The sequence below is a fragment of the Gopherus evgoodei genome, chromosome 1, assembly GCF_007399415.2.
Source record: "Gopherus evgoodei ecotype Sinaloan lineage chromosome 1, rGopEvg1_v1.p, whole genome shotgun sequence".
NCBI lineage: Eukaryota > Metazoa > Chordata > Testudines > Testudinidae > Gopherus > Gopherus evgoodei.
The window spans coordinates 196,251,580-196,323,668 of NC_044322.1; the positions used below are offsets into that span (position 1 = coordinate 196,251,580).

At 41.7% G+C, this 72,089-nt stretch overlaps 1 protein-coding gene across 1 annotated transcript; it reads right to left on the reverse strand.

Annotated features, from left to right (window-relative positions):
• Window positions 1-4,404: 4,404 nt before the first annotated feature.
• On the reverse strand, window positions 4,405-55,116 carry CD96 (CD96 molecule). The gene is made up of 16 exons (XM_030581960.1): window positions 54,947-55,116; window positions 52,906-53,337; window positions 42,011-42,123; window positions 40,141-40,366; window positions 36,285-36,340; window positions 33,109-33,199; window positions 32,574-32,756; window positions 31,196-31,249; window positions 28,754-28,798; window positions 26,238-26,312; window positions 21,159-21,233; window positions 18,000-18,080; window positions 17,293-17,382; window positions 15,499-15,622; window positions 12,593-13,817; window positions 4,405-6,001 (listed from the first exon to the last, which is right to left on the reverse strand). Exons 1-15 carry the CDS (start codon window positions 55,011-55,013, stop codon window positions 13,709-13,711), a joined length of 1,821 nt encoding a protein of 606 aa, XP_030437820.1. The 5' UTR covers window positions 55,014-55,116; the 3' UTR covers window positions 4,405-6,001; window positions 12,593-13,708.
• Between the last annotated feature and the right edge of the window lie 16,973 nt (window positions 55,117-72,089).

Here is a 72,089-nt window from a genome sequence, read left to right on the forward strand (position 1 = left end):
AGATGAGAATGTTTCCAGTTATGCTTCATGCTGTGATCAGTTTGCATGGAGAAGGAACTCCTAGTGAAAATTAGTAAACCAACAAGACACAAAGAGGATTTTTTTTCCACTGGTTAAAATCTTATTAGGCTGAATCTGCCTCAAAGAATCAACAACCAGAGAGAGACACCAGATGATGGAGGATTTGTGATTAAGGGCCTAATCCTATATTCTTTAAATCAACATAAAGACTGGCATTGACTTTCAAAGGTTTTGGATCAGTCCCTAAAGGAATAATTTTAAATATAGTGTGATTTTTTGAAAACTGTATTAGAACATATTTCTATAGGATTTAGCTAACAACATTCCTCTGCAGAACTTGTAGGCAAACCTGTTCTTGGGTCACTGCCCATAAGGCTCTAGGGAGTCACAAAACTCAATGAGTGAGTCACAGTCCACATTAATTTAAGTATTTTTCCTGACCAAACACCAGTTTGATTTCTCTTTTCAACATGCCTCCTTCTGTGGTTTCAGTGCATGTGACTCTTTCCAATGTCTGTTTGCTTGCTCTGATAAATGAAGGCTTAAATTCTGGAAAAGGCCTCATAAGAGATTCAGTACAATGTGCTCTTCAGGATTTGTTAAGCAAAATTAACTTCTAAACAAAGGCTTAAAGACACTGTTGGAACAAGAGAATGTTAGCTAAAATAGAAAGTTACTTTTTAGATCTATGGTAAGATGGGCTATTTCTTCAGGAGATAATGTTAATTATCAGCAACCATTACACTTATTAATCCAACTCTAGGATTCTCTACCAGACTGCATTCTCCTACAACCTGCTTCCAGGCAGCCTGAGAAAAAACACAAGTTTAAATGATTAACAAGACAAAGAACATGCTACAAATAACAGAGGTGCCTTTTAAATGAATAATCCAAGTCTAATTTACTTATAGTAAAAAAAGGTGCCTTTTAGATGTCACAATGAAATCTATTTGAGAGGCATATAATTTAGAGTGATGCATAAGGTGTTAAAAGAGGACTAACACTTGTTGGAATCAATTGCATGTACAATAGCCAGATTGTCCTCTAAGCTCTCAGCTGTCTCACACAAAAGTCCCTATTGATCTGTGGAAACAACTGAAAGGTTTGGGAAACACATTTTTTTGTGTGCTCTACATGACAGAAGGCAGGAAGGCTTCCCAACAGGTGGCTTCCAGTAGTATGATGAGATCAGGGGAAAATATCTAGTCTTGATAAGCACAACAATGAGATACAATGGCACTGGCTACTCTGATGAAGGTCCAGCCGAACTCCATTAAAGTCTGGAAAGACTCCCATTGGCTTTAGTGGATGCTGGATGAGGTCCTAAATACTGAAGATAGAATCATCATAGAACTGTAGAAATGTAGGACTGTGGGACATCAAGAGGTCATGAAGTCCAGCCCCCTGAATTGAGGCAGGACCAAGTAAACCTAGACCATCCCTGACAGGCATTTGTCCTACCTGTTCTTAAAAACCTCCAATGATCCTTATAGGTAAAAAGTTGATCCTAACAGCTAACTGAAGTCTCCTTTGCTGCAGATTAAGCCCATTACTTTTTGTCCTATCTTCAGTGGACATGGAGAACAATTAATCAAAGTTCTCCTTATAATGGTCCTTAACACATTCGAAGATGTATCAGGTCACCGCCTCAATCTTCTTTTCTTAAGACTAAACACGGTCAGGTTTTTTAACCTTTCTTCAAAGGTCAGGTTTTTTAAAAATTTATCCTTTTTGTTGCTCTCCACTTAGCCAGTTATTTCCCATTTTGTGGTTGTGCATTTGATTTTTCCTTCCTAAATGAATTACTTTGCATTTATCTTTATTGTCTCTAGCTAAACAGAGATTCTTGTCTCTTTTCTATTCTTCAAACATTCAATTTTTTATTCTTTTGAAAGGAAGTAAACAAATACATTAAACAGAAATACCTAGCTGCATGGCTTCAAAGTACGGTGATCTTAAACCTATGTGGTACACATTTTTTGGAAGAACAATATCTAGGGCATGACCTAAATCATATATGTACAAAAGTAAACACAGACAAATGCAAGTAGCAAACAAACATCTAATTATCACAGTTTTTGCTGTGCAGGTTGCATTTTATAACGTATTTTTCTTTTTCAAAATGCATTCATTTAAAAGTTTTTTTCAGTCTTTATCCTACAAGTTCCAAGATTTTGCCAAGTAGTATAATTTTATAATGTAAGTATTATAAATACTTTGCACTTATAAAGCACCTTCTATCTGACAATGACATAGTTGTTTACTAACATTAGCTAAATGAGGCTTAATCCTGGACATCCCGACTCATATACTCGCATAAGTTGGAACTGGTCACACATCCCACTGATTGTGGTATGGTATGCCCAGAGTAAGTAATGTGCAGGACAAAGTACGCAGCTGTGTAAGGCACCAGGAAATTCGGGGCACCAAATGTCCTGGTGCCCTGCATAGCTCCATGCTGCTCCAGCCCCCCGCTCCGCCTCTTTGCCATGGCCCCTGCCCCTTCTCCACCCCAGCCCCACCTCTTCCCACCCCTGCTTTGCCCCAGGCCCACCCCCACCCCCACTCCACCCCTTCCCCAAAACTCCTGCCTCTTTCTGCCCCCGCTCTGCCTCTTTCAGCCCCTGCTCCACCCCAGAGCCGCTCCAACTCCACCCCTCCCCCTGAGGACTGCAGCAGCAGCAGTTGGGTGCCCTACACTCACTGAAGTGACCTAGCCCCAGCTTGCTCCGTGCCTCCAGCTTCCAACCACGCCACTGGTGAGTGCTGGGGGACAGTTCCCCCCCAATCTCCAAGGCTGGGAGCCAGGGTAGCAGAGTGGAGCAGGCTGGGGTCAGGTCACTTCACTTCCCGCCGCCCTGTGAGTGCAGGGTCGAGCCCGCCTGCACTCACCAGGCGGCAGGAAGTGGAGCGACCTGGCCCCAACTCGCTCCGCTCTGCTGGCTTGTGCTGGGGAGCGATTTCCCCCTGCCCCCCAAGCCTGCTCCTGCCCCCCCCCACAGAGGCCTGGGGCCACACACCCCCTCCATGGGGGGGCTGCGTAGGGCACCAAAATGGCTAGGGACGGCCCTGGTGATGTGGTTGGGGCTGGTAATTAGATACTTCCTTTCTCCTTCTCAACATTGCCTTCTCCCTCTACCCCTACAAAAGAAGTATTCCTAACATGATTGGTGACTATGAGCATCTCCCTCCTCCTGAGCAGGGGAGACTCTATGTATTTTGCCACCCCAAGCACAGCAGTCAGGTGGCTTTCGGCAGCATGCCTGTGGGAGATCCACTGGTAACGCGGATTCGGCGGCATGCCTGCGGGAGGTCTGCCAGTCCCATGGCTTCGGCATACCCGCCACCGAATTGCTGCCGAAGCCATGGGACTGGCGGACCTCCTGCAGAAACGCCACCGAAGGCAGCCTGACTGCTGCCCTCACGGCGACCGGCAGGTCACCCCTGCGGCTTGCCGTCCCAGGCATGCGCTTGGTGCGCTGATGCCTGGAGCCACCCCTGCTCCTGAAAGTGCCCTTTGATGTTCTACTGAAGGAGTGAGAAGCCACAAGCTCTTCCTTCCTGCTATCCCTGCTGCTCAGTTGTGCTGCTGGTGAGAAAGAGGAAAGGAAAAACATCTGTCACAGAGGTTTTTTGTTAAAGTAAATAAAGACCAGAGGAGCTAACTGGTGGACCAGGGCAATGGCAATGCATGTATCCATTATGTGGCCCTTGCCCATGTGCTTCCATTCTGAGGCAGGAACAGACCACCTAGAGCATCAGGAAGATACTTCAGTGTTAATGCCCATTCGCTTCTTACCTCTCTTAGCTCTGCCTGCAAACATGTCCTTCCTGGGATGGCTTTGGTGATGTGGACACTTTTTCACCAAGTGGACTGAGTCTACCCAGGACATTTCATATAGTCTACTGAACAATGATCTGACCGACGGTCACTAACAGCCAAGTCTGAAGTGACAACTGTAACCTAGAGGTGAAATATATAAATCCCAGAGCTGACCTTCTGAGCCATCCAGTGCCTGAGTTCTCTCTGAAGACATGGCTTTGTGCTAGAATAAAATGGTTATACATAATGAGCTGATATGGCTTTCGAATAAGATCAGTCTTCAATTATGAAGTGAATAGCAGACATTTGTGATTGCCTTCTCTCTCACTAGTCTGTATTGGAGAAACACATTACATAGTGCAAGGAAGGAGACTCCAGAAAAAAGCTTTCTTAAAACTGAAGGACCTATACTGTATATTTATCTGGGTTTTGGAGCAAATTTTGCAGCTTATGATTTCATACTCAATTATTTATCTGTTTTTGAAGGAAGTTTCATATCAAATGTTTTTAATACTCATCAATACCTTTTCAATAATTATTTCACCTGTGGCCAACAAAAATGTAGTAAAGATGTTCATTTTATTGTTATGACTTTACTAACCAGAGAATTAAATTTACAGCTGTGGAACCATCTTCTGGTGGTAAGGAGGCATTACACCCACATATTATTTCTTTTACAACTTCAAGTCAAATACAAAAAAAAAAATAAAAAGCTGTACAGGGTAACATTCAGGATGCGACACAGACCAGCCTCATATTATGAGGGCAGGAACTCTATGGGGAAAAAACACCGTGGTCATAGATATATGCACATAAATGGACTTATCAATTTGTGATGACATTCATTTTTCTCTGTGTGGCTGAATAATGAGTCTTGAAAATAAGATAATGAAAAGAGGAAAAAATAGGAAAATACATATTAAGTTTCAGAAATCCTTAGGATTACAATGAACTCATGGGACTAGGTTCTGACACTGGTGTCAACCTTTAGTAATTCCATTTTCTTCTTCTCAATGTGACCTGGCAACATCTCAAACAGCTCAGGAAGGTTGAACCAGTTTGGGACTTGGACACACTGAATTACTTTCTTTGCCTCCAGAGAGAAGTGCTTTAACTCACCCATTTACAGCAGCATCCAATCTTCCTCCATGACTTGCCCAGGAACTTGCATCTTTGGGAAAACGTAGCTCACAGTTCCCAGACCAATGTTCCTGGGAGCTGAAGGCAGAGGATCCTTGGCTTAAGGAGTTTGGCTATTGAAACAGCTACATGAAAGGATTGTCTAAACCAGAGTCTGACCATTTTCAAGGCAGACAAAAAAATCCCAAGTCTTAAGGAAGCTTTTCTACTATAAATGGCAAAATGATGATCAAAACTACAATTACTCCTCAAGCAGAATTTCCTTTAACCAGGAAGGGGAAAAGAGCAGAGAAGTCCAGCACCGATATTGCTGGGCAGATTTATGTCACAGGGAAGCTCTTCTATATGGCAGTGAAGGGTGCTATGGAAAACCCTGTAATAGTTAGGCTTCAATCAAAAAACTTCAAGGAAAACCCAGGGAGGTGCCAGAAACAAAGTTAGTTACAAAGGTGGTATTCTTTCCTCTAAGCCCCGGAGGTAACATCTTTTGGATCATTTTTTAAAACCAAGATAGTGACTACTTGCAGCCATCGAAGATTCATTGCTAATTTTTTACTAAGCTTGCAGCAGTGTCCTGGCTGCATTCTAACATGGGTTATTATTTGCCTTTCTATATTTTCCCATGAGTTTTTAGTGGATGACTTTTTTTTCATTTTTTGTCTTAAACTTTATGTAAATGGTTCTGTGCAGTTAATCATCTATGTTTTACACTAGATTTAGATGCATTTCAGTGGTGGAAAAGCTGATCTCTATTCTGTGCATGAGAAGTTTGTAAAGTTCTTTATGAAGAAAAGTGCTTGCTATAAACCTCAGATATTTAAGAATGGACAAACACAATAGCGTACTCTTATGTCTGAGATTTTAGAGGGAATAGTTTCTTAATTTCTTTTTCCTATCAAATAACTCCTTCATTTAAAGCTATGAGGAATGCAATAGCATTTGTAAACTCCATGACACTCATCTTCCACTTCTATTGCAGAAAGTGCTGCATATTCCATCCCTAAACCAGTGTTGGGTCTAAACTTTTGGTGAACTTTGGAGCCAAAAAACACCCAGACTGGCCGTCTCTGCATAATCCTTTCTGAACCTTTTTTTGAACAAAGCACTGACCTGCAAACTACTCATGACACCCCCTTCCTCAAGTAGCCATTAGCCTTTATCTCTATGCATTTACTTGTTAAACTTGCTCTTCCTGTAAAATCTTGATTGATTATGCATGACCATTATCTTTTATTAATCACTTTGTTTACTTCTGTGTATAAATATTGATGCTCACCCCTAATAAAGGCGCCACACTTATTCTAAAGCTTTTGGGGTAGTGTGAGCCCGTTGATCAACGCATTTGTGTCTGGTCTCTGACAGAATTGTGTGCCCATAGCCTCCCGCACGAACTCGGGTGCTGGAGAGGTGAGTAAGGACTTGCTTTATTACCTAACAATTTGGGGGCTCGTCCGGGATACCTTCTGGTGCGGTACCTCTGTCCAGTGGTCAGACCACTCATATATGAATTGGCAAGGCGCCACAGGAGATTTCTCCTAGCCAATTCAATATTGAGGGGTCGTGTATTGGACAGCAGGGTAAACGCCAGTTGGAGGGCTCCTGTCAGACACCATGGGTCAAGGGACTAGCGTGCCTCTTGAGAGTCCGTTGGGGATTGTAAATAAGTTATGGAACGAAGGGAAACTCCCAGTACAGACAGGAATGTCTAGGAAGAAGTTGTACACACTATGTGTAAGGAATTGGACTGGGTATACCGCGGTATTGGCCGACTCGGAGATGAGGTGGCCTTTGTATGGCTCTTTCGAGCAGGCTGCCTTAAGAGGAGTAAAGAGCCAGATCGAAAAAGACCATCCGGGACAGTTATGTTACTGGTTTTGTTGGGACACAGCAGCAGAGCTGTGGAAATCTTTAAAAATTATGGCAGTCAGGTACTCTCCCGAGAGTGAACCCCCTCCAGGTTATTTCGATGAAGGGTGTAGACCACGGCGTGTTTTGACTCGTCAGCTGGTCCCCTCTGCACCTGCCCCTATTCCTCCGCAGGGGGACTCTCTCCTTGTAGCAGAGGGGAATCTGCAGGATCCCAGATTGGAATTTGTGCAGAAGGATGAGGAGGAATTGGAGGGGCAAACCTCGGGAGGAGTAGTTACTAGGCTTAGGTCCAAGCAGGTACAGCAGGGTGCATGCCCCCACCCTGAGGATAGCCCAGAGGATGTCTCCGTCAAATCTCTTGCGAATAATAAAAGTATGGTTATAGAGATGCCTTTACAGGTGCATGATCAACCTTATATGGGCAATGATGGACGGTTGCAACATGCTAGTATTGTGGAATATAAAGGATGGCTAGAATGGGACTTGAAAGAGTGGGGACAGTTGTCAGGGTCTTTTGGGGAAAATCCCCGAAAGATCATAGAACTTCTAGAAAGATTGTTTTTAAGTTATAATCCTACTTATACGGATGTGGATCAGTTGTTAAGTAGAGAGAAAAAGGAAGAATATAAGCTGATGGCTTTAGCTTTTCACGGTGGTGTTCGAGGCAAAGGCCGTGGCCGTGGCAGGGGATTCCAGGGTGCCCGGGGAAGAGGGTCCTGGCGACCCCAGCCATCAGGAAATTGTTTTCAGTGCGGACAGCCTGGTCACTTTAAACGTGAATACCCCTGGGGACGCCCAGAGGGTCTGGTTGCATCCGCAGATGCTTATACAAGTGAGGAATACACCCCTGCACCACCAGCTCAGCCCATCCCCCAGGCCTGGATCAACTACGGGAAACAGCAGCAGCCGCAGCAAACTCAGCCTCCTCAATGACGGTACCCCGGGGGCGAAGGCAAACAATGTGATGGTCTTATTTCCTTAATGTCTTTAGCCGGCTCCTTTCTCACTTTCTCCCCTCCCAGCAAAGAGCCTCGTTTAACCCTTTCAGTCCAGGGACTGCCTGTCTCTTTCCTCATTGATACTGGGGCTACTTTCTCTCTTTTAAATCATGCCCCCTCTCCCTGGCTATCCTCTGAGGTTAAAACTGCGACTGGGGTGGAGGGCAACCCACAGTCTCTGGAACTCACTTTGCCTTTGAATGTTGTTTATGCTGATAAATGTTTTCCTCACCGTTTTCTTTTTTCCCCAGCTTGTCCGATCCCTTTGATGGGCCGGGATTTACTCTGTAAGCTTGAGGCTACTTTAACCTGCACTCCTGAAGGGGTAGGATTATTGATGACAGTGTTAGGAGATTCGGCCCCTACTCAGGGTAATTGGGAAACACCCCTCTCTCTCTCCCCTGACCTCACTGACTTGCCTTCAACCCTCTGGGGAATTTCTGACACTGATGTTGGCCTGCTCCTTTCGGCAGAACCCGTAAGGATTCAGGTGAAGCCTTCCTTAACCCCCCCGTCAGTCCCTCAATACCCCCTGTCGCTGGAAGCCCGGGAGGGCATCCGCCCCATTATCGAGGGATTCATTGCACAAAAGCTAGTCCGCCCTCAGCGCACTCCCTGTAACACCCCTATACTGCCTGTCAAAAAGCCTCCTAAAAAGGACGGAGACCCTGTTCGTTGGCGCTTTGTACAGGATCTACGAGTTGTTAATCAGTATGTGGTCCCTCTTCATGCAGTAGTCCTGACCCAGCTACTATCATCAGCCAAATCCCCTGGGATGCTGAGTGGTTCACTGTTATTGACTTAAAATCAGCTTTTTTCAGCATTCCTGTGCACCCAGACTCTCAGTATCTCTTTGGTTTCACCTGGGAGGGACAAAGTTATGTCTGGCAACGACTTCCTCAAGGCTACAGAGACAGCCCCACGATTTTCAGCCAGTGCCTCCGCCACGAGTTGGAAGGTTTCACCAGTCCGCAGGGATCCACAATGGTCCTATACGTAGATGACATCCTATTAGGTAATCGCGAAAAAGCTGCCCTCCGCATCGATGGTAAGGCACTTTTATTATACCTACACACCAGAGGCCACAAGGTAGACCCTAAAAAGATTCAGTGGGTCTCACAGAAGGTCTGATATCTGGGCTTCCTGTTAACCCCAGAAGGAAGACAGATGGACCCAGCCCGCATAAAGACTATTCAAAACTGCCCTCTACCGAACACCAAGAAACAACTTCGAGGTTTCTTAGGATTAATTGGCTTCTGTCGCCCCTGGTTGCCATCCTGCGGGGAGTTAAGCAAACCGCTCCACCGACTCACTGCTAACCTTGCTCCTGACCCTTTGCAGTGGTCCCCGGACACTATTCAAGCCTTTCAGTTACTCAAGGACAGTGTGGCCTCCTCCATGTCTCTCCGCCCCCCCAATTACAGCAAACCCTTTCACCTTTTTGTCCACGAGAGGGGCGGAATTGCTAGTGGTGTCCTTACCCAGCTGAGCGGGCCCCACCATTTCCCGCTTGCTTTTTACTCTCAGCAAATCGACCCTGTCGCTCAGGGAACCCCATCCTGCACCCGGACTCTGGCAGCAGCTGCCCTGCTGATCACAAAGGCAAAGAGCCTAACCCTGGGTCATTTTACCACGGTTTGGACCTCTCATGCCTTGTCAGCCCTTCTGTGTAGGGGCACAACCCAAGTCTTTTCGGCCCATCGTCAGCAACAGCTAGAGGCCAAACTCTTAAAAGACACTAACCTAATTTTTGAAAGGTGTGGACCCCTTAATCCAGCTACCTTGCTTCCTGACCTGCCAGTCCTCCAGGATCAGCACGACTGTGTGGAAGTAGTTTCCAGCATCTTACAGATAAGAGACAACCTGTTTGACGTGCCACTGGACAACCCCGATTGCATCCTCTTCTCGGACGGAAGCTCCTTCTATGTTGATGGCAAGCGTTTCACTGGTTATGCTGTCACCTCTGAATGGGACATTCAAGAAGCCGCCTCACTGCCAGGCAACTGGGGAGCCCAAGCCGCTGAACTCTATGCCCTGGCCCGAGCTTGCCAGTTGGCCGCTGGTAAGACCGTTACCATTTTTACTGATAGCAAATATGCTTTTGGAGTTGTGCATTGTCATATCCACCTCTGGAAGTTTCGAGGTTTCCAGACAGCTGCCGGTAAACCCATTCAGCACCTCCCCCTCATCCACAAGCTTTTGGACGCCCTCCAAAAACCCTCTGTCCTGGCTGTAGTTCACTGCCGGGCCCATACTAAAGATAGCAGCCCCGTTACCCGTGGGAATGCCCTGGCTGACGCCTCCGCCAAGAAGGCTGCCACCTTACCTTTAGCCATGCCCACATTGGCTATTGCAACCTCCTCCTTTACTCCACCGCACCCCGTACCAGTACCTGCTGCTGAACTAAAATCATGGGAAAGCCTCGGGGCCACTCTGGTCAAAGGGACCTGGCTTATGCCAGATGGCCGAGCCTGCCTCCCTCGCTCCACGTACCCCGTGGCAGTTCGCTGGCACCATGATAAAGGGGGTCACTACGGCACGCACGCCCTCGTGGACACTATCGCTCGCTTTTGGTATGCTCCAGGCATTCAACCCCATTGCCTATCAATAGTGAAAGCATGCAGCACATGTCAGCGTAATGGACCTGCTCCACCTCTTAACAAAATTAAGGGTGGAAGACCTCCGCCTGCTGCTCCATTTCAACATCTTCAAATTGATTTTGCAGATATGCCAAAGGCTTTTGGGAAAAAGCACCTCCTTGTTTTGGTTTGCCCTCTGACTTCCTGGGTCGAAGCTTTTCCTACTGCTAATTGTACTGCTGCCACAGTGGCGAAGATTCTCCTTAGAGATATTGTACCCCGTTTTGGCATCCCTCTTGTGCTCGACTCAGATCGCGGACCTCACTTTACTGGTCATGTCCTTGGCCGTTTAGAACAAGGACTGGGCATTTCACACTCCTTCCATACACCCTACCACCCCCAGTCTAGCGGGAAAGTTGAGCGTATGAATAGGGAACTTAAGTTTACATTGGCTAAATACTGTCAGGAAACAGGATTAAAGTGGCCTCAGGTACTTCCCTTGGTCCTGTTTCACCTTCGTACTCGCCCAACCCACGCATTGGGATTATCCCCCTTTGAACTGCTCTATGGACACCCCCCTTTCAAAGGCGGGGCGCTACCACGTGCTGATGTTTCACTATTGGGAGGGGATCATATGACTGCGTGTCAGTTTCTCTCCCTACAGGCTCGCCTCCGTACCCTTTGGAAAGCCTCGCAGTTTTCCCAGACCGTGCCGCTGGAGGAACAAATCCACCCGTTCCAACCAGGGGACTTCGTCTGGGCCAAAAAGTTCGTTCGTGACGACACCCTCCAGCCAAGGTTTACTGGACCCCACCAGGTTCTTTTGACAACCCAGACTGCAGTGTTCCTGAAAGGATGCAAATCTTGGATCCACCACTCCCACGTCAAGCCAGCCGTAGTGGACCACAGTGACGGACCAGCAGCTCTTGTCACCACTGAGGACACTGCCTTCGACCAGTGGACCAGCTTACCTCTCTCAGACATTAGACTTAAATTAACTCGGAAAAAATGAGAGGACCCTTTATTCTGACAACTGTATGTTTTTTATGCTTTTTTAGTTTATTTTCTGCTTATGAAGATAATGCTTTTATTAGATATTCCCACGAGGTTAAAACTCGTATTTTAGGAAATAGAAGTGATTGCTGGGTATGTACTCAATTTCCAGTAAATGCAGCACAGGGACTCCCCTTCACACCCATTCCCCTAACCACTGCTAATATAACTTGGATGCCACCAACTAGAATAAAAGATCCAGTCAAACCCAATCTTACATGGGACAAAACAGAATGGCTTTAGATATGATGTTAGCAGCCCAGGGAGAAACTTGCGCCCTCATAAATGAAGAATGCTGTGTTTTTGTAAATGACACCTACTCTGACACTTTTCAACGTACCAAACACCTAAGGGAAATGGCTAAAAACTACTCCTCTGGCCAGCCACCTTATAATTGGTGGGAAGCCTTATGGAATTGGCTGCCCGGACTTGGGTGGGTTAAAAACCTCTTGGTGGGTGTTGTTGGGGCCATAGTAGTCCTTATAATACTGTGTTGCTGTATTCAGTGTGTCCCCTCCCTCATAAACTCATGTAAGTCAGTTTATTCTTTTCCCACTTCAGCTAAAAGCCTTACTCTCTTCGAATTGGCCCAGGCTGAAATTGCCAAGCGGCCCTTGAGATCTTGAAATAGGGTGTAGCTTTTTGATTAATAGTTATCTCAAAGCTACAAATGGAGGAATGTTGGGTCTAAACTTTTGGTGAACTTTGGAGCCAAAAAAACACCCAGACTGGCCGTCTCTGCATAATCCTTTCTGAACCTTTTTTTTGAACAAAGCACTGACCTGCAAACTACTCATGACACCCCCTTCCTCAAGTAGCCATTAGCCTTTATCTCTATGCATTTACTTGTTAAACTTGCTTTCCTGTAAAATCTTGATTGATTATGCATGACCATTATCTTTTATTAATCACTTTGTTTACTTCTGTGTATAAATATTGATGCTCACCCCTAATAAAGGCGCCACACTTATTCTAAAGCTTTTGGGGTAGTGTGAGCCCGTTGATCAACGCATTTGTGTCTGGTCTCTGACAGAATTGTGTGCCCATAGCCTCCCGCACGAACTCGGGTGCTGGAGAGGTGAGTAAGGACTTGCTTTATTACCTAACACCAGCACATCATTTTCAACTTTACCATGTCTGAATTTGGCTCCTTGTGAAACACACACTTTATCATGATGGCATTTCCTTATATTAATTGTACTGCTTCCAGTTGAAGCCTGACTTTGTACATGTCTGAAAATTGTTTGCAATATTAAAAGATATTAGCAAAGACAAAGACTTAAACCAGTTCTCAGCAGGATTCTCCCTGCTGACATTTACAACTGTGGAGTGAAAAATGAAGAACTGTGTTCCTTTTTTTTCTCCTGCGATCAATATGTTTGATATATAAATATACTTCAGAAAATATTTGTATCTTTGAACAATTGTTACTTTCAATAGCTATTGTCCATGGAAGCAATCACTGTTTCTATTATCATCCCCTTGGATTGTTATGTATTTCAGTCCTTAGGTCTCCCATTTAAGATGGCTTGCTAGATAACCTGACCTCTCCTTGGCCTGGCACTTTCAATATATGCAGCAGGTCTTCTCAGCAAATCACGTCAGAAGGAAACAGCAGCCTCCTCTCATGTCAGCCTTTCCAAGTGAGTCCACATTGGATGTCAGTGATGATATATGGTGGACTATCGTCCTACAATGAATGCTCCAGCTTTTTAGGCTGAGCATTGGCTAACCTCACTGTATATCAGTATTTGTATAGTAAGAAAGATTATAGTTTAAAAAAACCCTGTTCACGCATGTGTCAGAAAGCTTCCAAAAGTATTACCAAGACTGTGGAGTAATTATGTCTGCCATATCTCGTAATTATAGGCATACCAAAATAAAATTCTTCAACATTTTTTCTAGGCAGATTAATGAAGTGACACATGCACTAATCTACTCCCATTATTAAGACAGCAAATTCCCATCTGATCACCCAATCCAAGTTGAGCACCTGTAATCTCCAATGTGCTGCAGTTAGACTCCAGTCTGTCAGATGAATGCATATCTAAATGGATGAGAAAGCATACTCAGGAGTGCTTTGCTTCTGACCTTGTCAGTTTAAGAAGTTTGACTCTCAATATGGGTCATTCAGACTGAACTCCAGCAATCTGCATTTTAAAAGGCTTACTCAGTTACAAGATATAATATTCTTCAGAGATAGTTCAGGAATACATCAAGAAACATTACAAAGTTTCCAGTTCATGGCAGGATGGGGTAGTTCCATCAGATTCTAGCATGGATGTGTACTTAATTGGAGGTGGTGGTGGCTTGAAAGATGGAGGTCTGTTCATACTAGAATAAAAAAAAGTCTTTGAAAACACAACAGCTAATGATGTAAAAATGGCTATAAGGTTATTAGGGAAAATGGGAAGAGATATAAGGACAAAAGGTAAGAAAGAATTTTGGCCTCATTCTTCTCTAACATTCTGTAGAGTTCATGTCTGTTCTCCCTGTCATAAACAGATAGCTAAGGGTTAATGTTCTTTTACGTGGAAAGGAGTAACCTGAAACACCTGACCAGAGGACCAATCAGGAAACAAGACTTTTTTAAATCTGGGTGGAGGGAAGTTTGTGTTTGAGTCCTTTTGTTTTTTGTCTTCTGCCTGTACTCTCTCTCGGCTATGAGAGGATTTCTGTTTCCCGCTTTCTAATCTTCTGTTTCCCAGTTGTAAGTACAGAAAGGACAGTGGTTTATATGGTTTTTTATTTTGTATTTACATGTGTGTAGTTGCTGGAGTGTTTTGAATTGTGTTCTTTTGAATAAGGCTGTTTATTCATATTTCTTTTAAGCAATTGACCCTGTATTTGTCATCTTAATACAGAGAGACCATTTTTATGTATTTTTCTTTCTTTTTACATAAAGCTTTCTTTTTAAGACCTGTTGGAGTTTTTCTTTAGTGGGGAACTCCAGGGAATTGAGTCTGTGCTCACCAGGGAATTGGTGGGAGGAAGAAGTCAGGGGGAAATCTGTGTGTGTTAGATTTACTAGCCTGACTTTGCATTCCCTCTGGGTGAGGGGGAAAGAGAGATTAGCTCTCGGTACTTCTGTTTTCCAGGACTGGAAATAGGGAGGGTGGAGGCCCTCTGTTTAGATTCACGGAGCTTGTTTCTGTATCTCTCTCCAGGAACCCAGAGAGGGAACACCTGGAGGGGGGAAGGGAAATGTTTATTCCCCTTTGTTGTGAGACTGAAGGAATTTGGGTCTTGGGGTCCCCAGGGAAGGTTGTTGGGGTGACCAGAGTGCCCCAAAACACTCTAATTTTTTGGGTGGTGGCAGCTTTACCAGGTCCAAGCTGGTAACTAAGCTTGGAGGTTTTCATGCTAACACCCACTCTAAGGTCCAAATCTGGGAATATGTTATGACACTCCCACCTACATATTCTACTTTACAGCTCAAAACCATGTTCTGGCATTGATGTGTGCTCTTTTGTACACAGAGGTGGAGGGCTGGGGACAACACACATCTTTTACAACTTGAAGTGCTGTGGTGAAATCCAAAACCTTTGGATAAATAAGGCAACAAGCTGTTGCTTGCATTGATATCTGGAGACACATTTACAAAGATTTATAGCTGTGCATGGAGATTTACAGGGCTCCATAAAGTAAAAGCCCAGTCCCAAGATGTTAACAATCCAAGGATAAATATAATCTTACTGCAGTTAACTGAAAGTTCAGAATAACCAGGGTATGTTTTAAAGGGGTTTAGTTTGCCATCCCTATATTTACCCAAACATTTAATAAAGAACTCAGCTCTCTTATGTGGAATGTTAAATTGAAGCATATTGAACAGTGAATGGGATTAAGCTTCAATTATGTATATCACACAACTGTATGTCTGTACTTGTTCATTTCTACCCATGTTCACATGCATCTACAAAATAAGATAATTATCTGAATTTCATTCTGAAACTTTGGGCTGGAATCCTCACTAATATCTCTATTTCTGCTCACCATTTTTGATACTAATACTTACATTTCTTTTTGGTACTGACACCATTTTCTGATTCCTAAAATGATTAGAAAAGAACAAAACAGAAGCAAGAGCGCTACAAACGCAGGCCAGGAGAAGCGGGCATTCTCTGCATTTCCCACCATGCCTGAAAAAGGGACAGAAAAAAAGAATAATTCAAACTCCAGTTCACAAGGAAAAGCAACATTCTGCCAAAAAAAAAAAGAGGGGGGGTTTCTATTTGATTTAATTAAGCAGGCAACTCCCTTATCCACACATCTATATAGCAAACCCAACCTGTCTAGGACTGCCAGTGTTTTCAAATTTAGATGCATCAGTTTAAGCACGTAAATCCTAATTCAGGCACATAATTAAGTGGCTTCATATCATAGTTGTTGAGATTACAACTCCATTCAAAGTCAACTGAAGCTGCAAATACTCAGCACTTATGAAAAATCAGACTATGATCTGAGTGTTTTCTTTTAAGCACTTACTCTGAAAAAGTTCAGCCTATACATTTTCCACTGTATTCTGGAATTCTATGAGAATGGGAAACCAACATAAACATATCACTAGGGTTGCCATCTGCATCAAAGTTGGGGACACAGATCTAGTTTTCTTAAGTTTGCCCCATGCCCATTACAATTGGTTAAAATATTTTGATTAATTTTTAGGCAGAGATTTATGTGCTGAAAAGATTCTCCATGTTGCTAACCACAGAGAGATAGCCCTCTGAGAATCCACTACAGCTTCATGCATGTTGTGGGGGTTTTAATTAATTCTACAAGATTTCCAGTGCTGGTGAGTGTATTCAATGAAGCTCTAACTCTTTAACTTAATACTGAGTCTTACTGAGCTAACTGAAGGCTCCATACAACTTAAGGCAACACCAGCATTGCAGAGCTGCCACTTGAAGCAAAAATTTGGGCCTGGCCGTGGTACAAGTTATGGGATGGCAGCTGGAAAAGCCCTCTTTCAATTACTGTGGGCAAGTGTGTTAACTCATTATTCACATTGTTAAACAGTTGCTTACAGTGCTAGTCCATTTGAGTCAATTTAACTACTTGTGTGACAGACTGCTCATATAATGTGTGTGAAAAGTTCACAACCTGGCCTTCCAACTGGTACTTTAACTCAGTTTTGTTTTTCCTTTAGCCAACAGCAGTAATAGCTCTGCCCACTGTGCTACTAGTAGTACTAGCAATTTAATGGAACTTTTCATTTACAATTTTTTGGAGCACTGGTTTGTATGACGGTTACAAGGGTAAAACAACCTGACATTCCTGTCAGTGATAGCACAACCACAAGCTCAACATTATCATATTACCACCAACCAATGAAAAGTACTGCATTATAATGGATTTGAAATAAATCATATTTTAACACAGAAACCATGTTGTCAGTCCACTAGTAAGCAAAGGTGGGTAAACACCAGTAACACACTGATATGTCTGTGAAATTCTATACGTGTGTCACGTTGTTAAAAGTTGCAGTACATGACATTTCACAGATTAACCCCATCTTTCAGTTATAGGTGGCTACCCACAAGTAGCATGCTTAGTATGCTCTTTTGCTAAAGATGTGCCAGGATAGAAATACCCAAAGCAGCTGTGATTATCTGCATTGTGGAGACATGAACAGCTATTAGACCCCATATACAACCCTGGTTTGATTAGGTTTTGTTGTTGGTGGTGGTGGTGGTGGTTGGTTGGTTTTCTATTACCAGTGCAACTACTTGAAGCTCTAAGTATTAGTCCCTCAAGTTCTTACATATCTACAAATATTTATGAAGGAGAGAGTAGTAAATGAATGGCTTACCAGTACCATTAACCAATTTCCTTGTAGTTGATAAACCATCGAATTTAGTAAATAAAGCTGGATCAACCATTGTGCTGGAGGACAGATTGCCTAAAAAGATATAGACATACAATGTAAATAGTGTGTTTGATTTTACTGAGCATGATTTTTAGAAGTCACAACCATATATAATTCATGAGAGCCTGAAAGAGTTGAAAACCAGCTGCCAGATTCTGAGTGCCCACTTTCATTTAAAGGGACAAAGCCAACTTTAGTTTTGACCTAAGATCTAAATTTGATATAAACAAAGATTTATATAAAGTAGTTACAAATGTTAAAAACCTCCACTAAACAATGACTTTAGTCACACGGAACTTCTGCGAGAGAGGTAACCATTTCACCTGCTCTACAGATGGAGAAATTGAGTCCAAGAAATATCAAATGACTTACTAAAAAAAATCACAAAGTGAGTTTGGTAGCAGAGCCAATAATATAACCCCAAGTACTGTGTCACACTAAAAAATCACCTTTCTTTGCCTTGTAAACAGTTACATACCTTTCCCATCCTTGCTAGTTTAGCCAAGCTACACAAATTTGTGACTAGTACTTCTTTAGGATTTATTGTCATTTTTCTGGACCTGCCTCCTCAGTTCATCACTATTCCAAAGCAATGGATAAAATAATTAACTACACAACGGCATACATTCTAGATCTGCCCCAACACTTACAGTGCGGTAGGGTTACATTCTCCCTGGAGAGGGTTGTATTCACGTTGCTCTGTTGGGTTGCAGTAGTAGGGTCACTCAGTCCTATTTAAAAACAATCCATTTTCAGAAGTTACTTTACAAGCCATTACTGCCACATCAGGCTTAGTTTTGCTATTTTATGTCCTTTTCTTTTCTGGACTCTGGCAGTAAATGAAATAGCAGACCAGCCTAAAAAAATTATGTATAATGTCTGGTGCCTAAACCTACTATACTCAAATATAAATTTCATTGCAATACTTAATTGGCAAAATAAGGTTGTTAATTCCACAAGAGCCGCACAAACAACCTGTGGGAGATTAAATAATTGAAAAGAAAAAAGAAAAAAGACAATGGCCCTAGCGTTACATGAGACTTCCAGGACATGCGGTTTTTTTTGGTTCTGACCAGAACAGAGAAGTCAAAGAATTTTTTTAATACATTAATCAAATATTGTGCATCTTTTTAAAAATTCAGTTCAAGTTTTAGATGGAAGTTTACATCAGTTCTTACTTTATCAAAACATAATACGTGCTTAGTTCCCATGGGGATGAGCAGGATATAAAAAACCCCAGAGATATTCATTTACTGCAAAATCTTAATCGCTCTATATAGAAGCTTGAACAGCATTACATATTTATTCTTATTAGTGTTTTCCATTTGTACTATGGCAGCACATAGAGAGGATTCAGCTGGGATCAGGGCCTCACTGTGCTAGACACTATTCAAATACAGTCAACAGACACACCTCGCCCTGAAGAGTTGCAATCTAAATACACAAAAATAAAATCAAGAGTGAAAGAAATGAAGTATTATTATTAAAATGTCCCTCACACTATAGATAAACGGATTTCGTTAAAAAGGAAACTATCTGATACAATGTTTTTGTTTTGTTTATCCATGGTTTAGCTAAATTTTTTGTCACTAGGGCTTTATCCCATTCAGATGTCTCATGAACTCATTGCTTCTCTTTGCTTTGCTTGCGTTCTCCACTAATATATTTAATATGTTATAACTACCCTCTCCATGTTCTGGTTCTGCCCAAGGACCTACCTTAATTTTAACATTATGCCTGACATTATTTATAAACGTTTTTAGTTTCAATTTGGGCGCTGAGGAAAATTCCTGCCCTGACAGGCCTGAAGACTCAAGTCCTGCATATGATGACACATATAGCTTAGACAGAAACAGCTTCCTCTCAAGTGCCCTGCCAGTGAACCATAGACCTGACATGAAACCACTGATCACCATTATTGGTGAAAGCGCAGTTCAAACTCCAAGACCCTTTTAGTGTTTGCCCTCTCTGCTACGACAAAGCTTGGCCAATTAATGCCACTTCGGTGGTGGTGGTGGGGAGCGGAGGAGGAAGTGATTTTTGTCATCCTGTCAGCGATAAATTGAAATGTGACCCATTTTGCACAGGCCACCAATGATACCAGATATGGAAACAATTTATGGTCACAGCTGTCCCAAACTAGATTTAAACCAATGATTCCACATAGCTTCTGAGAAACTCATGCCTTGCTCTTCTGATCCAATACCTCAATGCTCATTATCATCACTACACAGAAACTTTTAAAAATATTAGCTTTAGTGTCTTTTGATATATATATTTTGTTAGCAAGTTATAATTTCCCACATGTGCTGCATGAGACCTTATTTTATGCTGGTGAAGTCCACAGACACCAACTACAGGCAGCAGCGGATTAATGATTTTGCCTCCCTTAGGCCCTGAAATAATTGCCGCTCCCGGCCCCGTAGGAACTCGTTTTAGTTTTTTTACAAATTCGTTTGAACTAAAATCAATCTAAATATCATTAAAATAATAGAACATTTAGAAGTTTTATTATAAATAAAATTACAATTACAGCGGACCCTCCCTCGAACACACGTCTGTATAGTCTGATTTCGCTTATAGTGCAGGACCACGCATGGACCCAAACTCTGCATTCAAACAGGGGTCCAGAGCAGTTTAGGATTCTTGTGAGTATGTTTACTAAATGGCGTCGTGCCGTCATTGGTGGTTTCTATGATTGGTAGAATCGTGGCGTCACTGATGCTGCGATTACAAAAATGCTGCTATTATAAATTTGCCACTCCTGCAAATTTGTCGGCCTAGGTGATAATACGCCGCTGACCACAGGAGCTTTAGTTGGGAATGCGTAAGGTGGAGGTGGAGAGGACTAGGTAAACATGAGGTTTGAGTATTAACTTCAAAGATCATCAACCCAATTCCAACTCTAGATTCCTGCCTGTGGCCTAGTAATTACACTTTGGAGTGGTCACGGCAAGCAGCACAATGTGATGCTACCTGTTTTAGAGCACAGTTTGCACCCAGCGGCGACTTGCATAAGTTCAAATCAATAAACCTGAAGTAAGTGAGCTAGGGGAAGGTTTGGGTTCATGTGCCAGCTGTTCACCCAGGTCATTTCAAGAAAGAGGTTTTTGTTATGTCTTTTTTTCTAAGTTGCTAAGTTCTTCTAAGTGTATTGAAATAAATCTACTGGTGGAGGGGAAAGAAAAAAAATCTTATTAGGAATTCCTGTCAGGAATACAGCCCCATGTGTATCCAATATCAGACTTTGCATTATAACACAAAATAACATTCAGGAACATGTGTCAGAAACAGTTTTGGTGTGAGCGATCAATATTAGCTTGTTTGATCCTTATTTTTTGTGTGTGAACCATTACAAACAGAATAACATGCCATAGGGGATTTCTTCTCATGGCTTGTAAGGCAGCACTCATGCCTCAGCCTCACAAACATTACAGCCTATGAAAACATTAATACTTAGAGACTAGCTGGCTCAAAAGAATGATCCTGAACTAGGAAATCTTTTGCAACCAGGTCAGTGGTCTTTCCTTGACTAATGACTGAAAACCATTGCCACGTGATGGCCTATTACCACCACAAATGTTGACACTCAGCAAAAAGATCAATGGTTCAATGGGCAAATTGAGATTGAGCTACTCTCTGCCATTGGAGCTGATTCCCTGGTCCCACTAGATTTGAAGCACAGTGTTGGGTAAGTTTGCATTGCTGCTCTAAGCGTTCAGTTTCCAGCCTTCTTTATCCAGAATCTTTTATTTAATGAAATCTTACAAGGAAAAATATACCCAGAGAGATAGGTATCATCTACTTACGCTGTGATGTTTCACTTTCACTGGTGGCTATGGTGTTGGTATAGCCTTGTGTATCTGTGGGAGAATCAAACTGGCCTGTTGGAAAACAAAGCAGCAGTTTGCAAAAGTTGTGCTAGACAACATTGTTGTGCTTACCATTCCTCAGACTCTCCTCACTGTCTCCTGACTGGATGATGATTAATGGCTGTTTCATCTAATATCAGCAGTTTTGGTTAATTCACAGACAAGCATGATGATACAGAACTGGATGGGACTTTCTTTACAGAAACCCAAAGCAAGGTTTGGGGTTTTGTCATCAAGTAGAAACACAGCATGATTTAATGAAAGGATGATTCAAGTTTGTGAACATTTCTAACGAACCTAGTCTGAGTTTTGAGAAATGTGAACTGATTTATCATTTCAATGGGAAATCAGTTGAAACTTGGTGGTTTTAATTGAGTTTTGGGGCTCGTTCAAAACTGAAGCCAAACATACATGAATCAAAACTGTGGAAAAGGTTCTCTGCATGAACATCTATGAAACAAACCCATGTTTTATCCAGCTCTAGCAAGATGATGTTTTGAGATAGTGACTATCAGGACTTTCGTAAAAGCCAATTCCAATTCTCCATTTAACAGATCAAAAGGAATCAAGTGAAATGCTAAATAGGCTAGAGCTGAACCAGCTATTTATCAGGAATTTGACATTCTGGCAGATAACACGCAACCTCCCAGATGGCTTATTTCAGACTTGCTAAAAATGTCAGTCCTTCTTGACACCTGTCTGATTCTGCAAGAATGGCACTAAGTCATCGGAGAATGTTTGCAAGCCTGAGAAGGTGAGACAAAGCTATTACCTAACACACAAAATGCAAGTGTCTTCGGGTGCTGCACACGAGGGATTAACATGAAAGCTAAGCATAGAACAGGCTGCCCTTGCAAGAGCTCCAATCCTGCCCCCTTACAGCCTTCCAATCTATTTGTGTGCACTCTCTGCTTGTATCAATTCCCTGAAACCAGCTGTCTCCTGGATTTTCAATAAGAGTGCTGTGAAATAAGAAGTTGAATCAAACAACTTTTATACTAATGAGGATTTAGAAGGCAAATCCTCTGCTCACGAACTCAGTTGACTCCCAGGGCATCTTCTGAAGAAGCCTATGGTGACACTGGTGTGGAAAGAAGTGAGTGAGTTATTAGAAAGGAAGGAGCAGTGTTATGCAGAGCACTGGGTCACCCATACACCCAAAGACCCTGTCTATTGTGCAACTGTAATTGAGTCAGGGGAACCAGCTCCAACACAGTTGTTCCCTGTTTACAGGAGATAAGACATGCCAAAGTCCTGTTTACATCACAGCTTTTTACCAATTCCTGAGCCAGTTATAACATGTTCTAATTAGGTTGGCACAGGCTCATTTATATCTGTAGTGTAGCTGAAGCCTTATTTGGGTGGCAGACATTTATATTTGCATATTGCAAGCAAGCTAAAAGGTTTTCATTTATTTTATTTATTTATTTCACAAGGAGGCTGAGGTAATAAATCTTTTATTGGACTAATTTATGTTGGTCAAGCTTGAGAGATGAGCTGTCAAGGTTACACATTTTGTTTGGCAGCTCTTTGCTTGCCTCCACATAATCCAGCTGGCATCTTGCTACTATTTCTATGTCTTTGAACCTGTTTAGATTCTCCACTTTATTTTACACTATCTTCTTACCTTCTCAAAGTATATGTTATTACTAAGCCATTCAGTTTCTGCCTCTGGTGTCATCACTCACCCAGGCTGCCAATGTCTGTCTACAGGTCTGTGTAAGTATTGTTACGCTAAGCTAATTTGCATAGTCACACTCCACAATTTAAGGAATATTTACAATACCAGAATCAAGAGCGTTGGTCTTTTGCCATCACATGTAAGTGAAGCTGCTAAAGATACCTTTACATATTTCAGGCCAGATTCATCTCTTCAGAAAGTGGAGACAATTCCCACTGACTTCCACAGGAGTGGTACAGCCTCCTGGAGGGCTGAATTTGACCCAAGAGGTGGAATTAGCCAAGGTAAGAGCTCTTGCTGAATCAGCTTGTTATTACAGGTAGGTATGGAACTAACAAATGTGTATTCTGGGATAGGCAACCTTCTGAAAAGCTTTAATGTTTGAGTGTAATTAGTGTAATTAAGAGGATAAACACTCATTATGGAAACAGCCCACTACGTCAAACTGGGTGCACTGCAGCCATATGACACTGGAGAAGCTGAATTTAAAAGAAAAGAAAAACAATCACTTTTGCTCTATGTTCTATGTACTTCAGATATGTAGTGTCTGCCCTTCTCTGAAGTCTAAGATGACAGAAGACCAATGCCCACAGTACAGCTGACACTGAGCACTGTCTGTATTGTAATATACAAATATATTTTCATTTGTGAGCCATGACTATGGTGTTGCTCTGAGGAGGACGATGAGACTAGAGTAGTCTGTTGCACTAACTCTTTTCCATGCCCCGGGGTCTGCCATTCTTCACAGCATGTGGTTTGTCTTTTACATTCTGGGGTAACGTTCTGGGGTTGTTTCATTTGTGCATTATGTGCCAGTAAGTCTACAGCCTATTGCTAGCAAGACAAGAAAGAATGCCTGCCTAATCCTGGATCATACAAGCTGCTGGAGGGAGAGACAGACAACTGGGCCTCATAATGCAAACAACCCTTAAAAAGGCAGTGTTTCGATGACTAGAAGGTTCTTGGTTCTAGGAAGGACCTTGTTATTCCAAACCATCAGGGCCAAACCATATGTAAGAGGCTCAGAATTTAGTCTGCTTTGATTCATGGGATTGTCATAGAGTTGTCAGGTGTACACCAGAGACATTTGTTGTGAGCTAATCCCTCCAGGGGAGTTTGAATAAAATCCTGCATTACACTTTCAACTAGAGCTGGGTGAACAATAGATTTTTTTGGTTCAATGGCAATTCCAAAAAAGTGTGTGCGTGCGTGTGTGGCGGGGAGGGGATGAGGGAGATAGTTTAGGACCAAACATATATTTTTTCAACCTGAAATGAAATGTTTTGTTTTGATTTTGAGCATTTTTTTAAAAAAAAAATTTAAGTAAAATTCAAGCAATTTTTTTAACAAAAAATAATTTCAGACAAAAAACCAAAATGCTTCATTTTGAAAGTGTAGAAATGAAAATATTTTGAAATGTTTTACTCTTTTTTTACTTAAGCAGTTTGGCAAAATTAACACAAATTTGTGAAACGTTTTGGGGTAGCTGAATCTGCTTTTTTTTTTAAACCAAAAAAAAGGTGTGAAAATTTTACCCAGCTCTGCTTCCAGCTGAGTCATATTTCATCATGCAAACCTGAGCATCAGCAAGACCCACTAAGGCTGCCGCAGATGGAAGAAAGGAAATCACTAAGCTGAGTCATGCATTGTAAATATTTTATTTCTCTACGCACTCTGTGGATGCTCTGGTGCTCCAATACTTAGTGTGAACTTTCAGTATCTGTAATATAGTCCCATTTTCAAATATCTTTTTAATTATAAAAACATATATACACAATATTTTTGCTCAATTCACTTTCTAAAACTGGTGCATATTTTCTGAAACAAACAATACATACTACTACATCATAACCATGATTTCTCACATCAGTTTATTCTTAAACTGCCAACTATCAGATTAGAGAGACAAGGTTGGTGAGGTAATACCTTTTATGGGACCATCTACACTGCAAACTACCAGATTGTAACACAGTGTGGAATAGGATTATACCTATGGTGTAAATATAAGTTGTGTATTTTTGCCAAAAAATTGATGTCAGTTATTTAGTGTCTATCTGTATTTAACTTTTTTCTTTAATTCCTGCAGCAATACAGAAACCATTTCGGACACAAGAATGAACCTGAATCATACTTATGTAAGCAGAGTCAGGATAAGCTCTACCCTTACATCTGGTGGAAAGAATGTCAGAGAGTGTATTTGCATAGGCACGCCTACCCTATCCCAGACTGCTGACCTGTGGGACTGCTTGGTGACAAATGACTCACCCTCAGTTGGGTGGTACTTGCTAGACAAGGGACATGGGTTCCAAAACCCAGTGAATTGAGAGAGGCTGGGGATAGGTATCTGTGCCTGGTGGTGCAGTCTCCTTGTGGAGCCAGAAGCACCAGTTCCACCCTCTCCTCTCTCCACTGTGGAATGTCAGAGTTGATTTTTTTCATTCCCTCAAGAATCTAAATACAGGTTACTGAGCTGAACTCAACTCACTTTGGACTAACGGTGCACTAGCACTGGGGCTCCCCCACTAAGAGCTGAGATCACTAAAGAGCTGAAATAACTGAGCTGAGAGCACTGAGTACTGTGCTAACTAGTGGGGGAGCCTGAAGATATGCTGTGGAACAGAGCAGCTGGTGGAGTGGAGCAGTTGTGGGGACAGCTGGTGGCAGCAGAGCTGCTGGCAGAGCGGAGTAGCTGTGGGATGGGTGGAGCCGAGCAGTTTGCAGAGAGAACTGGAGCAGCTCATGGAGCAGAGCAGCTGGTGGAGCGGAGCAGTTTCTGAGGACGGCTGGAGGAGCAGCGTGGAGCAGCTGGTAAAGCGGAGCAGTTCATGGAGAAGGCGGAAGCAGAACCCACGGAGAGGCAGGGCAGTTGGCCCCGGACCACGTAAGGTGCCCCTTTCTACCCAGGCTGGGGGGAGGGATCTCTACAGATAAACTCTCAAACTCTGGGGTGGCATTGACCAGAGACTTTTGGGTTGTTGGACTTTGGGGTGATTGGACTTAAAACTCTAAGGGGAAAAAGGACAGTGCCAAACGTACTTGGAGGTGGGTTTTTGTTTATAGTTTGTGTTATAACCCTGTTTGTGGTGTTTCTCCAATGGGATGCCGCATTAATTCCTTCCTTTATTAAAAAGATTTTGCTACACTCAGACTCCGTGCTTGCGAGAGGGGAAGTATTGCCTCCTAGAGGCGCCCAGGGGGGTGTGGTATGTGAGTGTCCCAGGTCACTGGGTGGGGGCTCGAGCCAGTTATGCATTTTGTTACTGAAACGGAACCCCTGGATACTGAACCCGGCCCTTGTTGCTGCCAACTCAGAGGGGCAGAAGGGTTACACTTACTTCGTGCAGTGGAAACAGATTCAGAGGTTACTGGGCTTGTGAAGTCTAAGGAAGTTGAAGATGTAGTTTGAAGTCCTATGTAAAAGAAATATTATGTGATAAGGCATTTAGTTCATGGCATGCTTGGTATTATTATTACAGTAGCACCTAGAGTAACCAACCAAGGTCAAGACTGTTGTACTAAGCCCAGTGCTAACATACAGTTAGAGACTCTGCTCCAAGCCTATTGAAGTTTAAGAGCAGATGCATATTTAAGTTTAAGAGAATTACATAAATGTAGAAAATTAACAAGACAGTCAGAGGAGGAGGCTGCGGATGATAATAGAAATACTTTTTTGAATAGGCTAGCTATGTGCACTATTTTTAAGTATCTAAGGTTGCTAGGTTTGTGTGTGGGGTGAGTGCTGTATGCTCTTTATTCCCACTTTCAATCTAGTCAAACAAGGTCTTCGCAGTTTTAGCCTTGACATCTTGGATTACCAAGCAGGTCTGGTGTTTTCCAAACTCTTTCAAAAGGAGAGGCAGGACACAGTAAGGCAGGACACAGTAACTGATACAAATGAAAATTATACCATTATCTCTAAGCTTGTTTTAGCCCAGGAATGGTGGCATTGTTAATTAGACCTATTAAGTGGTCACTACAGAAAGGCTTTCCTTTGTATAACACTATATGTAGCCCATGCTAATGTTATGTGGATTACATATCCATGAAGTTGCAACAATGAGGTCATAATCAATTTAAACTTCTAAGCAAATATTCATGGATTCCTGTCAACTAAGAACCACACATAAAACTAATTTTACCAACCAACAGTCATGTTGTACCATTTGAGTTAGGGGATGCAGAATTGGACCAAATGGAAAAGTGAAATCTAGAAACCTTGCAGTGAGGGTAGGAACTTCATATTTATGACATGTCTGGTGATACATTAATATTGAATATGGAACATATGGCTCTTATTAATAGTGAAGACGTGCAGTTATGATGTTTGAGTGCAGGGGTACTTTTCACTTCTGGTCTATCTCCTCTCTATCACCACCATATCAATTATCTGTAACAGTAATAAGATTTTTATAAAGTATTTTACTTTATTTTTTAATTTGGTGCTCAGGGTGGGGGTGGGGATGTGGGAGGTGCATGGGATGTGTGGGGGCTGGGGATGTGGGGGGTGCCAGAGTCAGGGCTGGGGTCATGGCGGGGCTGAAAGAGTCAACAGAGGGCTGAGTGGGTATGAGGGAGGTACAGGGCTCAGGGCAGGGGCATGGGGGGTGTGTGGGGGTACAGGGATCAGGGCTGGGTGTGTGTGGGGGTCAGGGCTCAGGTCAGAGGGCTGGGTGACTGCTCCCCTCAGAACCCCCAACCCCCCCGCTCCTTGTCCCCTGACTACCCCCTCCTGGGACCCCTGCCCATAACTGCTCCCCAGGACTCCATCCCCTATCTAAGCCTCCCTGCTCCTTGTCCCCTGACTGCCCCCCTAGGACCTTACCCACTACCTGTCCCCTGACTGCCCAGACCCTTATCCACACCCCCGCCCCCAGAAAGACCCCCTGGACTCCCATGCATATCAAACCACTCCCCGCCCCCTGACAGAACCCCCAGAACTCTGGACTCATACAACCCCCCCGCTCCCTGCCTGCCTCAACCTCTCCACACCCCTGCCTCCTGACAGCGTCCCAGAACTCCAAACTCATCCAACCCCCCCAAGCTCCTTGTCCCCTGACCACCCCCTCCAGAGACCCCCCACCCTAACTGGCCCCCCAGGACCCTCCTTTCTCCCTATCCCCTGACTGCCCTGACCCCTATCCACCCCTCACCCCTAACAGATCCCAGACTCCCATGCCCCATCCATCCGCCCTGCTCCCTGACTGTCCCCTCCAGGGACCCCTTCCCCTAGCCACCCCTCCCTCTGGATCCCACCCCCTTTCCAACCCATTGCTCCCTGTCCCTTGATTGCCCCCACCCCTTATCCAACCTCCCCAGCCCCGGACCCCTTCCATGAGGCTCCAGGCAGAGCCAGATATGCTGCCCATGGGAGCACACAGCCTCGCCCTTCAGAGCACTGTGTGCGCAATAGCAGGGCTCCGGATGAGCGGGGAGCGTCTTTCCCTCCCCACGGAGCCAAATGCTGCCCCGCGGGAGCGCGCAGCCCTGGCTCCCAGAGGGCTGCATGCGCAGCAGCAGGGCTCCAGGGGTAAGGGGGGAAGGCGGGGAAGGGGCCAGAGGCTTGCTGCGCTTGGCTGGATGCTCTGGCCGGGGAGTGCGGACCCTGTGGCTTGCCGCGCTGGCAGGATTTTTAATGGCACGGTGGAGTCCCGGCAGGCCGCAGTGTGCCATTAAAAATCAGCTCTCGTGCAGTCTTTGGCACGTGTGCCATAGGTTGCCGATCCCTGCACTAGAGCATGAACACATTCTGAACTGTGATTCTCAGTCTTGCCTCATTGTGTGCCTGATGCATAAGCACAGGTCAAGTACAGACAAGAATCTATTAGCAGAAAAATAGGATGAAATATTTTACCTGTGGTAGCCATGATTATTGATGGAAATGTTGAAATTTCAGGATCTATAAGCAACCAAATCCAACAAGGACTTTTAAATAGCTTTTTCAGTACAGCAATGTCATTTATTATGTTCCTGAAAATAGAGCCACTAAGGGTTCCAAAGGCACAAGGCAATTTACAAAACCTCACACTGATCTTTCAGAGAAATCAATATAATCAGGAGATGCAGAGACTCATAAGCAAGGAAAAGCTGAAAGCCATTCATCTATGCATGCCATTCTAACAGGTGATTATGGGGGAGCATGCTAACAAACAAATGTGGTCAACCTAAGGGTTGTGTGCAATGTTGCTACAGATATTCAACCCCCCTGACATCATCGCTTATTTGGCAAACCTTAGGCCAGGTTTAAGTGTGTGTTCTTCAGTTGGGTTGATGCTATTGACCAGGTTCCACAGCCAGAACAAGTCCCCTCTCCTTTCTCCTATATGGGGACACCAGAAGGCCACTCCCCCATTGGAGTCTTCCATACACCCTTGAGGGGCAGGCCACATCCAGCTCAAGGAGAATCCCAAAGGGAGGAGAGTAGGTCATCAACTTTCCCTGAGTATGTCCAAAGTAAGCACGATGTCCTTGAAACAGGAGGGGAGGACCAACTGCTGTGAAGGTGAAGAGGATGAGGGTTCTTTTTCTGTATGACAAGAATCTTCAAGCAGGGGCTGTGCCATTGACAGCTCCTGTCCACAAAACACTGCAGGTTCATGTGCCCACAGTAACTTGGACTCTGTAGGGTTTGTATAATTCTAGTGAACACCAAGGAGGGAGGGGAATCATTTAGGCTGCTACAAGGGTGCATAACTAGGAGTAAAGCTTTGAAACTGAAATTCTGATATATACTGCAGAATGCACTGCACTGTATCTGAAAAAGCCACTATATGTTAGTTAATAGGAGACAGCAGGCTTCTCTGTGCAGATTGAAATTTCTTCTTGTTTCATCTGGTACTGTTTTTAGCTTCCATATAAGGAGAGATTAAAAATACTGGGACTATTCATCTTTGAAAAGAGATGACTGTGGGGTGATATGATAGAAGTCTATAAACTCATGAATGGTGTGGAGAAAATGTATAAGAAAGTTTTATGTACCCTTTCACATAACACAGGAAACAAGACTCGCCCAATTAAATTAATAGGCAGCAGGTTTAAAACAAACAAAAGGAAGTACTTCACACAACACACAGTCAACCTGTGGAACTGATTGCCAGGGGATGTTGTGAAGGCCAAAACTATAACTAGACTTAAAAAAAAAAAGTTCATTGAGAATAAATCCATTAATGGATATTATCCAGAATGCCAAGGAAGCAACCCCATGCTCTGGGTGTGACTAAGCCTGTGATTGCCAGTTGCTGGGACTGGATGACAAGGGATTTATCACTGGATGATTGCCTAGTTCTGTTCATTCTCTTTGAGGAATCTGGCCTTGGACACTGTTGGAAGACAAGATATTTGGCTAGATGGACCATTGGTCTGACCTAGTATGGTCATTCTTATGTTCTTAAATTTAATATAACCCATACCCAGATTAGACCAATGACTTAACAGCAGCACTTTTCATGACCATTTAAGTATTCACTGCCTCTCACACCATTGGCCTACAAGGGCACTGGACACTCCTTTTTCCAAGTTCAATATGCACCGATTCTTCTATATACATATAGACCTACATAGACACATACATATATACATACAGGCAGATCACTCAACGAATCACTGAAATGTAGTTATCTCTAGTGTGGAACACACTGGAGTATTTGCTCCAACAATACTACTCAACAGCAGCTAAGTTCGGGGATGTGAAGAATAATTTGTCTAGCTGAAACTATCAGCAGAACTGACAGTGACAGAAAGCAAGAATTTGGTCAAAACGGATGCCTGAATTAACAAGCAGACTGTTGTGAAATGTGCCATTAACTCTTTAAAAATCACAAGTGTATAGGAACTTGGTAGTGTGCCTAATCACATGAATGAAGTGTTGTTAACAGTATCCACCTAATGTTCTTCTCAGGCATCAGTTCAATACTGAGAGCCACCTATTCAACTGCCAACCCAAACTTCCAGAAGAACCTTCAGTGATCCTTAAACTACGTCCCATTCAAAGAGTAAGTAGGCTCCCTTCTGCTTAGCTTATGAGAATTAGCTATGATAGATCACAGCTCAAAATGGTGCAACTTTGATGGTAGCAGCACAATTAAGTCTTCTGTTGTTTTCTGAACTTCTGATAATTGCACCAAAGCAGAGTATTCTAACTATGCTGTTCAGTCCATCCAGAAATGCTATGGCAAGTTTGGGTGCCCACTATTCCAGCAGGAAAACAGAGCATTAGAAACTTGTGCACGTATATGAGTGCACCAGTTGGAAAACAAATAACACAATACTAAATGTAGTGAAGAGTAATTTATCTTACCTTTTGTAGCTGTGGTTGTAAAAGCTGGAAATGGCCCTTTGTTATATACATGGCCTGGGAATAGCCAAATAAAATCAGTTCTTAAATAAGACAATAAACTTGTGTTTATAATAAGATCTTTAAAATAATTCACTTGTGGTGTGCCACAAGGTAAAAGCATCACATTGCAGCTATCTTAGTACCACTATGATTTTTCCTTTTTAAAAAAAAACTCATAAGTTTTTGCACTGAGGAGCACTATGTTGGTATTAGTAAATCCTATAGTCAAGTTTGGAAATGATTGATTGTTGATACAACTTCAGCGTGGGGCTGACCTTATCAGTATTTGGAGTTTTAAAAGAAGATCACTTTTAAAAAATCTTTTCAGTTATTTTAAATTATATACATCTGACAATCCCTCGACACACTTATCTCCCCTGCAGAAACCTTTCAAAATCTTGGCATGTAAACATTCTTCACTGGGAAGCATACCAATAACTAAATGTGACCAACACTGGCTGCAAAGCAACAAAGTCATTAACATTTGAAAGTTAAGACTGGACATACGTAGTAGGCATTGGTCACTAAGGAATGAATCATGTCCCCATCACAGCGACAAATACAAAGTCTTTGCACTAGGGAGGAACGAGGGTGGCGGAGAAACAGTGCACATGCATCTGAATGCCAGTGGACTGCTAACCCTTCCTTAATTACTGAGTGGGAAAAGAGATGCCCCACAGCCATTACAGCATCCCCAGGAATGCAATTACTCTATAGGCTGCTATGATCCCATGTCCATGAAGGTGTAATGCAGGGGAGTTCTCCATTCATCTCCCACAATAGTGGAATCCAAGGCACCCAGCTGCTGTTAATGGAATGCAGAGAGGGCTCCATGCATCCTACCTATTGGTTTGACTGTCTTCAGAGCCTTTTTCATCCCTTACTCTCACTGCACATAATCTGGTCTTAACTCTCAGAGGTTTGACTTTCCAGACAGCTTCACTGTGCACATGCATGCCTTTCCCCAGGAGCTCACATTGAAAAGTGCTTGTTAATAATAATGTACTGATGCCTTGTAGCTAAGCCAGTGTATACTTAGCTCAAGACTGTAACAGGCAGTGGTGTAAGAGTAAATGGAATGAGTTCCCTTCCACATGTGCGGAAGCCAACTGTTTTTTTAAGCTGTTGTAGTTTATGTTTGACAGATCCTTAGCACAGTTAAGGTCTTACCTTGAAACTGCACACGCAGTATTGCCTGACACATGCTCATGTAAGTTCTATACATACAATCTTGTATTTCCCTGAGCCTGGGATTTTTTTTTAAGTTAAAGAAAGCTCAATGCATTCTGTGTTCTGAATATTTTAGATTTCAGATGTGTCGTAATTAAAGATGACTTACCAGAAGAAATTATTATTTCTCCAGATGAAATATTCCACGTTTTATTCCCCTGAAAGGGAAAACTACACATGCACCAGAAAGTCTGATTAGTGTCTGACTGGTTTGTACTTTGTATCTTCAGTATTGATCTCAATTCATAGAAACCTTCACCATCTTTCAGATTTTCAGCTTCAATAGATATTCCTGAGAGTAAGATGGAAAAGCCATTAGTCCTTCTTTTATGCCCTGTCCCATAAATCAGAACTGTGCGAAATGCTAGCTCTGAAAAACGAACTCATACAGTTTAAGGTTTCTTAACTCAGATCTGGTACAAAGATTTAATCAGATAAACATGACTGTTCCAAGTTGTCATTTCCATGAATGGAATTGTTGCATGGGAGCCATCACTGCTTGTCAGCTGTTCTTCACTGGAAGTATAGATGTTCCTTCTGCACTGAAACAAGTACCCAAAACCCTCCACCTAACATGCATAATGCAGCACCAATTGCTTTTCTTTTGGCTTATAAGAATATTATTTCTGATTAACATTTATTACCTCCAAATTGGTCTTTAAAAATCTCTCCATCCACATACCATGTGAGGCTTGGCTTGGGAAATGCCTTCTTTACAATACAGGTAAGACTAGCCTATAGGATAGTAAGAATAAGTCAAGTTATTAGTCTAAACATTTCTGACTTGATTCGTGTTACTGAAATATTCATTACAAATATAATAATTAAAAATTGTACTAACATATTGCCCATTCCCATTTAGTAACAACCATTTACTTCTCTTTTAGGATGATGACATTTCTTATCTAGTTCTTTCTATTTCTAAAGCAAAGGAAAGATTTATCAAGCTCAAGGGACTGCTGAACTGAATGTAGAAACATTTCACCCTCAATATAGATCTTTGAGTGAAAGCTGGGCCAGGTTGGGAGGATTTAAATTCATTATCCAATTCTGTTAGTGGCTTGAGAGAGATGGGATGGTTCTCAGTTTTACTCCTAGCAGATAGATAGATATCCATGTTAAAAAAACCCCAAAAAACAATTGTATAAGGAAAGAATTCAGCTAAGTCCAGACAATGCACTAAAGAAAAAAAGGGAAGTTTAGGGCACAACCTCTTTTATTTCAGATATTCTGATAGGTCCTCAGAAAGACCGCCTGGCACAAGGATGTGCAAAGTACATAGAACTAGCTATCATAGAACTGGGTACACCTATGTCAAAGATTACAGAGACACCAGAAGCCTATGTGTTGCACCCTACGTGGAATAGCAAAGGACAGACCATACTTACTCCCAAGCATCTGACACATTTACCCCCTAATTGGGTTTTGTGGCAGCCAACAAAAGGCAAAGACTGGGTAGACCTGAAGATTGGACTAGCCTCTCTCTAGAGGGGGTGCCTCCACATTGGGGCATAGACATATTAATGGATAGTGAGCATGTGGAGCCTCATCATGCCAGTGCTGCCTGTGTGTTGTAACATTTGAAGTGCTAAAAGAAGCTCAGCCTTCTTCTACTTTAAAAGTAAGAAGTTTATTTTATTATAGGGCAGTCACACACTACACATCCATCCCTTCTGAAGAAAGCAAGGCATGTAAATTGACACCAAATGCACCACAATGGTTACAAACACACATTCAGGATGGAGACTGAAATATTTTTCTTGTCGTAAGTCATCTCTGAAGTCATGCTGTACTTGATGTTTTTCCTTCTGTTCTCCCCACAGCCCTTTGTCCTTTCTTAACTATAATCTCATTTTTCAGTGCTTCTTAATGGCAAGTGCTGTCCAGACTGGATTTTATTCCTTTGAAGGGCTAAAACAGAGGAGGAAGGTGTTCAATATTTGGAGGGGGCAGGAGAAGAAGTAAAACCTCTTGAAAATACACTGAATGGTATTGAAAATTCAGCACTGAAATAGGTCATGGGGGAAATGATGACAGTTCTATGCTTTGTGTCTGACATGTGGCTAATCTGAAAGCAGGATGGATGTGGCTTATGTACGTTAGAACAGACTCTTCAGTTCACAGAACTTATTTCAGGTGTCTGCATATCAAAAGGCTAAATCTGGCTGGTCAAAAACTATGCAGACAGATTTCTTGAGAATGCTGTTACCAGTTGGTCATTGGGCAACTGATCCATTTTGTACTAAATATGATCTGAGGTGTAAAATTTGGGTAAAGATTCTGCTGACAATGTGAGCCATGTGCCCTAGCTACATTACTGTGGGCAAAGGGTAGTGATAGATGGAGAGTTGTGCCTTAGAAACTCAGTAGGGCTGCCATTAGGCAAAGAGTGTGGCAATTTAAGACACAGGATGCATTTTGCAAACATAGGTCATGCAAAGGTGGTATTGTGTCACCTCTACACGGACACCTCCACCTTAATCTTGGCAAGGGTGGTAAGTTGTATGGGCCTGTGGTGCCCACGCTCCAGCAACATTCAGGGCCTGGGGGCCTGACTCCACCAATGTTTGGGGCTGGGTCTCTTCCACGGCCTCGCCTGCCAGTTGGGTGTAGCCAGGACTGGTCGGAGCCCAAGGGAAGTTAGAGTAGCTAAAGAGCTGTTTCAACTTGCACTGGCTGGTAAAAAAGCCCCATGGGGACTGTTACATAACTGGAAACAACTTGAGTACAAAGTGGAATTCCAGCTCCTTTTAAAAAACACTGATTCCACAGCCACTTTTGCCTAGCTGTGCTCAGTGACATGGCAAACATGCTATTCAATGCCTTTAGGCAGTACTACTCCCAGCACGCTAGTGCCTGCAGTTCATACAATCAACTGGCTTTCCAGGAATCTATTCATGTGGAAAGAATCTCCCTGCCTCCTTCCACCAGCAAATAACAGAAGGAAATGTGATTGGCTAACACAATAATTGAGTTATGAGTTTTCTATAATTGGAACATCGCTGTTGCAAGGACCTAGGGTTTAGCTTAAAATCTCAAGGAAAAACTGAGCTTCACACCAATTTCTAAAGTGTTTTCAATGGTTTGGGATGGAGGCTAAAGTAGCTGGGGAAAAACAGCAGCATCATCGCAATCAATGCAATGACATATTCATCAGGCAGGCTTGCCGATATTCTTCTTTGGCCCAAGAGGCCCACTAGCAAAGGATTTGGATTTGCATTTTGTTTATTTTTCATGAGCTTACTGGTTCTGTTATCTCTGATTTTGTTCGTGCTCATCTCCCCTTACCCTACGCCCCCAAAGGCCATGCAGAATTGTACCCTACAGTAAACACCAAACTTTGGTATTTTGCCTCATTTCATTTTTACCCTACCAACAATCAATTTTAATCAACCATTAGTAGCTAATTATTCAAGTGATTTGGGGAACTTCCACCAGTTCCCCTATGAGGCTGTTCCACAGCCAAATAGAGCTTTCTATAAAGACATTTTTCCTGATAAACAGCCTCAATTTTTCTTTGTTCAGTTTCTTATCACCAAAACTGCTAGTAATATCCTCTTGGATCATCCTCAACAACTCCCTCCTGGATGCTTATGGAGGTGCAGTCAAGCGTCAACATACTTACTCTTGCAAAAATGTTCTGCGATTTTTTACAATCAGTAGCAGGCATAGTTGCTCTTTATGTCTAGTTAAAGCACACTGCTCCAACCAATATGCTGATTCACTAATAACTCAGATGAACGAACATGAAATACTGAACTTAAATCACTGATGTGACTTCCTGTGGTCCCTGAGCATTCTGTCAATTCTAATCACTCACCTCCCCAATGCTGCCTCTGGAATTATTTTGGAGGGTAATGGATATTTCCGGCTTGGCTGAAAAGCAAATAAAATACATGTTAACGAAACTGACAGCAATAACCACAGTAATTTAGCTTCTCGAAAGAGTCTTAGTATTATCTTTTTAAAAATTCATACCAAGATCAACATAATGACTACATACATGTGTTGTTAGTACACACTAAATACTGATGAAGAGGGGAAGAGACTGACACTTAGGATATACTAGAAGTAGCAATTACAAGATCTGTAACATATTTTACTGTTTTTAATGATCCTAGTATCTGAGACATATGTAGCCAAGAAATTAGTTCATAACATCTTATATACAGAATGATGATGGTCATAGCCACAGGAGAAGGAAGGCTAGGAGCATTTTCTTCCCATCAGTGTGCTTCATTTGAGTACAGCTGACTATACTAACATGAGCTTGCATATATTTTTAAGCCTGTCTAAATGATTTTTTTTCTTTTTAAAACAAGTCGCTGAACTATCATTCAAAAATAAAAGGTGCATTCTTGCACCAGGGAATGTTCAGGTCACTAATAATATCTAAGGACTTACTGGTTTAGTTATCAACACTTCAGACAGACTGTGGCTAGCGAACAATGAACCTCAAAAGATTTGAACTAACCCCCCCAAAATTAAATGCTTATCTCAACCAGAACTTACTCTCTAACCCTCTTTTGGCTGCAAAATTGGACTAGAAATCTCAGGTAACCAAGGGTTTCTTCTGAGAATTTTGATTCTTCCTATTTTCTGCTTACATCTTTCCAGATTTCAGCTGTATTGCCTTTACTCTCTATCCCAAAACGTTTGCCCAGGTTACCTCTATAGCACTATGGCATTACTTCACTGAGAAGTTCTGCCCACATCTGTCTGTCACATCAGAATAATGCAAAGCTGTTGTGTTCAGATATGTTTATCCATAACTTGGCTTTCTTTTGTCACATCTTATTGCTCTTGGAATCTTTTGCATGTGTATTCAGTTTTGCTGACTTGTTTTACTTGGACTGGCTCAGGTTTTAGTTTCAGGGGTTTGGGCGTTGTTTGTGTTGTGTGTGACATGTTGCAGGTGTTGTTTGTGGTTTATTGGTTTTTCTGGGTTTTGGAGGGTTCTCACTATTGTCTCCAGATATTGTACTGGGAGGCTGGTGCTTTTAGATATTCTGCTTCTTACCATAGCTTTAACTAGGCAGCACAGCAGAATGAACAAAAACGGTCTGGGAAGAAAATAGCCACACTTTTTCAAGCCTCAGAAATTTTGAATATTGGATGAAGATTAGGCCAGAATTTATTATATCTTAGCCATTTTTGCCCACTTTCCTTGTATATATTAATTTTAAATCACAGCTGGATACATTTTTTCCCAAGTCCATGTTGATTTCTGGCCATGCTATTTTCTCTGTTTCATGATATTATGTTTAGTGTGCAACTATTCAATCCTGCATCTACAAGAAAAGGAATTTTCCATCTAACTTCAAAGCTTCTATCAATTGTTTGGCATCCATTTAGCTTTCTAGGATCTTTACAGATGTTTTGGGACCAGGAGGAATTCGGTATCTAGCACAGTGATTTCTGCTGTTGGACTTTTATTTGACTGGTCAATCATTGGCAAGTTAAACTTGAAAAACAATTCTCACTAACTTAACTCAGAGCACTCAGTTCAAGAAAAGGCATGTTCACTATGCACATAGTTCCAGAAGTCTTCTATTAACCCCTCCCCCAACTGCTTATTGATGTTTTACGGGGGATGGAGGGGAGCACTAGATAAATCCATCAGGTCCCTGGCTTTGTTTTTATATCATATCTTACTTGAACTGTAACATAGACCCAATATAACACTTAATTGCTATCATTGACTTTTACACACAGGGTCAGTGTTTCTTCTGTGCCAAGTTAAAGCAGGACACAACAGTGAGATGGGGAGGCTTTAAGGAAAAAGCTACAGCTCCTTCGTTCTCTGTCTAGCTCATAGTGGAGGGGCTGCTGCCACCTGAGATCACTAGTTGTCATCCCCAAGTGACCATACGAGATCTGGGGACTGCTGAATCGGTGTACTATGGCCAGTCCCCCTGATTGCCCCATCCCAGCTCCTATGCTAGGAATGAATGATGCATATTAGGGACTCTAATGGCAATAATTGTATTCAGTCTCTGCTCCTTCTACACCATGTCTGAGGTGTAAAAGGAGAACAGCTGGACAGAGTGTAACCCATAGTATTGTATACAGCACATATACCAACACTGCACTCAGGTAATAAAAATATAGACATACACATGCACCATAGTAGAGGAGAAAGGAGAGTGAACACTAATCTTTACACCTGATAAAATATTAATTAACAACAAGGGGAAAGAGAAGCAAGCTGCAATCCCTCTGATCTGCACTCTGTTTGCCTTCTGAACATGTGTGACTAAGATTTGAGAGACCTCAAGTCAGCTTCTGAATCCCCCTCCAACCTTTCTGCTGACTGGGAACCAGGACGGGAAGAGTGCCAGAGACAGAAGCAATATAAGTGCCCTTCTCCTCCAGTCCAATTGCTAGGGGTTGGGCTGAGGCTACTGCAAGGCCCTCAAAGAGCATAGGAAAAGGTTTTGGTTTGTCTAGTTTATTCTGAAGTCTGCTCTGCTTCTGCCCCCTCCCATTTCCTGCTAACATGCTGGTATACGTGTCTCTGTGCACAGCCACCCTGACACAAGTTTACATGAACAGCAAGCAAAGGATATTAATGTCTAACTAATCATACACAGAACAAGCAGCTATTCTAATTGCAGTGGTTTCAGTACTTTTCAGTGCTCAAAAGACTATCCAGGTTACACTAATTATTTGTCAAATGTCACTTTTTAAGCATAATAACCATTTCTGACTCACACAAGCACAAGAGGAAATCTCAAACTATCAACTTCTATTTTTGTGTCTCACCTCAGCATGTGATAGCCCCAAAGAGTTTCCTTTTTTGAAAAATATTGCTTCCTGCTGAATCTTTGCATTCTGAGCATTGGCTCAGTGTGAGATGTGTTGTAGACTCCTGAGAGCAGGTGGTTATATAATGGATATGTTGACAGCACCTCCACAAGATGCTCATTCATTTTAGCAACCCTGGAGTTGTACCTTCAAAGATTCAGTGTACTATAAGCAAATTAATCCTTCTCAATTCCCCATGTATTTGACACAGCAAACAATGCTGTCCACTTGTATTTCAGCAGTAGATTTCCTACACTATTTGAAACAGAACAGACCATGATTTGATAAAATAGTGATATGGGATGCCTCATTTTGAGGGTGCACAGTCTGTGACAATTTAAAAGGCTCTGATTTTCAGAGGGTGGATGGATCAGTAATTTTCTGAGAATCAGGCCCTTTTAATGTGTTTCTGGTTAGGCATTAAAAAAAAAAGAAAAGAAAAAAAAAGAAGCACCCCAAATTACTAATCACTTGCTAAAATCTTAGCCGTGATGTATAATTGAGCTGGTCACAAGCCAATAAGAGCTACAATTTTATATGATCTCCATAACAAGGGCACAATGAGCTTGACTGTGAATGTACATGAATGCCCAGCTGTTACCATGCAAACTTGCATATACAAATGAGCTACTTACACACCTATTTGCATGTTGAGTGTCTATTTGTATACCCAGTAAGGTACTTTCCATAGATGCTTTCCTCCATGTTGCAGGTGTTGGCACCAATTATTGGAAATTTGGTCTTAAGTGTTTGTTAAGAAATGTGGATTTATTTTCTGAAGTAATTCACAAGAACAAAATGGCTGTCTGCGTAGCATGAATCAAAAGTCTTTATAATGCAAAAAGGAAGAGTTGTCATAAACCGCTTACCAAATACTTTCACTTTGATGATGTTCATCAGGATTCTTTCAGGATGGTACATCACACGGCAAGAGAACACCTTGCCATCGTCAACAATTTTGATTGGGGAAATCTTTAGTGCATTATCTGGACCCAGCTGAATTCTTTCCTTATACAATAAGCTATTAGTCTTATTCACATCCTGCTGGTAGAACTCTTTGATTATAAGAGTTGTTTCTTCACGTCCATTTTCCCCCTGTTTAAAACACGGACAGATGTTTCTTCCAGTCACTAACTCCTCCCTCCCTCCATCACAACCATTTCCTTCGCACCTTCTTTGAATCAAAGCCTGAGGGATCATTCTAGGGTTGCAACATTTAAGCTTGGCACTCTTTATAGCCTTTTCAATTCCTGGATCTCAGAGCCCATCACAAAAATGGTCATGATCTCCATTTTACATATGGAGGAAATAGACACAGAGTAGCTGGTTGACGAGATTATGATCAAGTCTCCTGAATTGTATTCCTGTGGCTTAGACATGAACCACTGTGTCCTTCCCACCTACAGCTACTCTTCCACACAGTGTTGGGCAACTGTAGCACATTTAAGATTAGAGAAAAATTAGAGACTTCTCTTAATCTTTTGATTTTTTTTTTATTTCTAGTTGCACCAAACTAATTGAAAAGCCGAACTTCATCATCATCTTTTGACTCCTGTGTGCCGGAGCTAGTAGCAATGCCTACAGTTATGATTGATTCCCTTTCTCTGTGCACTTCTACACACACACAATCTCAACATGTGCTGTATACTTGCACATTCTGAAACGCAGAACCTTTGCTTTTTTTCCCCAATTTATAGTTTGTGCTAATTTATATTTGGTGATGGTAATTCAATGTGAAGACTTGCCCTACAAAATTTCTAAGTTTAGGATAAATATAGTACAAAGAAGAGGTGATCCAAACTGATAGCCTAAGGAGATAGAGCCACTGGAGAAAATAAAACTTATGCTTATATTTGAAGGTCAGATTAACAAAGACACTATCAATTAGAGCTTTTCAAGAGTAACAGATGCCAACAGATATAAACCCCCCAAAAAAACAAACAAGGTACAGAAATTAATGAGCAGTTCCAAGGACATAGTTTGCCCATCTTCATCTCTGAACTACTGAAAGTAATCTTACAAGAGAAAGTTGGAAAAAATACAAAGATTCTGGCAAAAAGTAACATGCAGTGCATAAAATAACTTGTTCAACTCCAAGCCAAGAGCTTCTAAACTTGTTTTGTATGTGATTTCACATGTCTAGGCAACTGTGTTTGAGAGCTCTTTTGTTCTTCTCATTCTTAAACTGAAAGATAGCAGCGAGCAAAAATATCTATATGTAGCCTCACTTTCTGTTTCTGAAATCACCATACACATTACTTATCAAACAACCAGGAGCAGCTCAGTACATTGTGAGATAACCCTGCATGATGTTGAACATTTGGTAGTGCGCCAACAAAGCAAGAATTTAACAACTTTAAAAAAAATGATGCAGAGGGCTGGGTTTTTTTTTATTTTGGTTATTCAATTTACCAATTTCTCTATCCTTTCCAACACTCTTTTTGGTTTCAATTATTTTGTGAAAAATTAAATCACCATAGCAATGTTTTTCCTTTGTTCTCTAACACACTGTTTCCGGTGATATGTATGCTGCTTGTCAACTGTGGAGACATTGCATTTCTAGCTTTTCCTCCCTGTTGTCACAGTCTGATGTTTACTCAGGTACTGATATTATTTATAACTTTTGTCTAACAAACCTTCACTTTAACTGTTTGCACTCCCTTGTGCAAAGTATAACATTTCTATTCGCTATGTTTTTTCCTTACTGTTTAACCAATAATGGAGGGTAGTTACACTTACCATTAGCCATTTCAAAGGGTACTTGGACAAATTTACAGAAGTCATGTTCTCAAGGCATGGAATTTCCAATGTTTCATTTAATAGCATTTCCACGAACCTATAGTGCTTCTCATCTTTTATAATTGTAACAAAAAACAAGAATAAAGAAAATTATTAGCACAATATGTAATGTGCTTTAAAACAAAACATGCATTGCTCTGCTGTTCCTATGCTGTTGATTGTTTAAAAATTCAGTTAAAATACTTCCAAAAGCACAATAATCTTTTACACGCTTATTTGCTAACTGAAAACCGCAGTCCCAATTCTGCAAGCAACGCTATGCCTGAAAGTACCATTGAGTTTAACAGGAATATTGTAATGGAGTACTTGCAAAAGAAATTCTGCTAGTTGCATAATCAAGAGTTACTCTCAGAAGGAAAACTTGGAAAGGAGGAAAAAACAGAGTTTGTTCCTTCCATTTGAGACACATAAGAGTCTGAAACATCTAATTTCTTCTACTGGAATAAACCTTAACATTAATTTTTCCATCTTTTGTACTTTTCATCTGAGGATCTCAAGGAGCTTTACAAACATTGAGTAAGCCTTGCATCATCTCATGTGAGTTAAATATACTCCTTATTTTATGAATGAGGAAAGAGACAGAGGTATTAACCGAGCTGATCCAGGTCACATTGACAGTGGCACAGCTGGAAATGAAGCACAGAACTCTTAACACTCAATCCTTTTTCTACCATTGATTCTTTCTTTTTAATACAATCATGCTGTTTTTTCCCCTTCCTATAGCAGCTTTGCCCAGGAAAGTTTTGCTTAGTAATCATACAACAAAATTTAAATATGGCTGCAATAGTCTGAGCACATATTCCTTCTCCCATAACAACAGTACACTTGAAATAGTAATAACTAGGGCTGTCAAGCAATTAAAAAATTTAATTGCAATTAATCGCACTTTTAAAGAATAATAGAACACCATATATTTAAATTTTTGGATGATTTCTACATTTTCAAGTATATTGATTTCAATTATCACACATAATACAAAGTGTACAGTGCTCACTTTACTCTTATGCATCCATATCTAAAATTTGTTGTATGATTACTAAGCAAAACTTTCCTGGGCAAAGCTGCTATAGGAAGGGGAAAAAACAGCATGATTGTATTAAAAAGAAAGAATCAATGGTAGAAAAAGGATCGAGTGTTAAGAGTATTTTGACTACAAATATTTGCACAGTAAAAACCAAAATAAATAGTTTTTTTTCAGTTCTCCTAATACAAGTACTGTAGTGCAATCTCTTTATTGTGAAAGTGCAATTTAAAAATGTAGAATTACGTACAAAAAAACTGCACTCAAAAATAAAACAATGTGAAACTTTAGAGCCTACAAGTCCACTCAGTCCTACTACTTATTTAGCCAATCACTGAGACAAACAAGATTGTTTACATTTTCAAGAAATAATGCTGCCAGCTTCTTATTTACAATGTCACCTGAAAGTGACAACATGTGTTTGCATGGCACTGTTATAGTCGACATCACCAGATGCGCTCAAGATTCATATGTGCCTTCATGCTTCAACCACCATTCCAGAGGACATGCATCCATGCGATGACAGGTTCTGTTTGATAACAATCTACAGCAGTATGGACTGATGCATGTTCATTTTCATCATCTGAGTCAGATGTCACCAGCAGAAGGTTGATTTTCCTTTTTTGGTGGTTCGGCTCCATCATTTCTTTATCAGAATGTTGCTCTTTTAAGACTTCTGAAAGCATGCTCCACACTTCCTCCCTCTCAGATTTTGGAAGATGCACAAGATTCTTAAACCTTCGGTTGAGTGCTGTAGCTATCTTTAGAACTCTCACATTGGTACCTTCTTTGCATTTTGTCAAATATACAGTGAAAGTGTTTTTAAAAGGAACATGTGCTGGGTCATCATCTGAGATTTCAATAACATGAAATATGTGGCCAAATGTGAGTAAAACAGAGAAGGAGACATACAATTCTCCCCCAAGGCATTCAGTCACAAATTTAATTAACACAATTTTTTTTTAAATGATCATCATCAGCATAGAAGCATGCCTTCTGGAATGGTGGCTGAAACATGAAGGGGCATATGAATGTTTAGCATATCTGACACATAAATACCTGGCAATGCCGGTTTACAAAAAAGCCATGCAAATGCCTGTTCTCACTTTCATGTGACATTGTAAATAAGAAGAGGACAGCATTATCCCCTGTAAATGTAAACAAACTTGTTTGTCTTAGCAATTGGCTGAATAAGAATTAGGACTGAGTGGACTTGTAAAACTTTAGAACCTACATTGTTTTGATTTTTGAGTGCAGTTATGTAACAAAATACCTACATTTTTAAGTTGCACTTTCATAGTAAAGTACTTGTATGAGGTGAATTGAAAAATACTATTTCTTTTATTATTTTTACAGTGCAAATATTTGTAATAAAAATAATATAAAGTGAGCAGTGTACACTTTGTATTCTGTGTTGTAACTGAAATAAATATATTTGAAAATGTAGAAAAACATCCACAATATTTAATAAATTTCAATTGGTATTCTATTGTTTAACATTGTGACTAAAAATGTGATTAATCTCAATTAATTTTTTTAACTGAAATTCATTTCTTTAACTAAGTTAACTGCTATTAATCGACAGCCCTAGTAATAACCAAGGTCCGCACTTCAAGGCTGAAATACACGCATTAAAGGGTAGAGCAATTATATAACTAGCTAACTAAAAACAAATATGCTCTGCTATATGGAGGTCAGACACCCATGCTGGTTTCATCAGTTCCCTCAGTGTCCTTGGATATGATTCCTGTAGTGGTGCTGCTGAATTGTCTGCAGGACCCAGTGAGGTGGATGGGATTGATGAAGGTTAACTCCATTTGCTTCTGAGAAAGTTCTGAAGATTCACTGCTTATCCTTCCTGAGGCTCTGCAGTGCAAGGTCACCAGGCTGTTTTGTCTCCTGTTCCCCATGTTTCAGGGGCCAATAGAGGGGACTGACATATTTCAGTTTGCAGTATCAGTGAACGGACTACTGTCAATTCTATTGCTCTTCCTAGATTCTGTTATCTTTGCATTTCCAGAGCCTGGATGAAACCCAACTAGTTTAGGATCAATCCAGGCAATACAAAGGTGATGCTGGTAGACAGGAAAAAGCATACTGTAGAAATGATAGGGATAAGCCTGCTTTCCTATACATAGGTACATCATTACTAAATCTTATCTGTTCTGTTACTTTTCTCAGGTGACAGCAAAAGCCCACTGACTTTTTATGGCTAATCACGGGGCTTGCAGTTCTTCATTCTAGTAAGGATTTTGCCCATTTATCCATGCCCTTGTCACCTCCAGGCTGATGAATGATATACAGTCTACTTAGCAATGTCTTTGAAGGCCACCTGGAAGTGTTAGCTAGTACAAAATGCGGCCTTCTGCCTTTCCTATGGGAAGTCAATAGTGCACGCTGACTAGAAGCTCTTCAGCTCTGGAACTAGATTCCACTAGTAGATTCATCAAAGGTACGTCTAGCTCACATGACAGTGTGCTCGACTTGGTTTTTGTTTTTCCTCAGTCACAGGTTCTTAGTCTACGTGGGCTCTCTGTGTCTGACAGTTGTCTGCAATGACAACTCTCACATCTGGATGTGAAGTGCTGTGCTACAGCTGGCGAGGAGCCAGTGAGCAGCCCATGTCATGAAAGCACTGATTTGCAGCCCTCAGAATGTTCTGCAGGAAGCTCAAAAGAGGAAGCTGTTGTATGTATTTCAATGGGGGAAGGACCACTCAAAAAGGTAAATGTCACTATCGCTGCATTACAAAAGGGCACTGATCAGCTTTTCATGATAGTCCAGAAAGGGGAAATGGAGTGAATCTTTTGCTGTACTATGTACTTGAGAAATTAAACTGTCTGGGGGAGTCAGCAGATAAGTTACAGGTCATGCAGCAGGCTACAGACAGTGAGGTTTAAGTAAGGTCAATAGACAAACAGGAGAGCTATTTAAAACATGAATTCTTGGCACAGGAGGTATTTTTGAAGACTACCTCTCTGCATTCTCACAATCCTGTGTCAACAGTTGTATTTTCCCTGCAGTTCTTTGATTCAGTTCTCTAGTAACAAACTGTCTGCTATGGTCCTATGTGATCACCATTCACCATTTTTATCTCCCTTAAAATATACATTGGCAATAGGCATACTGATAAATGTAGTAATATGTTTGGTTTGCTCTAGTAGGGGGCAGAGCACACCTTGCTGGTTTGTGCCGTTTCTCCAAAAAGCCAGCTTGAAACTCACAGAACGTAAACAATTGTTGTCCTCATTTCAACCCATGTAGATGTTAATGCTGATGCTGGGCAGGTCTGCATCAGTAAGGAGAAAGGCTTAATTTCTTTAAGGAGGAGAGAGAAAACCCAGCACAATGAATAAACTTTTAGTCAAATGCTCATCTAGCTTTTCCCTTCATTTCCTCCACCCAGTACTCTCCACACTCTAACAATGTACCATAGCCATGGCATGGAAGTAGAACTTTCTATCCCACAGGGGTGTCAGAAGTGCACCTTGGCTATAGCACAGAGTGCTGGTGCAGTCCTTTTCACAGTGGCTGGTGGGTTTATAACCTCTCTAAGTTTTACTCATTCATTATTAACATTCTTTATAGTCTCGATTCTCTTCCCTAGTTTATTTGATCTGCCTTTTGCTGTTAGTCAAATGGCAAGAAGATCCCCAAAGAGGAGACTATGCAGTAACTCCAAGGAATCTCCTGCATCCATGAGTTAAGATGGAATCTTGTCAATGAACCAACATTTGCCATTTCAACCCTACTATTCATATTTTTGATCCAAAGCGATAGTTTGTCCTCGTTTGTTTCAGCAAGCCCACGCAGATGGGTTTCCTGAAACTGGTCAGCCTAGATGTTAGTCCATGAAACTTAAAAACAAATGTGAGCTACTCAAAGCCACATTCTACTTATTAGTCATAGCAACAACTCCAACCTGAAGAGACTCAGTTTCAGTTTGCACATCCCAACATATGTGCTTTTTTGGTAAAAGATCTAACTTACAGCCAAATTCTAAAGCCACTGAGTCAACAGTATTTGCCCTTGGGGCAGGTAGGTGACCCTTAATGCAGCAGCTGCCATTCTGTTTTGCTCCTCTTTTCTATCCTACTCAAGGACAAACATGTCACTATCTTTTACCTTTCCTATACCCTTCAAACACTCCTCAAAGTCTGCATGCACATGAATGCAGTACACAGGAGAACAAGTACAACAAGATACATAGCACCTGTCATAAACAGATGGTAATTGTCTCTCTTACCTGTAAAGGGTTAAGCAGCTCAATAAACCTGGCTGATACCTGACCAGAGGACCAATGGGGGGACAAGATACTTTCAAATATTGGTGGAGGGAAGTCTTTGTTTGTACTGTTTGTTTTGTTCGTTGTTCGCTCTGGGGGAAGACTTGGCCAACCAGGTAAAGCGGGCCAAGAGGGTGGGAATGGTTACACGCAGCCAAGCCAGGCAAGTTTCCAGACCCATCCCTGTTCCTGAATCGTCCACAAGGGCCCCGCCTGTGTTACCAGAGACCCAGACAGAGGTGGTGGACCCGGATCCCCTGCCAACGACTGCAGCAGTCACAGTGCATCCAGTCCCAGAACTGGAACTGGAAAAGCAACCTGCACCAGAACCGTTGCCAGCACTGATGCCAGTGCTTGCAAACCCATCTCCAACTCCAATGCCAGAGGGTGCCAGCGGGCCTGAACTGACAGAAGCAGCAGACAACTTTACCCAAGAGGCTCATCCAGAGCCTGAAATACCATCTAGTGCACCAGCGGAGAGCAGTTCACCAGCCACAAAAACAACCCCATCACCTACATCGCTTCCAGAGGGACCAAGCCCAAGTCCACAGTCTAAGGAGGAACTGGTGTCTCCAGCCTCAAGGGAACAGTTCCAGACTGAGCAGGAAGCAGATGACAGCCTTCAGAAAGCTTGGGCGGCGGCACGGAGCACCCCACCGCCTCTCAGCTCTTCTAACCGATCCCGGTTTGTTGTAGAACAAGGACTTTTATACAAGGAGACTTTTTCTGGAAGACTGGCATCCTCAAAAACAATTAGTAGTTCCAACTAAGTACCGGGGAAAGCTCTTAAGCTTAGCCCATGATCATCCCAGTGGCCATTCTGGGGTGAACAGAACCAAAGACAGGTTGGGGAAGTCCTTCCACTGGGAGGGGATGGCAAGGACGTTGCTAATTATGTCCGGCCTTGTGAGGTGTGCCAAAGAGTGGGAAAGCCCCAAGACCAAGTCAAAGCCCCTCTCCAGCCACTCCCCATAATTGAGGTCCCATTTCAGCGAGTAGCTGTGGATATTCTGAGTCCTTTCCCAAAAAAGAACCCCAGAGGAATGCAGTACGTACTGACTTACGTGGACTTTGCTACCCGATGGCCGGAAGCAGTAGCTCTAAGCAACACCAGAGCTAAAACTGTGTGCCATGCCCTAACTGACATTTTTGCCAGGGTAGTCTGGCCCTCCGACATCCTTACAGATTCAGGAACTAATTTCCTGGCAGGGACCATGAAAGATCTGTGGGAAGCTCATGGGGTGAATCACTTGGTTGCCACCCCTTACCACCATCAAACCAATGGCCTGGTGGAGAGGTTTAATGGAACTTTGGGGACCATGATACATTAATTCGGAAATGAACACTCCAATGATTGGGACCTTGTGTTGCAGCAGTTGCTTTTTGCCTACAGGGCTGTACCACATCCCAGTTTAGGGTTTTTCCCATTTGAACTTGTGTATGGCCACGAGGTTAAGGGGCCATTACAGCTGGTAAAGCAGCAATGGGAGGGGTTTACGCCTTCTCCAGGAACTAACATTCTAGACTTTGTAAGCAACCTACAAGCACCCTCCGACACTCTTTAGCTCTTGCTAAAGAAAACCTAAGGGATGCTCAGAAAGAGCAAAAGGCCTGGTATGATAGATATACCAGAGAGCGTTCCTTCAAGGTAGGAGGCCAGGTTATCGTCTTGAAGGTGCAACAGGCCCATAACATGGAAGCATCATGGGAAGGGCCATTCACGGTCCAAGAGCGCCTGGGAGCTGTTAACTATCTCATAGCATTTCCCACCTCCTCCCTAAAGCCTAAAGTGTACCATGTTAATTCTCTCAAGCCTTTTTTTCCCAAAGACTTAAAGGTTTGTCAGTTTACAGCCCAGGGAGAAAATGAAGCTGAGTGGCCTGAAGGTGTCTACTACAAAGGAAAAAGTGACGATGGCTTGAAAGAGGTGACCCTCTCCACAACCTTGGAATGTTTGCAGCGGCAACAGATCAAGAAGCTGTGCACTAGATTCACCCCATTGTTTGCAGCCACCCCAGGACGGACTGAACGGGCATACCACTCCATTGACACAGGTAATGGTCACCCAATTAGAACCCCACCCTACCCGGTGTCTCCTAATGCCCAAGCTGCTATAAAACGAGAGATCCAAAACATGCTACAGGTGGGTATAATCCGGTCCTCTACCAGTGCATGGGCATCTCCAGTGGTTCTGGTACCCAAACCAGATAGGGAAATACGCTTTTGCGTGGACTACCGTAAGCTAAATGCTGTAACTCATCCCGACAACTATCCGATGCCACGCACCGATGAGCTATTAGAGAAATTGGGATGTGCCCAGTTCATCTCTACAATAGACTTAACCAAGGGGTACTGGCAAGTACCGCTAGATGAACCCGCCAAAGAAAGGTCAGCCTTCATCACCCATGCAGGGGTGTATGAATTTAATGTGCTTCCTTTTGGGCTGCAAAATGAACCCACCAGCTTCCAAAGACTTGTAAATAGTCTCCTAGCAGTACTGGGAGAATATGCAGTTGCCTACCTCGATGATGTGGCCATTTTTTCGGATTCATGACCCAAACACCTAAAACACCTGGAAAAAGTCTTTGAGCTCATCAGGCAGGCAGGACTAACTGTTAAGGCTAAAAACTGTCAATCAGGCCAAAACAGAGTGACTTACCTGAGACACCAGGTGGGTCAAGGAACCATAAACTCCCTACAGGCCAAGTTGGATGCTATCCAAAAGTGGCCTGTCTCAAGGTCAAAGAAACAGGTCCAATCCTTCTTAGGCTTGGCTGGGTATTACAGGTGATTCATACCACACTACAGCCAAATCGCTGCCCTACTAACAGACCTGACCAAAAAGACCCAGCCGAATGCAGTTAACTGGACTGATGAGTGTCAGAAGGCCTTTACCCAGCTTAAGGCGACACTTATGTCTGACCCTGTGCTAAGGGCCCCAGACTTTGACAAGCCATTCCTAGAACCACGGATGCATCTGAGCATGGTGTGGGAGCAGTTTTAATACAGGAAGGACCAGATCAAAACTTCCATCCTGTCATGTTTCTCAGCAAGAAACTGTTGGAGAGGGAAAGCCACTGGTCAATCAGTGAAAAAGAATGCTACGCCATTGTGTATGCTCTGGAAAAGCTATGCCCATACGTTTGGGGATGGCTTTTCCAGTTACAAACCGACCATGCTGCACTGAAATGGCTTCATACTGCCAAGGGAAACAACAAAAAACTTCTTCAATGGAGTTTAGCTCTCCAAGATTTTGATTTTGAAATTCAACACATTTCAGGAGCTTCTAACAAAGTAGCTGATGCACTCTCTCGTGAAAGTTTCCCAGAATCAACTGGTTAGAAATTGTCCTTAAAATGCGGAAAATCTTGTAGTTTACATAATTATTAGTATATGTAAAGGTGCATGTGTTTTATTAATCTGTTTATTCTAAAGTTCTAGGAAAAAATCACAGCCAGTATGGTTCCACACTATCTGAGATTTGGGGGGCTTGTCATAAACAGATGGTTAAGGGTTAATGTCTCTCTTACCTGTAAAGGGTTAAGAAGCTCAGTAAACCTGACCAGAGGACCAATGGGGGGACATGATACTTTCAAATCTTGGTGGAGGGAAGTCTTGTTTGTGCTGTCTGTTTTGTTCATTGTTTGCTCTTGGGGCTAAGAGGGACTAGACGTGCACCCCCAGTTTCTCCAATCTTTCTGAAACAGTCTCTTATGTTCAAAATAGTAAGTACTAGCTAGAAAAGGCGGATTAGTCTTATGGTTTTTTTTAAACTTGTGAATGTGTATTTTGCTGGAAGGATTTTTTACCTCTGTTTGCTGTAACTTGAATCTCAGGCTGGTGGGCGAGGGGAAGTCCCTCTAGTCTATATGAGCTGAATACCCTGTAAACATTTTCCATCCTGATTTTACAGAGATAATTCTTACTTTTTTCTTTCTTTAATTAAAGCTTTCTTTTTTAAGAACCTGATTGATTTTTTTCCCCTTGTTTAAGAGCCAAGGGGATTGGGTCTGAACTCACCAGGGATTGGTGGGGGGAAAGGAGAGGGGGAAGGTTAATTCCTCTCTGTTTTAAGATCCAAGGAATTTGGATCAGTGGAGCCTCTCAGGGTGTCAGGGTAGCCCAGGGAGGGGAAAGTCTGGAAGGGGGAAAGGAGGAGGGATGGTTATTTCTTCTGGTTTTAAGACCCAAAAGGTTTGGGTCTTGGGTTCCCCAGGGAAGGTTTTGGGGGAACAGAAAGTGTGCCAAATACTATATTTTGGCTGGTGGCAGCGTTACCAGATCTAAGCTAGGAATTAAGCTTAGAAGTGTCCATGCAGGTCCCCACTTTTGGACGCTAAAGTTCAAACTGGGGGGAAAATACCTTGACAGTGCCCAGGCAATGGCAAATCAGAGTCCTCACCATCATTTTCCCTGTTTCATTCCTGTAGTTTGTTAAATACTCGAAATCACGTATTTCAGTTGTTTTTTAAGCAATCAAGAAAACTCAGCTGATGTGAACAACTAAATTCCTTCCTAAAATAAAAATAGCACATTTCTTCACTTTTTTCATGTTATCTGAAACCAGGCAAAACTAATGTGATTTCTGATTTTCATTCAAATCAAAAATTTGAGTCATGTTCTCTAACCTTCCAGCAAACTGGACCAAGTTTCCTAAGCATCATATTCATGATTCTGGGTGGAAATCAGGTGGAACTCATTAACCTCATATGGCTCAGAGATCAAACTTGGCAAGTTCAGCAGACTTTAGTTTTTGAGCTAGTTCAAACTCAGGACTGGTATGAATTCATCCAAATCAAAACTGAAACCTCTACATACCAAACCTACTGACCTTCAATAAAGCAGTGGTCAACAAGAACAATTTATTTATTAGCTGTTTCTAGGAAGCATAGTGCAAGTTTAAGAGCTGGCTCAGAAAATGTTTGAATTCCCATTTCCCAAATCTACCCTTAAACTGAGGAAATTAGCTACCTGTAGACATTGCAGCCTGGTTTTCAAAAACACCCAGCGTTAACACTACACACATCAGTCTATAGGAATTGAGGATGTTCAGCCCCTCTGTTGATCAGTCTCTTTACTAATAATTTCAACACACACAGAGTATAGTATGTTTGGAAGACAAGTGTCCTCCATCCCTAGGATGCTGCATGGTCCAGCCCATTTCCCAATTACCATTCTCTGTCCAGTATATCATCATTGTTCCTAATGACCGCACATCATCCCTCCTCCCTGCTACTCACCTGGTTCCTTCCATCAACCTGCTCCAATATTCCTGCCCATAAGTTAAATTGTGCTATGCTTGTCACCAGGCACTGTTTACATACGGAAAGGCAAGGCATACCAGGCTCTCAGACAACAGCTAAACCAGAGATAGCAACCTGTCTAAGCAGCAGCAGTATAATACAAGTGCACATCTGGAATTACAGAGCAAATTGAATGTAGCGAGACAAAAATATTCACAACATTTACTTGTTCTGTTTTTTCCCTCAAGTGTTCCCAAAATGCAATAGGTATTTTAATATCACTTACCTTCTGCCTTGATAGCAAGATTAATTTCTGCAGCCTTTGTCCCATATGGGTAGGTAGCAAAGCTACACTCATACTGCCCACTGAGTGAGAGACTAACATTACGCAAATGTAGACTCCACCGTTGGCATTTCACCTGGTTTGCTCCAGCATCATGGGCACTCCAAGTCTTGTTAACATCTACCCAGCACTGGCGGGGAGTCTTACTGAAAGCCACTGAATAGTTATAAGAAGTCTTAGAAAAAGGTAAATACGTAATGCCATATATAGGGTTATATACAGCTATTCTACTGGGTGGTGTATCATCGATCTTTGACCATTGTGTTTGTGTCAGATGGATCCAATCTGCGCTCAGGATGCTGCATTCCAGAGTCACATCACTTCCAGGGAAAGCACGGACTGCTTCTGTGTTTATAATGGTGCCTTCAAGCTGGCCTTAAAAAGAAACAGAAAAATTATCAAGTCAAGCAATGCTTATAAACAACTCCCCTTTAAATTTTCTTCTCAACAGTGTTTAGTACCTTCACTAGAGAGAGACACCTATATAATAATAAGCTGGGGCCTAAAATACAGTACTGTAATATTAAGTACAGGGAGAAGATTCAGCAATTGATGGAAATAGTAAATCATTAGTACAGATTCCAGAAAAGGAACTGGAGAAAAAAATAAGCAGTGGCTCAAGTAGCTTGTACAGGATGGGGAGTGCTACTACATCATACTACTCAAAGAGAAAGGGGAGCTTGTAGGTGGAGATCTTTCGAGTGATATGTAAAGCAGAATCCAGGACTGCTTATTCCACAGCTCTCTTTGCAAGAACCAAGAAGTAATCAATCCTGCTTGCTAATTCTATTTTGTGCAATTGCATTCTGCCTTTTTCATTTTTATCATCATCAGTTTCCCTTACAGCAGTAGGTAATTTCTCGACCTGCTCCATCTATATGCAGTCATTGATAAACATACTCAGATACATCTTGCAGTACCTGGAAAATCTTTATTTTTTGAACTGGAAATTGGACTCAAGCCACAACATTCATACGCACATTCAGCCCTGGGTTTTAAGTACCCCAAAGGTCAGGATGCACAAATGAAGCGTTATGAGTTTCAGGCCCTGCTCTAATTTTTAACAAGGCTGGTTTTGATTAAGCTCGCCTGATACAGGCACAGTAGCTCTCCCTTCTCTTAAGTCTTATTCTAATATTCAAAATGCCTTGCTCTGGGGGCATGTCTACATAGGAACTGGGAGATGCAATTCCCAGCTTGAGTAGACATATGTATACTAGCTCTGGTTTATCTAGCAGGCTAAGAGCAATGTGGCCACAGCAGCGCAGGTGGCAGCTCAGGCTAAGTATATAGCCGGGAGTCCAGGTAGAGTGACCAAACAGCAAGTGTGAAAAAGCGGAACAGGGTGTGGGGGGTAATAGGAGCCTATATAAGAAAAAGATCCCAAAATTGGGACTGTCCCTATAAAATTGGGACTGTCCCTATAAAATTGGGACATCTGGTCACCCTAGGTCCAGGTGAGACTGTACTCAGTCAGCTACCTTGAACAGAGCTAGTGTGTGTCTGTCCATCTGTGCTGGAAATCATACCTACCAGCTCCTGTACAGACATACCCCCATGACAACCTTGTGTTGCAAGCCCTTAATACAGTGCACAGATGGGAAAAAATCCAGGATTTCCAAGCAGTCAGTATCATGGTTCTGCAATTAATGGTCACGTTTCGGAGGGGAGAGGAAGAGGAAGTTAAAAAACGGACACAGTTAGGAGGGAAGCTCTCATTTCTAAAACATACATTCTGCTAAAATGAGTGAGTTCTTTGCAATGAGAGAAACTGTGAAAATGGCTTACAGCTTTGAAGAAGCTGACTTGCTAGTCAGTACATCTAGTTAACATTTAATAGTAGTTATCTGTATTTTGTTGTAGCTATGAAAAAGTTGCCTTGAAACACAATATCACTGTTAGCAGTTTGACTTTTGCCTTAATGTGAAATTTAAAACAGGTTTTTCCAAATTAAAGAAGCTCAGTCCATAAAACATTTACTTACCAGCAACACGATGTGTTAGGATGAACAAATACAATGCACAGGGAGGCCACCTTTTCTCCATCTTCATCGCTTGGTGCTACATTAACATTTTCATAGTTGTCTTAGTGATTGCTGCAAGTTCTTTGTAAAGGAAGCCAAAGCAGTCTACTTTACACGAACACATCTGATCAACCCAGACACACCATTTCAGCGTGGCTTCAGAGAAGAGCAACGTCAACAGGAAACTGAGGTTTTCACATCTGGGGTGTAAAATTAGTTCATCTTTTAAAACCTTTCTGTAAAGATCATGCCTAATTTATTCAAACTACAAACCCTAGATGCTCTGTGAAAATGCTGTCTAAACAGTAAACTGAAAACCACATATATTCTACAGCTCACATCCAAAACTCAGTGCGTGGGTCTTATTCTCTATACAGAAGTCCAGAATTGACACAGTTACTAAGATAAATGTAAACTTCTTGAAAATAGCCTAACGTTTAAGAAGTGCGTATGATGAGCTGTGTAGAGCAGGGATGCATTGTAACTATTTGCTGTGCAGCGTACTCCTACATTTTTAAGAACCCATCAATGAGCAGACAGGAACTTTCTTCACACAGTTAATTCAACCTCTCAGGCCAATTGAGGCAAGCAAATTTTACTATTGATGAACACATCTGTACTATAATGTTAATTGCCATGATGCGAAACACGGTTTGGACTCAGTGTAGAGCAGGAAAAACTCTATTCAACATTATGTGAGCTAACAGCATCTGTGTTGCTAAAACCATTACTGTTACTACTGCTATTAACACAGTTGAAATCAATGAGACAACTCTAATTTGTAAAGATTACTCCTGTACGTAAGGGCTTGCAAAATCAGTCCTTCAGAAAGCTCTTCATGGCAGGGACTCCATGTTTATTTGTTTTGGTAAGGTCCACATGCATCTGTGGCACTACATAAAATATCGGTGAATCAATCTGTTTGTCCATTCTTCTGTGTTTTTTCCTTCCCATGTGCCTCCAGAGTAGTTTGGTGTACAACCTACATGCTACATTCACTGGTCAGAGAATTAGTGCATTGGGGTATTTCCAGTTATACTGATTGTTTTGTTTTTGTCTTGTTTCCTGTTCACTTATTTGCCACAGTATTACAAACTGCAAAATTGTGGGTGAAAGTTTAATTAGTATGGTAAACCCCATGCAACTTAAAAACATGCAGGCTGAGTTTGCAGTGTTGTCATTGTTAGCAGAAAGTTACAGCTGTTGCACTCGGAGCTTGCACTATTGCTGGTGAAGCACCTCCTTGCAACATTGTTTGGGGTTTCTGGGAGCTTGCACAGCATCCCTATTGTTTACTGCTGCCCCTACTAATTCACATTTCCCAATCTGATCAATCACATTTCAATAAGGTCCATGCCTTTTATTACAGATGGGGACACCTGGGCTTTGTCTATACTAGACAAGTTCCCCACCAGTTTAACTAAATCTACTTAAACTGGTGCAAATCCCTAACATAGGCGCACTTAAACTGCTGTTATAACCCTTGAGTATAAATCATTTATTTCCAATTGGTAAATTACCAATGAAAAGAAATACAAATTTAGCAAGGTTCAAACAGTTTAAATACATCTATATTAGGGTTTGTACCCGTTTAACTACATCAGTGATACTAAGATTGAGGCTTAGGAGCTGCAAGTGGCTCTTTAATGTGTCTCCTATGGCTCTTTGAGGCACATGGTATTAAAACACTGTGAATTAATTATTAACCAATCTAAGATATTAACCAGTCAGGATGCTTTTACTGTGTTATTAACCAATTGTAGAATACTTGGCCAGTCATTTAGTGGTGAGAATATTAGATATTTTCTCACTGGACAAAATGACACAGTGTTTTAATACCATGTGCTGTAATATATATAAAATAGTAAATGAAATAATGAATTCATGCTACTGTGGCTCTTTTGGGTAATGTTGATCACTAATTTGGCTCCTGAACCACTGAGATCTGACTATCACTGAACTAGATCAATTTTAGATAATTTCATTCCAGTAAAGACATGTACAGTATCCTTATAAAAGGGACAAATTTCAAAAGAGAAAAGAGAAAAAATATTCTAGCACTACCAGTTTCTCCTCCAGTAATTTTGTTCTTCCCCTTTGCTTGTGTGTTAGATTAATTGTTGACATTCTTTTTAATACACGTTGCTGTTCTTTAAAAAGAGTTTTGGTATTTTTCCTGCTTGTTTTATAATGTAAAAACAAACTTGAAACTGGACTTCAAAGCTTGAGTTTCAGTCTTAGCCAAAATTAGTGGTCTTCAGGGCAGATTCACAGAGTCAGATTGACAACATGCTAGTTGCATGCACATAGGTCCTAGGGAATAACTCAATATTTGCTGAGGACCAGTGTCACTTTATTTTATGACAATAGGGCTCTATTTTCACAAAAATAACTCTGAGCTGCACACTTACAGTGGGCAACTACTTATTTTATACACAGTTGCTTTTCACATGCAGCTCAAGGTCTGTTTTTTAGGAAGTTTAGTGCACTGGTAATAGTTTTTCAAACAGAATAAATTGGTTTTGAGCCTTTTTTCTGCTCATCCTTGGATTTCTTTTTCTAAAACGACAACAAAACAACAAGATAGAAGCAGGGTGAGTACCCCTCACACAAAGGCAATACCTGACCCTATTACTGATCAGTGAAATTGTGCTCTAGCTGAGCCAGAACCCGGCATCCTCATTCCTAAACATAGGCCACTGGGGGATAAATCTTTGCTTGTAACTCCAATGCCATCTCTTGTTCTCGTTACTTTAAATCCTGACCCCATCCTTAAGACAGCTGTGCTGCCTACATAGTAAATGTCATGACTATGCTCGGAAGCAATGAGCTGCTGTGTGGTCAACAAGACATTCAAACCATAGTTTTCAGCAGTCATTTGGGAGAAGCAAAAATGCTCTCTGACATGCGCACTCCCCGGTTTCCAACTCAGGGAACAGTGGCAATAGATAAATTGCTGACGTCTGAGCCACCTGCAAAAACAAGAGTCCAAGACAAATCAACTTGACTCCAAACTTCTGAGAGGGATCCATGAATAGAGTTCTTCTATCTGCCCCTGCTGAGCAGTACCCAGCAACAAACTTTTGAACTACTGGGGGAAAGGCTTTTGTGTGACATGCCAGAAAAACCTCACATGAGCAGTTTTTATTGATCTCAGAAACATACATCACAATTTGAAAAGACAGCACAAGGGCAGTGTGTTGTAGGAGGCATCCACACAAAGGTCACTCAGCAGCATTTTTTTTAATCAGTAGGTCATTTGGCCTGACCTCAAAGTTTGCCCCTCCAACGTGAGGGGGTCTGACAATGTTATGGTTTTATATCGAGTTTCGTTGGTTGAGTGTTGTCACTCAGTATTCATATTGTGGCTTGCTGATGTGCAAGCCATTTCCCTCCAACCTGCCTCCAGATTTCACAGGTCTTACTCTGAACACAACAGCTCACCCATAGGAATGACAGATCAACATCAAAAGGTAACAACTGCTAATGTAATCTACAATTATATGGGAGATACAAAATTTGTCTCCACCTACTAGCTGTATCCCTACCACCCAACACTTCTTTGTAATAGTCATCAACAGAGAGCATGAAAATCATCCAAAACCACCACTACCTTTTAACAGAAGGACTGTTTTCCTCAGGAGGAGAGCTTTCTGCCATATCATATACCATAGTGAGAACCTGTAAGCTTTCACAAAGCTAAATAAGCCTGGGCTAGGAGAAATAGAATATTTCTGCAGAGGTGATGGCTCAGTAGACTGAACGTTGGAGATTGTCAGCAATGAGTTTCTCCATTGGAGATGCAACTCCATGGGTGCTAGCCACACATAGCAAGTGTCCCTGTGCAGCAGCCTTGAATTTATCACCATGTGGTCTATAACTGCTTCAAAGCAGCTCTAGAAGACATGGTGGCATGTTAGTGTACATTAGTACCAAGAGGTCTTTGTGCTGCACTGCTGGTAGTGCAAGGTTTAAAGATTAAGAAAAAGCCAATGTAAGTAAGGCTTGAGATAGTGGGTTTTTTTGGATGTGGGCAGCACAGCATAAGGGGGACTCCCCAGAAGAGTCTTTTGGAGAAGATTTAAGACAAACATACTACAGCTGTCAATCATTAAAGATCCAACTTTTGTTTTGTAAGAATAGGGATGTTAGCTCCAGTGCCTTGTCTAAATTCCAGCTACGGAAATTACTTTCTGCCTCTTTGAATTCCTTCTGCAGTTCCACTTGGGTCTCCTAATTTTCTTCTATCTTTGCCTCAAACTTAGCGTTGCCATGTTTATGAATAGTCACTGCTTTCCACCACATAGGTGGGATCATTTCGATAGCGGTTGGATTGTATAATGTGCATTTCAATCTGTAAAGCATTCAGACACTTTATGTAAAAAGGTGTTCTATGAATGCAAACTATTTGTACTTTCAAGCACCCTCAGAATTCTCTTACGTAGATTTAGTATTTGTCTGACATATTCTGAATGTAGGAGACCAATTATTATTTGCAGCCAGTAGATGGCACTGACAATTCATATTGGTACATCACAACTCAAATAACTCAGATTCACCTCATCTCCTTTATGACAGTAAGTGTATCCAATTTGGGGTGGGGGGATGGCTGTAGGGGTCCTCTATTTTCTGCAGACGCATTCATCACCGAAGCAGGCATTTTGAATGATAAAAATGACTTTTTCGATGGAAGTCATGCCGGTCCCCTCCATTATACTTCATGTTCACAAAAAACCTCAATTGCAATACAATTCTTCTCCCTCAATTACAGTAAGCAGCAACCAAGAAGAAAGAAGAACGGCAGTCGGTCCCACAGAAAAGGAAATCTTGAACTCTAGGGACAAATTCAATTATTCACAAAGAGAACCTTTTCAGAAATGCAGGGGCCTGAGCTAGTCCTGCTGAAGGCAAGGAATGATTACCCTTGCAAACTAGTGTACTCTAAACATTGCTTAAAGGAAGCACTGCTCCCAGATGAAAAAGCAGTATATACTTTGAAGACGGAATTTCATTAAAAAGTAAACTAAAGTAGGTTTGCTTGATGTTTAGCACCAATATTCCTACATTGCCACCCTGTTTTGGTTTTGAACTTCATTGAAAATAATAATAACTACTGTTACCAGGCAACTTTCAACAAAGCAACTCACTGAGTTATGATTAAAGGGCCACTTAGGTAGGGGGAGGGGCAGTTTTGTCTAATGGGATAGGACACTGGGACAGGAGTGAAGAAACCTGGGTTCTAGTCCTGTTTTTGTAATTGGCCAGCTGCATGATTACAGGCCAGTGACTTTACTGTTCTTTTTCCTCACTCAACCTTTATAAATAGACAAGATGCACAGTTATTTCTTCAGGATAAGGACACTCTCTCACATTGTGTTTGCAAAGTGCCTAGCAGAGTAGGGCCTCAGTTTCATCTGGAGACCCTTCAGAACCATCTACATGCAGACAAAGTTAAAATTCATCTTCATTTCAAAAATAATTTTTGCAACAGCAACTTTTGTTTCTGAAACAAACATATTTAAAAATATATATTTACTTTTCACTCAATATTATATTATTATTATATTATAATTATTATAATTATTTCTTTTGGACTGGATCATGAAAGCTGACTCACTTTTGCATATAATAATTTCCAGGCTGGCCTGCACAAGCTCACAGTTGCTGACACAGTAGGGTCGAGTTTTTTGTTGTTGTTGTTGTTGTTGTTTTTTAAATACTGTGTCTACTAGAATTAAAGACAAACCCTTATGCCAACATTTAATTTGGCCGTTAGTTCTGTAGAAGCTTTGAGGCCAAATTAACCTGACAATGTCCCTTTAATGAAGTCTCTTAACCATCCTTATGTAGCTGATAAATACTGTTTTCTCCATTGTAGAGATTGGGAAGCTGGTACAGAAATGAATTGATTCATCTTAGGTCCCAAATCAAGCAAAATGGCAATGCTAGGGTAATAACCCAGGAACCCTGACTCCCTGTCCTGTGTTCTAACTTGTTAGAAACACTGCAAGTTATCTTAGTGACTTCCTGGATTAAACAAGGGCCATTTTCAAGACATTACTAGAAAATATGATCATTGTGGGAAAGATTATTCCTCAATGAATGAATCCATAAGTCAGTTTGAGGCTTTAAATTTCATGACATAGCTAAAAGGCAAACAGCAATGGCGGTCAACAAATCAAAAGATGAGACGTCTCTAGGAAATTCAAGCTATTAAGGAACTCTATATTCAGCCTTCACAGTGAAACATAAATGTCCAAGGAGAATAAGTGAAAACAACTAGCTTTCTCACTTACACCCGAGTCAGCTCTGGAGCATCACCTTCTCTCCTGCCAGAACCAACATAACTCTAAACACTGTATCACAGAGTACAGCTGACAGGAAAAGCAAATACTATTTAAAACAAAACAAAACAACCATGACCACTACGCACTAACAAAGAAAAACTACTATGACAGAGTCAGACTGAGGGTTTCCAGCAAATTAAAGACTGCAAAGAGCCATTATTTTCCAAGGCAAACTAGATGCCTGTCAGATTAACCCTGCCTGTTAGTTACTGCTTCTACTTCATCTGTGGCAGAACAGCAGTTTTCTCCTTTGAGCCCTTCACCAAATACATTTGTTTACATGCACATTCTATTCCCTGACCACCCCCATCTAGAAAAAACATCAAATTAGAAGAACTCAGCCACATAAGATTGTTTGCAGTGTTGTTCTTGTAGCTATGTTGGCCCCAGGATATTAGAGACACAAGGTGGATGAGGTAATATATTTTACAGAACCAACTTCTGTTGGTGAATGCGCAAGCTTTCGAGCTACACAGAGCTGAACTCTGTGTAGCTCGAAAGCATGTCTCTTTCATTAACAGAAGTTGGTCCAATAAAAGATAGTACCTCACCCACCTTGTCTCCCATATATTGTGACACAGAGCACTATAAAAAGCCATTTGTTAGCAAAGGGTTAACCACTTATAATGTCAGTAAGCATAGTCATGTTAAACTACAGACTCTTTTAGAGGGTAATACCCTGTATTTACCACCACGTTCCGAGTGAAAAGATTAAGTTTCTAGCATTTATGATTTTGAAGAAAAATCTTCAGATGGTCATTAAAAGCAGTTCTTTCTGGCCGAGTCTGCAAATGTCTTGAAACAATAGCATGGACTCCTTCTGTTCATTTCAGCACAGAACTCAAGAACAATGTTGATTATTTTAAATAATCATTATTTCACTGTTCATCAATGCCCATAAAGAAGGATGATCACATTGTGCATCTCTCTACAGTGAGTGGCATCTGGTTCAGCCATCTCAAAGTTGTGGAGCTTTGTTTGGGAGCAGAACTTGGGACAGTACCACTTTTTCCTCCTGGTTCGAGCCCTCATCCTAGATTTTATTTCCATCTCTGCCATTGACTTCTTTATGATCTAATCACTGTCAACATCTTGTTATTGACCTACTAATATACCTTGGGTAAGTGATTGCATGACACAGCTTCCCTGTTTTGATTTCCCCTTTCTTACAATTGGTTAACCTTTGCAACACCACCATATTAGTAAAGTATTTAGAGATTTTCGATTTGAGAAGTTCCATTTCATCATCCTCTCCATTTTACAAATGAATATGTTGAAGCACAGTAGGCTTACAGGATTGTCTAATGCAACATAGCAACTCAGTGGCAGATTCAGTGTGGTTTCAAGTTCCCAATTCCAAAATTTATCATCATTATTTATGCAGAGGAGATTCCCTAAATCTTATTCTCATATGTTGAAGCCACTTTCTGCCCCTTGAAAAAAAAATCATACAGTAAATTAACTTATCTCTTATGATAATTGGATTTTAAAAAGCAGCATCTTTCAAGATCCTCCTTAAATGCAGTAAGCTGGAGAACTGCAGTATGAGTGAGTAGAGAACAAACTGACTTATTTAAATATAATCCCACATTTTAATCACAAGCAGGGGGTGGGGGAAAATCTTATTATTGAACTGAAATAAGTTGATTTGCTGTGAATCAGATTTTCAAAAGGACACACACGACAAGGGAAGTGGAATACATCGAGCAAGGAGACAGCTGCAACAATTACAAGTAATATTTTTCTCTTAAAATTGGGCAATTACACATAGTCAATTTCTATAACAGATGTTACAACATGATAAAGAGCTTATTAGGGAAAAAACACAGCATGGATTTACTAGGGACTAGTTTAAAAGCCCAACAGATTGGTCTGTAGGAGGAGTAGAACAGAATCTTTTGGAGCTAGCTTCACTGACATTAATGAATACACTAGAGGTGCATTTGGCCTGTGATGTTTAGTTTGAAAAGAGTTGACTGTGGTCATTTACAATGCTAAGAAAGTATTGGGAGGAAGTATTTGGGATGAAGATCAGTGGAACTGACCAGCTGCTCAGAACACAGGTATAATATTACAAGTCTGATTTAATATATTGTTCTACCAGCAAAGCTTGTGGCTAAACAGGAAATAAAACTCATCTATCCTTATTAGATTTGGGCTATAATCTCATATCATTCAGATATTGGACTTTTCTAGCAGGCTTCCTGAATTGCTTTCATATCACTATCAGCAGCATAAAATAACAATGCAATTGTGGCACTAGATAACTCAGCAGTGGTACAGTTTAGTTGGACTCCAAAATAGACTGTGAATCCGAAGTATGCTCACGTTTAGTGGCTTGAACAACAGAAATATCAAGCAAAACCTGCATGAGAAACAGACAGGATAGACGAGTATTTTCATCAGTGATGATAAACAAAAGAGCATCATCTAGCTACACTACAACGTCTATATTTAAAAAGCTGGGTGCAGCAAGTGTATTTCTTCTTTTCCTCTATGCTCACTGTAGGCAGTGCTGTTAAAGAAAACTAAGCCCAATGCGCACCCGCAACTGCTTTCCTTCTACATGTGGCAACAAAATTCTCCTTTGACCTCAGTGTTGAATTAACAAAACCTGAGACTATCTTCTACAGCTGTTCTGTATCATCTGGCCTGATAAGACAGACTCAAACTTGCCCATTTTATTTTTAGGCTGTTCATTACAAAAGCAACATTTGCAATTCCATTTTTAAAAAATTGTTCGTTAGAGAATAGCAAGTTGTGTTTTAGACTCAGGTGATAACATCTTTGAGTCTGATGATGTAATTAACAAAAAAAGATTGGATATGCCAAAATAAGGTACTGTCCCTTGAATAACCACAGTAGAGCAGTAGGAATCCAGAAGTGTAGAGCAGAAGTCAACAGAGACTGTCTAAAGGAGATGTGCACTCAACTCCACTAGGCTCCTGTGAATATCCCAGCCAGAGCAAACACGCAGAGAGGATATGGGGTATCACACACACACATACACCACACACACACACAAAAAACCCTACCCAACATCTTCCCACTCTGTCTCCTGAGCAGTGATACCAGAAGGCAATACAAATAATATGTCTATGAAAAAAATTCAGTTAAATCTAATCTGGGACCACCAGCACTAACCTTCAATGATTGCATTTGTTTCTGTAATTTAGGGAGATTATGTTGCATTCTTCATAGGGAGTAAAAGTTGATCCCTGCTTAAATGGAAAATTCAATCTTAACTATATGGCTGTGACTCATGTCTCCATAATATGCCACCTGCAGAAAGTAATAAGGGCCTTGTGAGGAAAAGGAAACTGAAATCCCAAAGCAGATTGTGGACAAGTAATAGAGTTGACTGACTAATTATTACATGACTACTATGATTTATAAACTATAACCTGAATATAAAGATAAACCTTCTGGACTTCTTTTTGGGTGAGCAGTTAGCTAGCCCAGAAAATTTGAGAAAATTCACCTCTCATAAGACTTTACCGTTACCATATTGTTTTCCATTTATATATGAGTTGAAGCAGTGGGGCTACTCAAGTGAGGAACTCCTCTTCCCAGTCTTGGGCACACTAAAATGGCCAATAGTCTGTACAGATTCACACATGCTATCTTCACACCTTTAAATCCTAATCTAGACAAGACCTTAGAACTCTCTTAACATGGTTCTCAGAAAAGTATTCTTGCTACCCTGGGTGAAGGGTATCTTGTTAATACTATGTTCATCACATTAAAGCACTGAGGAATCCTTGTGGCACCTTAGAGACTAACAAATTTATTTGAGCATAAGCTTTTGTGGGCTACAACCCACTTCATCAGATGCATGGAGTGGAAAATACAGTAAGCAGGTATAAATATACAGCACATGAAATGATGGGAGTTGCCTTACCAAGTGGGGGGTCAGTGCTAACAAGGCCAGTTCAATCAGAGTGGAGTGGCCCATTCCCAGGGCCAGCTCCAGGCACCTGTGGAGGAAGCACGTGCCCGGGGCGGCACATGCTAAGGGGTGGCATTCTGTCCATTCTTGGGGCGGCACAGTCCGAGCGGCTTTTTTTTTTTTTTGGCTTTGGGCGGCAAAAATGGTAGAGTGGGCCCGGCCCATTCCCAACGGTAGACAAGATGGGGTGAATATCAATAAAGGGGAAATTAGTTTTTGTAGTGCTAACAAGCCCAATTCAATTAGGGCGGATGTGCCCCATTCCCAACAGTTGACAAGAAAGGATGAGTATCAACCAAAGGAAAATTATTTTTTATAGTGATCCAGCCACTCCTAGTCCTAATTTGATGGTGTCAAGTTTGCAAATTAATTCCAGTTCTGCAGTTTCTCGCTGAAGTCTGTTTTTGAAGTTTTTTTTGCTGAAGAATGGCCCCTCTAAGTCTGTTATTAAGTGTCCAGGGAGATTGAAGTGCTCTTCTACTGGTTTTTGAATGTTGCAATTCTTGATGTCTGATTTGTGTCCATTTATTATTTTGCCTAGAGACTGTCCGGTTTGGCCAATATACATGGCAGAGGGGCATTGCTGGCACATGATGGCATATATCACATTGGTAGATGTGCAGGTGAACGAGCCCCTGATGGTGTGGCTGATGTGGTTAAGTCCTCTGATGGTGTCCCTTGAATAGATATGCAGACAGAGTTGGCAATGGGGTGCATTGCAGGGGTTGGTTCCTGGGTTGGTGTTTCTGTCGTTTGGTGTGTAGTCGCTGGTGAGTATTTGCTTCAGGTTGGGGGGCTATCTAAAGCGAGGACTTGCCTGTCTCCCAGGGTCTGTGAGAGTGAGGGATCATCCTTCAAGATAGATTGTAGATCCTTGATGATGCACTGGAAAGGTTTTAGTTGGAGGCTATAGGTGATAGCTAGTGGCATTCTGTTACTTTCTTTGTTGGGCCTGTCCTGTAATAGATGATTTCTGGGTACCCTTCTGGCTCTGTCAATCTGTTTCTTCATTTTACCAGGTGGGTATTGTAGTTTTAAGAATGCTTGATAGAGATCCCATAAGTTTTTGTCTCTGTCTGAGGGATTGGAGCAAATTCAGTTGTATCTTAAGGCTTGGCTATAGACAATGGATCATGTGATGTGGTCTGGATGAAAGCTGGAGGCATGTAGGTAAGTATAGAGGTCAGTAGGTTTCCAGTATAGGGTGGTGTTTATGTGACCATCGCATATTAGCACTGTAGTGTCCAGGAAGTGGATCTCTTGTGTGGACTGGTCCAGGCTGTCACTAAAGCATGGCAGTCACTAGTGATTCCAATGGAGTGGAGACAAAGCCTAAAGTCTGGTGATTTATTTGCTAGAATTTTAGCAAGCAGGACTTAGGATCACACATTCAAACACAAGAAAGGAGTTTTGTCTAGATACAAATGCCAGCCCCATGTGACTTGCTGTACCTTGGGGAAGCAGTCAAGTTCTGTCTTGTGGTGGGAGAGGATGTAGCTATTTCCTTTCAAGAGACCAAAATCAATCAATCCATCCTTGTTGGTGGTGCTGGAACAGAAGACCAGGACTCTCAAGGCAGATTATAAAACACAATTCCCTCAATTAACTTACCCAGACTCTGCTAGAGAGTTAGATTCTCATTAAGTCAATTAACACCACAGTAAACAAAGGGATAGGCTGGGGACCTATAGCTTCTGTGACCAGAGAAAAGGCCAGACTGTCCGCTGCATTTCCATGTGTAGAGGGAAAGCTGGGTAGGGTGTGAGAGTGGCAAAAGGAGTGCAAGTGGCAGTGTTAAAGTCTCATTTTACTGCCCACAGGTGCGTGAGGGGGCCAGGGCTGCTCTCCACAGCATAGCTGCCTTTGCAAGAATTATGCAGCATAGAACTACTGCCAGTATTATCTTACATTAGTGGCCCTTCTCAAAGCAAAACTCACCCTGAGGGGGATGCCTGAGGGCAGCCATCAGCTGGGACTGCAAGGGAACATGCTTCTTGGAGAAGCCCTGTTGACACACAAAAGAGGGGCTGAGAGTTACGTGGCGATACTGGACCTTCACATCAATGGCTCTGTTTTTTGTGGACATCATGAGAGCCATGGCTTTGGGAGACCAGCCCCCCTGCCTATTCCATAGGAAGGACAACTCCCGCACCCTCCAATAGGGTAGTTTAGAAAACTGTCTTATATCAGTCTCCTGTCACATATCCCAGTCAGTCACGGATGCTTCCCTTCAAGCTCTATGGCTCCGTTAAGGCTTAGAGTTGAGGGACCTGATGGACACGCTCAACACATCTCTGGACTCATCCTCTGAAGCCACACGGTCACATAGGTCTATCAGACAAGGCAGAGTGACGGACCCCAACATTCACATTCTCTGACTCCTCAGGGCCAACAGTCAGGAGAAGTGGGTCTTGTGGGCGCAAATTTTAGCACGTATGAATAGGTAGATTCTGTCATCTTTTTAAATGACTGCATAGCTTTCTGCCACTTCAAGTTGCAAATGCATGTGTATACATATACAACTTTGCATATGGAAATTAGGTGATTAAAAATAAGCCCTTACATTTTTCCATTAATTGAAGGTATTCTTAGCAGCCTGATAAAGAATTTCTTCAATGTGATTATCATCTTCACCAAGTCCTTGTTAATAAATTTCCACTACATTATTAGCAGTCTTTAATCTTTTTTAATGTTTTCTTCAAATAATAATTTCTACATTCTGTGAAATTTATTTATGCTTAGTCAACAGAAATATCTGCTGACCAGAATATTGGGAATGAAATGCAGGACTGCCCAGAGAGGGGGGCAAATGGGGCAATTTGCCCCAGGGCCCAGCAGGGGCCTCCACAAGAATATAATATTCTATAGTTTTGCAACTTTTTTTTATGGAAGGGGCCCCCAAAAATTGCTTTGCCTCAGGTTCCCTGAATGCTCTAGGCGGCCCTGATGAAATGCACAAATCACACTTTTGGATCTGAGGCCCAAAACACAAGGCCAATTTCCTATGCTGTATATCTTTGAGGTATGTCTTGATATGTCTTATGCATCACCCTCTCTATCTGAAAAATGAAGACATATGCAGCTTTGCCAAAGGAAGAGGCAATTAACACTGCACATGGATTGGATTCCCCTACAGGATTTCAGAGCAAAGAAGCTGAACTCTGACCCAGAGAGATTGGAATGAGTTTTACAATGTTATCATATTCCACGATATAGAGTTAGATGGATTGTGTTCAGTGAATGGCAACCTTTTATGACAGAACTTACTTCCCCCAGTAAATAGAACGTAAATATGACCAAATAAGGAGTGGCAATAATGGCAATCAGTACCTTGCACTATCATACCCAACAAGTCAAATGGTGCCAGACTAGACTTATATTTTCCCTTTCAGTAAGGTTGTACATTGACTATACTCAATCACATCAGAGACAAAATATTACTGACCTTAGAAAGAAAATTTCAAAATAGTCTCTTGAAAAAAGATAACTGATGGACTGGATTCCTCTCTTGTATTTTGGTGAAATATACCCCTGACATAGCCTGATGAATGGCTGTAATAAACACAATGGGCAAGGGAAAGAGCAAAAAATCAGCTAAAGTGATCATGATGCACCAGCCAAAGAAAATGGCATGTCAGAGAGACTTGCACAATGACATACGTGACCGATGACAGCTCAAGGCTAAAACTGATGTCTACACTCATCCATCTGGATAAATATAGTTGCAGTTATCAGTGCTAGCCAGTGGAAACACACAACTGGAAAATTTTTAATTTGCCATGTCCTAGTTATCATGAGACTCTCTGAAGTTTGGTTCCCGTTTAAGGGAACAAGCGACCCTAGCAAAATCTGCATCTCAATTTTTACCCTCAAAATGAATTGCAGGCACCAAACAGAATACTGTTGTGCCCCCACCCCCAGGTACATGATTTGTACCCCCGATATGATACTTGCAGGCTCAGGTATTCAGATCTGCACCCACAATCCAAAAGCAGGTCTACAATTGTAGATGCTGGTGTAATTGGCTTAATTTGCCTGGGGGCAAAGAGGGAGTCACCTTTTTCTCAATTTGGTTCAGTATGCAACTAGTGAAAACATATTTGTGATCCTCCATTCCAACTTTATTCAAGTTCTGTTTTGCCTTTTTTTCCTACCACCTAAGCAACCCGGGTCTCCCAAACCAGCCTGTGGCAGTTCAAAACAGATCTCTATTTCAACTGTTTGTAACTATCAGAACCAACTTGCTCTCTATAAAACTTTGAGTATAATCCTTCCTTACAATCCCTAGATTTTTGCATTGGCTTCAAGATTTGAAAAGAAGGAACACAGCTGAAAGCAGTTGATCTAAATAGCAAAAATCTCTTCTGACCATGAACCCATCCAAGGTCAACATCAGTTTGACTTTCCTATCTGCTCAGTGATCCCTTGCACATGAAACCCTATGCAGTTGCATATGTTGCCTATGCATAACCCCCATATCATCTTTGTATTGTTGATCACTTCCTCCATATATTAGCCTCTAGAAGACCCCAAAAAAAGAGTTGGATCAACAGCAAGAGTTGAAACAATTGCTATTACACAGGTCACAAAACCACAACATTTTATCCAAATCACCCTCCATTTTGGTGATTTGAAAAAAGTGTAACCAAGATCCAAACCACCCCGGCCTTGTTCTCAAACAAGCAATACCTGACAAATAGGGTTTTGCAAAACCAAAACACATCCTAATTTGCTGACAATTTACATTGGCCAAAACTGAAAACCTTTATCCCAAGTCCCTGAAATCTGGGTAGTAAAAATAAAATGCAATCCACAATCCAAATGCTCTGGGTACAACCAATTCCCCCACTGTCCCCATCAAACCTCTTCTTACTACCTATGTCAGCACGTGAGCAGCTGCTTCTGTGATAATTTAGTGCCATGATATGAATCTCTTGAATACACAATAAGCTAACTATTAGGGAGGGAAACAGTGAAAAAAAATTAAGGTAGACATCCCTCATTCCATTACTTCTCCCCACATGAACACAAGATGTCTCCATGACAACCTGCCCTCTTTGCGAGGTCAGAGCTCAGCCCTGAATTTTTAGACCTAGTGAATTCACCATATGATGGATCTTCAGTAGGAAAATTAAATGAGAATTTCAGACACCTCAGAGAGGAATCACACTCATGCCATTACATATCTGGTTGACAATCCACCAAAGTCAGTGTTATAAAGACAACACTTCCAAAATGTTGTTTGTAATCAGTACTTCAGTGAAATGCCAACAGGTAAGACAAGCATAAAGTTAAAACATTTTTCAAGAGACAATCACATTACCTAATACTTCCTCCACAATTAAAGTCAAGTGTCTTAAGAGCACTTGAATGCTGCCAACACTACACAGCCTCCTAGTTTGAGACTCTTGTTTCTTTCAGTAGCACTGGTTTAGCTCTTAAGGTTCTGCCTCTTTCATTTATGGACTTCTCCAAAATTTGTGAATTGTTAGTCTTGAGAAATAAGTATTATATGGAAAGCCTTCAAGATCAAAGCCCTCCCTCTGCAGAACAAATAGTTAAGCAGCAGCAACATTGATTACATAATTAATGTTTAGAGGGGAGGGGACACAAGCTTGAGTCCATAGCCCAGTGTAGCCTACAGGTACCCTTATCTTTAACACAGAGGCACAGTCCTTGGGGCTTACAGGTCACAGGTTGCATCTTGCCCAAGGCAAAGATTAACAATGACAGCAGTTGGCTGCTATTGGTTCTATTTTGTGGAAACTACATGCAGTCTTAAGGCTCTGGCTCAGTTCTCTGTGGAACCTGTGGCTAAAGAAAGACAGCTTAGGGCATATCTACACATTAGCTGAAGATGTGATTACTATCCCAAGGAGACATAACAACACTAGCTTTGATCAAGCGAATATGTTAAATGTAGACCATAGCTGCAGTGGTGCAAGAGGCAAACTGCCTAAATATGTGCTTACCTGAGATATTAGGCATGTACTCAGAATACCCTCCTGCTGCTACAGCTTCACTCTATTTTAAATCGCTCTAGTTCAATCAGAGCTAGAACAGGTATGTCTCCTCTAGTTGGGAATCATGCTGCCAACTCGAAGTGTAGATGTAACATTAGATGCCATTTTCAACTGATTTCTTAGGGCATCTCTCTCACCTGAGCCACACTTTTTTGAAAGCCTGTGGGTGAGGACTTAGGCTTACTCCCAGATTCCAGTACTTCAAGTAACCCAGCCAGGTTGAGTATTAACTCAATACTCTGTCCTCAGCTTTTCCTTATATTATTGCAGCCTGAGGAATATTTCATAAAAACTGGATGGGTGTTTTTTTCTGTCTGACTGCTGGGGAACTTAGGTGTCAAATCCTTGCTCAAAAAAAAGCACACTTTCTAACTAAACATTTTATAAATTTTCTCCAAATGAAGCACATAACCTATTAGGGACTATGAGTTAACAACTTCCCTAGCAACAGCCAAGAATAATTCATTATTCTCTTTATCAGCAAAGCATTTCTAATCATAACAATAAAATTTAAATGTCAGAGGCACCAAAAATCAAGGTTGCTTGTCCAAACATTTCTTTTATTTTCACAGTACATTCACATCTATTGAACAGTAACTCCCTGTCCCAAACTCCCATTCTGATAGCAAAACTTCAAACTTCAGTTGCACAGCCTTGCCTCTCAGAGTCCTAAAAACTACTTTTAGCTAGCAGTGGTTGAACATACAAAATGGCTGACTGTGGTACTGTCAAGTTCTGGGGTACACGCAGGAACATCAAATTCTAGGGTTCTGTCTTACTGCAAT

Coding starts and splice junctions, on each gene's coding strand:
- CD96 (XM_030581960.1), bottom strand. CDS start 55,013: ATGAAGATGGAGAAAAGGTGGCCTCCCTGTGCATTGTATTTGTTCATC. Junction 28,799..31,195: donor TACAACCACAGCTACAAAAG/GTAAGATAAATT, acceptor GGTTGCTTATAG/ATCCTGAAATTTCAACATTT. Junction 15,623..17,292: donor GAAATTGGTTAATGGTACTG/GTAAGCCATTCA, acceptor TCCCTTTTTCAG/GCATGGTGGGAAATGCAGAG.